Source organism: Lepus europaeus, chromosome 7 (genome assembly GCF_033115175.1).
Source record: "Lepus europaeus isolate LE1 chromosome 7, mLepTim1.pri, whole genome shotgun sequence".
Classification (NCBI taxonomy): domain Eukaryota; kingdom Metazoa; phylum Chordata; class Mammalia; order Lagomorpha; family Leporidae; genus Lepus; species Lepus europaeus.
In genome coordinates this window covers 16,043,586-16,115,674 of record NC_084833.1, presented here as the reverse complement: position 1 = coordinate 16,115,674, position 72,089 = coordinate 16,043,586, and the positions used below count along the sequence as shown (strand labels likewise).

Genomic DNA, 72,089 nt, shown 5'->3' with positions numbered 1-72,089 from the left:
GCCCAGTCAGAAACTATCATCAACACCTCTTTATTTTCTGCCATTCATAGGTTCATTGCAACTCTTTGACCTTGCACAGATCATCCTTTCTCATTCTTGTTCCAGAGCACGTGGGCACAGCATCATCCTCACTCAAGACTGTGTGCCCCTTAGTAGTTTCCATTGATTACCTACATGACATTAAAAAGCAGTAAGATAGGGATCGTTTTGTGTGTGTGCAGACTTAGTTTTTTCCTTCAATTTGATTACCTCTTTAAGGCTTATAAATAAGTATGCTCTGATGTTCTAGGCCTTAGTATTCATCAAAAATCATTTATCAGCTCAGAATTCATTATTTGAAGGCATACCTAAGAGATAACTGCTTATATCAATATAATTTCTGTTATCTGTGACCTCCAGGACTGCTACTGACCACATAGCGTAGCATCATACACAAGCTACATAGTAACATTTTTACAAGTTAATCATGAAAGCCATATTCTTTGTCAATATATGAGTATTCACTATCATATGTTGATTAACACTCTAAATGTACCGAGATGTAATGCTTATTTGCATTTATATTTTGTCCACTTTGGATTGTTTTAGGATATCAAACATTACACACACTGATATTCTTATAAAAATGCTTATTACACCAACATATGTTATAAATATGAATGTAGACATGACAGCCACTGCTACAACTGATAATAAATCCTTTCAGGAAAAACCATGAATTGGATCACAAAGCAAAATGCAATTAAACAAATATTTCCTTCTTTCACTTTTCAAAATATAGCATCTCATTGCTAAATCTTGGCCTAAACTCATCTTCTCGGCTCAAACTCAACCATAAAATTATCTGATATGGATAACATAGTCCTTAACTCCTACACTGTCCCTATTATATAAAATTTATCTTAACAATAGTTTTACTTTGTTTTGGTTTGGATATTTGTAGAGGATGATAACTAATCAGAAAGGTATGGATGACTTTCATGAAGAAATATTGAAGAAATATTTTGAGGATGGAGCACAAAAGCAGAAGATGAGATAGAAAAGGTAAGAAATAGAATTCTGGGTCAAGTTAAAAAATTGCAATTTTTATAGGAATATAAGATAAGCTCTTTATCCATGGGAGAGTGTGGATGCTCTGGCACCCACAGGTATCTTCAAAATGTTCTCTCTGGATTACTTCCCACCACTGCATACTGGCACTGTGGCACAGTGGGTTAAAGCCCCAGGCTGAAGTACCGACATCCCATATGGCACTGGTTTGAGACCTGGCAGCTCCACTTTCAATCCAGATGTCTGCTATGGCCTGGGAAAGCAGTAGAACATGGCCCAAGTCCTTGCACCCCTGTACCCACATGGGGAGTGAACCAGTGGATGGAAAATCTCTCTCTCTCCTACTCTCTCTGCCTCTCTAACTCTTTCAAATAAATTAATAAAACTTTAAAGAAAAATCCTTTACAAATATGTTCTTATCATATTTGACAAATACCAATTTGTGAAATCTATGGATAAATAAGTTAAGACAGTACTATGATGAATGTTCAGGTAAAGACAAATTCTCAGGACCATTTATGGTTTAAGCAATTGCAAAGCCAAACGACCATATAAATTACTGTTGGGCTAAGACAAACTGATTAATGATTTCCACATATGTTGAAATACAGCCTTGTGATTCTTAAAAATGAACACATTTCACATGTAAATCAAAATTACAAAAATATAATTTAAAGAATTTCTGTAGCTCTACCCTTTGAATGACTTGTTTTTATGCAACTTCCCACAAGGTGGCGTAAAAAGTCAAATAGTAAGTTAAGTCGCGGCTTTCTCTTTATATTTTATTAAACAAAAATGATTAACATGCAACACTTGCATGTTTTACTGAGTACCATGTAAATAGTAAAAAAAATACACAGCATAAACTAGGCAAATCACCTTTCCATTTCTTTATCTTTTCTGTGTATTGGAAGTTTACCAGCACCTCTCCTCCAATCCTGCACATTGTAGAATTCATTATCTTGAATGGCCTCCTGTGCGTGGATCACTAAAACTTATGTTTTTTTTTTTTTTTTTCCAGTCTGACTGTGTTATAGGGGTCCTCAGCCCTTTGGCTAAAATCAAGTGCAATCTGTGTTTAGGTACCCACTCTACAACCTCTTGTTATTTTTCAGGCCATCCTAACCTCTTGTAATCCTGACCTCTTATAAGGTCAGATTGACTACTTTTTAAATTTAATGATATGGGGAAGTTTTTCTGTATATGTTTAGTTTTCTTTGACATAGTTATGTCCAGTCCCCTCAATTCCTTTTTTTTTTTTCAACTGTCAGGATTTCCTTCTTTTCTTATGGCTACAGAATATTCCATTGTGTGTGTATACCATATACCATATTAATTCATTCAGTCTCAGTTGGACTACTAGGCTTATTCCATATACAAGGATATCTTGGTTAGTGCTTCGATGAGACCAGAAATGCTGGTAAATGTCATAGGTTGATGTCATTTCCTCAGGTATATACCCAGAAGGGGATGCCTGGTTCATATGGTAGATCTATTGTTAGGTTTTTAAGGAACCTCCATACTTTTCTATGTAACTTAATAAAACCAATCAAGGTCATTTTAAAAATATTTATTTATTAATTCATTAAAAGCAAACTGACTATAACAGAGGCAAAGACAGAGAGGGAGAGATCTTTCCATGTGCTGGTTCCTAAATGGCTACAAAAGCCAAGCCTGGGCCACACTGAAGCCAGGAGCCAAGAACTCCAGCCATGAGTTGCAGGGACCTAAACACTTGGTTAATCTGCTGCTGCCTTCCCTGGCACATTAGCGGGAAGCTAAATCAGAGCAGAACAGCCAAGGTTTGAACCAGAACTCCAATATGGGATGCCTAACCCACTGGGCCTCAGCATTAGCCTCTCAAGCTTAGTTTAACATAATCTTTGAGGATTTGCTCAAGTCTTCAAAGAACGTGAATTTATCAGGTGGATTATAGATCAAGTTTCATCCTCTGGATGGTACTTTGTGCTTGCACTAAAAACTGTCACCTTAAGTTCATGACTCTGGATCTCAAGTGAGCTCTTGAAGTGCTGGAGCATCACTCTGTAGGTCCACAGTCCTTTTATTCCTACAGTGTCCATAAGGACTATTTCGCATTTTTCCCACTGTTTAAAAACTCAACACCTTCTACTTTTTCAGCCTCATTCATTAGTAATGACTACCTTCTCATAAAACAATGAGAAAAGAATTTCTGTAAACTAAGCTCACCCTATCTCCTCAACCTCCCTGCCTGTTATTCCATGGATTGCTGCTCCTTGTGAACTATCTTGTAACTATCTAAAGCCAAAACCTCCCCTTGTCCATCAAATCACATTTTCTGCTACCTGCCTAAGACAATGGTCTGAGCATTCTCCTCTCTCTCCTTGGCAGTTTCGGCCCCATACAAGATCATTTCCCTTATCACAAAAATATCCTATTACTATCAATCATTTTGGGAAACAGTATCGAGGCTTCTCAAAAAAGCAAAAATAAAAATACAATATAATACATCAATCCAACTTTTGAGCATGCATCCAAAGGAATTACAAAACATTTGTCAGTTATCTGTTTCCTGTGTTCATTTCTGCATTATTTATAACAACCAAACTATGGAAACACTGTAAGCATCCATCAGCAGATCGATTAATAGAGAATGTGATTTTTACACACAATGCCACACGGTGCAGCTTTGAAATGGTGGAACAGAATGGAAATTTGTCATTTGCAGCAACATGAATGAAGTTAAAGTTCATTATGCTGAGGGAACAGGATTTGTAAGAGAGAAAATAGATGCACATGAGATTAACTGACTTTCTAAGTATTTAGGCAGTATCTGTCCACTTCCTACCATGCTATATTGATCCTTTACATGATTCTGAAATAACATAATAAAGCCATGATGCTAAGCTCGGTGAAAAAGTAGTGTTTGGTGCCTTCCTCTATCATATCTGAGTGATTTTCTTCCTATTTAATTTTCAGTTGACTCTCAGCTTTGCAGACACCGTATCTTTACTTATCAAAATGAAAAGTGAACAACCGGTTTTATTTCCATCGAAAAATCCCCTGCCTTAACTTATTTAACCTTTAAAAATGATTCAGTAGATAACAAATATGTTTAGCTCAACAACAACAATGTTGCCTAACAGAATATTAGATGAGCTGGCACTTAGGTCAACAGGAAATTTTTGAAGATTCCAGTCACACAAAGGTTTGCCTAAGTGTATGTTATTTCTGAAAGGAGAGGGCTGTCATTGGGAGTACATATAAAATATTAATTATTTGGAGTTATAAATGTGCCAGGGGATTCCAATACAATCCCATCAAGATTGCATGTACCAATGCCATCTCACTAGTCCAAGTGATCAATTTCAGTTCACAATTGATCACACTGATAGGTCTAAGAGTCAAAGGGATCACACAAACAAGACTAGTGTCTGCCAAAACTAACTGATAGAATCAAAAAGGGAGAGAACGATCCAACATGGGAAGCATAGAATGGCAAATGTCCTAAGTAGCACTTTGCCCTCAGAATCAGCCCTTAAGGCATTCGGGTCTGGCTGAAGAGCCCATGAGAGTATTTTAGGTATGGAAAACCAAGACAATTTGGCAAAAAAAAAAAACAAAAAAAAAAAAAAAAAAAAAAAAAAAAAAACTAAATGAAAGATCTCTGCGAGTGAGATCCCAGTGGCAAGAACGGGGCCATCAAAGAAGGAGGTACCTTTCTCTGAAGGGAGGAGGGAACTTCCACTTTGACTATGACCTTGTCTAAATAAGATCAAAGTTGGCGAACTCAAGAGGCTTCCATACCCCTGGAAACTCATAACTAGAGCCTAGGGAGATTACTGACGCCATAAACAAGAGTGTCAAATTGTTGAGTCAACAACAGGAGTCACTGTGTACTTACTCCTTATGTGGGATCTCTGTCCTTGATATGTTGTCCAATGTGAAGTAATGCTATAACTAGTACTCAAACACTATTTTACACTTTATGTTCTGTGTGGGTGCAAACTGATGAAATCTTTACTTAATATATACTAAATCGATCTTCTGTATATAAAGAGAATTGAAAATGAATCTTGATGTGAAATGGAATGGGAGAGGGAGCAGGAGATGGGAGGGGTGCGGGTGGGAGGGACGTTATGAGGGGGAAGCCATTGTAATCCATAATCTGTACTTTGGAAAATTATATTTACTAAATAAAAGTTTAAAAAAATTATTTGGAGTAACGTTTGCCAATTTATGTAAATAAACTTGGATACTAATAATGCTATTAAAGAAAATGACTACATAAACAAATAAATTTGTATTATTGCATATTAATTTGTTTTTATTTTCCTTTCTTTTTATTAATATAAAAAGAACAGATTTCATGAAGATACAGTTCTAAGCATATAATGGTACTTCTTTCCTTCCCTTCTTCATTTCTTCTTTTAAGTTTTGCAATAACAAACTTTTTTAAAGTTTATTTAACCATTTATTTATTTATGTATATGAAAGCCAGGGTTACAGAGAGAGAGAGAGAGAGAGAGAGAGAGAGAGGCCTTTTGTCATCCACTAATTTACACCCCAGAAGGCTGCAACAGCCTTTGCTGGCCCAGACTGAAGCCAAGAGCTAGGAACTTTTTCCAGGTCTCCCATGTGAGTGCAGGGGCCCAAACACTTGGACCACTTTCCACTGTTCTCCCAGGCATGTTAGCAGGGAGCTGGTTCAGAACTGGAGCAAAGGATGTTGTTCTTGTGGTTATTATATTCTATTGAATGACATATACATATTTACACATTTAAGCCAACAGTGGTCAATACAAAGGAAATTAAAAAACTGATGCTCTAGATAAATATTGGATAAATGGCTTAGTCATTAGAATAACAGCTAGGTTATACATTTCAAGAAGTCCATAGCAGTGTGTTATTCCACTTCTCATTCCCTTCTACCATGAGTAGACAATGGCTTCAGTGACCTTCAGATGCAATTAGACTTTCCACAAAAATTATCCTAGAGCACAGACACTTGTGATTCTGTTCTGAAGTCTGCAATGATCATCTGCCAGAATCCAGCTCCAGCAGGTCCAGGGGTTCCTGAGGGTGTGGGAGGCACTGGTGTAGGGAGAAATGAGAGACACACTCACAGCAATATGATGGCATGGCTCTGGCTTTCAAGCACAAGACTTCATTTTTATATCATGTCCCATAATGATTCTTCTTATAATAACAAGTCTGTTGTTCACTTTCATCTTTAATTTTCAAGGGCATATTCAAAGTATGGATTCTTATCACAGACAGGTAAGAGATAACGGGCTACTCACCAAAGTCAAGGCCTGGAGTGCTGCTGAGCTACAAAAAAATTGGCTACACAAGCTAGAATATTACCTTCCTCATCTAATCTTTACTAGAAGCCACAAGTTCAAAGCAGACCCTTTTTCAAATGTACCCCCTCTCTTGCAGATATTTCTGTAACTCTTTAATTTCTTTATTGTACTTATCTAAAGGTTCACTTAGATCTATTCCACAGTTTTGACATCCTAACCATTGTTGTATTTGTAGCACATATTAAATTAAAGCTTTAATAGCATTTAACTTTATTCTAATGGGAAGTATATACCAGGGAGCCTGTTGCCTTTTAATATTTTTCCACAAACAGATCAACCTTGTGTAAACCATTAACCCCTTCTCCTACACTAACATTCTGCTTGATTAAAATTCTACAAAGGACAGTGCTGGATGGAAGAAGGCCAGATTTTAAACCCATGTCAAATCTAAAAATGGATGCAGAGAGTACATTTTTATTAAAGAAATATATAACAAGAAGGAATGGATGCTATTACCTATTCTTTCAAACATGGTCAATTATTTCTGTAAAATGACATTTTTGTAGAAATTAGACATAGTTTAAATGAATTTTTCTGCCTAGGTAAGTTTCTGCTCACAATGACAGCTTACTGGATGACTGGCGACTCCTCTGTGGGAAATATAATCCAGAGATGAGATTTAACTCACACTCCTTCCACTTCATTAGTTACAGTTACTGGAAGGCTGGGCATTCTGTAATTGAGGTACAGATTATAGTGCAGGAACAAGTGATTAAATTGTTGATATGGAGGTCTAGATTTCTGCTTCTTGTACAATGTGTTGGTCAGCTGCTGGGGGTTTTCTTGCCCCTGAAAACAACCTATTATTAAAGCAAGTGGATGTTAATTCACTGGACTAGGTATTAATACCTTCATCCTTGGAGACCCCCCTCCCCCAAGGGATGTGTCTAGAATGACGCAAGTCTGAGACATGACACACTGCCTATGTAGTCACTCTAGTCTTTTATAGCACAGGTCAGTCACCCTGAACACGTGCAATCATGATATATCTCCTAACAAGTTGAATGAATACATGTTCACCTAAAAATAGTCAACTAAAAATAAAAAAGGACATTAAATTAATTGGTGAGTTCCCTACTTGGCTACCTCTTTAGCAATTGTTTTAATTGGGAGGAGTACAAATCCCATTGTGACGCAGAAAGATTATTTCTTTATTTGGCTCACAGGGTCTTAATGATTCTGTGTTAAATATTTCCTTGATATCAGTAGATGCCCTAGTCCTAAATATTTGGCCAATATTTATAATTGGGTGATTTCCCCCATTTATATCCTGAGCAGCATGCCTACACAATTTGAAACATTGAGAAATTTCATGCAATTCTTGAACTCTGAAGAAGTTAATTCATATGAATGAACTTTGGGTATGATAAGAAGATCTTATATTATTCCTCGATTGAACTTGGAATTTTGTTAAAAATTTCCATTTTTGAAAGGCTGTAAGAATTGTATTATTTGGTTAACTATTTACTATGCATATTTACTTATGAAGAGAATCACAATATATAAATGACTTTCAAAATACAAAAGCTTTAATCAATTTCATTGAGTAAATATATACACACCTATTACTCTTAAACTATTTCATTAATCCACATTCAATTGCCGTTTGCTTTATCTGTAAGTGATGTTTATTCTCAGAGTAAGGAATCTGAGTTTTTAGTTGAGTTTGATCTAGGTATTCTGCTTGTTATAAACATTTATGCACTTGTGAGAACATTGTTTTAGAATTAGGTGAAACAATGACTAAGAAATAAACTTGGACAAATAGGTGTTGCTCTAAAAAGTACTCACAGGCAGCAAGAAAAGAGGCAGATGATAAATGTGGAATTGGTTATTAAGTGGCTCCGATGCCTTCTGTCTTTCCAATTTCACTTTAATATTTCCCACTTGTTTTCCTCCTTTCCTTCTTACTCCCCTTCTTTCTACAACACTGTTTTCTTTACCCCTCTTTTTCCTTTTGCTTTGTGATATCCCTGTCTTTCACCCCCTCGTGTCTGTGTTAACTTTCCCCACCTTCTGGCCTTAGCATATCTGTTCCACCTGTTGGGAATAACTTCTATTATTCTTTCCTATTTGGCACAATTTATTTTTTTCATTCTTCAGTACAAAATTATTTCTATTATGATTATTTAGAAATTACTAGCCCTGCCCCTTATTGAATGACACTTGATCTTACCCAAAATACAGAGAAGCGACAACCCCTTATTTAATGCAATGGGATGTATCTGACAGATTTCTGAATAGTTGCTGTCTACTCAAATAGTTAGGGAAAATTAAGGAAGTGGGCTGTTATAGAAAAATAAAATCATTAATTATAATTTCCCTGTATTCACTGTAAGAACCTTTTATGAAATAATTCTTCATTGATTCACTGAAAAAAAGAAGTATCAAGAAGCGCTGGTGGTGTAATCCAATACTTAACTGGAAGTTCAAGGCACTGTTTAATTCTGGATTTTGGCTGAATCATGTCCAGGAATATAAATAGTGAAAGATCAGCAAACAAAGAGGCTCACTGTGTCTATTTGACAGAAATGGCAGCCACTTTTAGATTTGGTTTCAAACCTGTGGGTTATCTGGCACCAGCAATACCTCCACTCCACAAATCATTTCCATTTCCATCACAATTTGTGCCCATGCATCCTTATTAATCTTTTACGAACTTTGAGAAATGTAAAAGGAGTAACAATCCTTAAACATGTCTCTGTGGAAACAAAAGAAGTATAAATAATGAACATTAAATAAAAGCACACAAGAAATAGTTGTATGAGTGGGTGGAATACTTACTCAGGTTGGTGAAAGAGAAGGCAGACATTACAGATGAAGGGTTTGCTGATGGAGGGCATGCAGGGAGACAGTCAGCGAGCCTGGAATTTAGAGGCATAGCAATAGGACCAGGAGGCGAAGAAAAACAACATGTGAATACTGACATTCCACACTTTATGTGTAGTATCTACTTTTTTTTTTAATGTGTAATATCTACTTTAACATACGTGGTAGATTTGTGAACCAGGAGGTTAAAGTATTGTGGGGGACTGTGAACACAACAATTTGTAGCCCAGGATTTGCAGTAAATCACACACCAAAAACTTGTGAGGAGCTTACACAATTTTCTAAGTGTAACTTGATGTTTTGGAAAATCCAGTCATCATTTTTCGTGTGGCTGTGTGTGATCACTAAATGATAAAGAGTCCATTGCACATTTCCCACAACTGGTAAGCAACACTGACCTGATAGATATGCTTTCTGTTTTGCTAATTGTGCTGCTGCAGAAGTTGAGGCTTGGGGAAGTTGAGATTACAAAGCCAGTACTTAGCCTGGCTCGTACTTAGAGTGTGTTAACTGGGTTTGGATCCAACAACATTCACTGTACACCAAAAAAAAAAAAAAAAAAAAAAAAAAAAAAAAAAAAAAATGTGGAAAGAAATAGTTCTGAGTATGGCAGGAAGCAAATCAAATTGACAATGGAATAAATGGAATAAATGGAGTGAGGATCATGGAGAAATGACTTCAAATAGTAAGAGCAAAGGGGGCTGTGACAGCAAGTGAGTGTCATATGAGTACTGAGTGTTGAGCAGCTATGTCAGTTCTGTTCTGTGTCACTAGGGAGGGGCTCTAAGTTCAAAGTGTTAAAGGGAAGGCATAGATACAATGTACAACAGTGTTTTCACGGTTTTTACAGCATGAAATGAATCATCTCTGTAAGGAAATCTTACCCAGAGGCATAAACAATTAATGTGAATAAGAATGGGGTGTTTGTATTTGAATGGGACAGAGCCACTCTTGTTGCTACTAGTGAATCATCTTCATCTTCATATGCCGAATGAGGAAACTGAGGCTCCAACATGCCAGCTACTCATAATAACGTTAGTGACAAGCCTGGCATAAAACCCACTTCTCTTAACATATTACTTAACATACTGTCAAGTGAAAAAGTCAGAGCTGGAAAAGCGTTACGTATGATGCATAATTTCCCTCATATGTGGAAGCTGAACAACAACAACAAAAAAACCCAAACTTATGTGAACACAGAATAGTAGTTTTCAGAGGCTGCAAAAGGTGCTAGGGTAAGAAAAGTATAAAAAGTAGTGGGGGAGAGAGGAATGCTGGGTAACAGATATCAAACGAGAGTGAGATAGAAGGATTAAGTTTCCAGTGTTACACAGCACAGTAGGGTGAATATATTTATAATAACATATATTTCATGAGCAACTAGAAGAAAGGAGACCCAAGGCTCCAATCACTGGTAATACCAAAGAGGAGGGATGTCACACGGTAGTCCATAAATATGAACAATTGATGCAAGTTTTTGGAAATATGTAAATGAAAATATTAATAGAAAAAAGTCAACAGGTCACATATGCAGAGTGTTCATCTGGACTATATTATGTCTCATTGGTCTGTGGCTTTGTCTTTGTGTCACTATCATGCTATTTTGATTGCTGCAGCTTTGCAGTAGGCTTTGAAAGTGGGAAGTGTGAATCCTCTAAGTTTATTCCTCATTTGCAGGATTGTTTTGCTGATTCGGGTTCCTTGGAGATAGCATTTGAAATTTAGAATTAGTTTTTCTATTTTTGCAAAAAAAAATCCTTTGAATTTTGATTCATATTGTGTTGGAATAAATGGCACTTCCATAGACCCCTGTGTTTGCATTATGTTTTTTATAAGAGGTGAGCATTGCATGGGTTACTGATCACCAAGAATGATCTCTTAGCATTCACAGAGTGATACAACTATGTTTCAATAAGGAGCTATGCTCTTTGCAAAATTCTTAAAATGGGCCATCTAACCTCTGTCACAAAGTCCCTGCTTTGTAGCATTTACTGTTTGTTGCAAGAGTCTCTCTCCTGAAACATCACATAATCTATTGTATTTTTTGGTAGTAGAACATGGCAGGTAAGAATTCAAGCTGTATGATCAAACGTCATCTACACAACAAGATTTTTTATAATTCCATGCAATAGATTTAACCTTCTAAGCTCTCAGTTCCTTTTTACAATGGAGATAGTAATAACATTTACCTCAAGTGGTATCATTATGTGCAAAGAAAGAGACATCTGTCATACTTGATACAGAAACCAACAACAAAGTTCGTGAAATCAAAAGTCTATTTTTTAGCTATTGTCACTCTTATGCTTGACAATCCTTTGCTTTGTCTAGGGAACAGAGGAAACAGAAACAATCAAATTGGGTTGAATCAGGATCAAGTCAGTTATATTGTAGATCTGTATCCTTGGTGGACCACCACAGTTAGTAATTGCAATCATGGAACAGTATATTAGCCATGGATTACACAATCATTAGTTTTAGGTGTATGTTGATCATTTAAAATTTAGAACCACCAAATTGCAAGTTTTAATATTATTCTGGTACTTAGAATTAGGCAAGGTGCTCAAAAACTTTTCTATTAAAAATAAAAGTCATAATGCTAGTAGAAGGAGAAAGAGAAACTTATTTCACATGGAAGGACTATTAAAAAAGAGAAGAAATAAGTCATGGGAAAAATGCCCATTAGTGAAGTATCCATATTTAAATTATTTATTTAGAATATTTTAAAAGAGTTAAATGCTTGATGGTGAAAAAAATGAATAAAAATGAGCAATATTTTGACATTTAAAAAGCTTGTGGAAAATAGGTATTATGAAAAACTATGCATGGCTTTCAAACCTATATGCACCCAAATAAACTTATATAGTAATTCCATTTTTATAAGTGTTTTAAAATAATTTTATTTATTTTACTTATTTGAAAAGCAGAGAGGAAGACATAGAGATACAGAGAATATCCCAATATTGGTTCACTCCCAAAATGCCCTCAAAAGCCAGCCAAAGCCAAGATACAGGAATAAATCAATTGGTGTCTTCCATATGAGTGGCAGGGACTCAACTACTTGAGCCAGCACTGCTTCCTCTAAGGGTGTGCATTAAAATGAAAATGGGAGCAGAGCTGAGATATGATGCACATAGACACTCCAAAATGGGATGTGGACTCCCAAGTGGTGCCTAGAACACCATGCCAAATACCTGCCCTTTCACAAACTTCATGAACTACCCTTATATGTTGCCCTAATGTCCTTGGAGTACAGGAAGATAATAACCACAACTGATCAATAATGTATTTTCAGATTTCTCAAAAACCTCAGCGGGAACTCATATTAACATCCAATAAATGGAACACCAAAACAATGTGACAGAATTCATCCTTTTGGGACTTACAGAGAACATGCAGCTGCGAAAAATGTGTTCTGCTGTGTTTCTGGTCATGTATGTGGCCACAGTGCTGGGAAACGTACTCATTGTGGTAACTATCATCTCAAGTCAAAGCCTGAGGTCACCTATGTACTTTTTCCTTACTTTCCTGTCCCTCATGGACATCACCTACTCTTCTGTCATTGCCCCCAAGATGATTGTGGACTCCTTCTCTGAGAGCACCACCATCTCCCTTGAAGGCTGCATGACCCAGCTCTTCGCAGAGCATTTCTTCGGTGGTGTGGGGATCATCCTCCTCACGGTGATGGCCTACGACCGCTACGTGGCCATCTGTAAACCCTTGCACTATACCGCCATCATGAGTTCTCGAGTGTGCTGCCTGATGGTTGGAGGCGCTTGGGTGGGAGGCTTTACACATGCAATGGTACAGCTTCTCTTCATGTATCAAATCCCCTTTTGTGGCCCCAATATCATAGACCACTTTATATGTGATTTGTTTCAGTTACTGACACTTGCCTGCATGGACACTCACACCCTGGGGCTCTTAGTCATCATCAACAGCGGAGTGATGTGTACAGCCATCTTCCTTATCCTTACTGCCTCCTACATCGTCATTCTCTGCTCCCTGAACTCTTACAGCTCTGAAGGGCAGCGCAAAGCCCTCTCCACCTGTTGTTCCCACCTCACAGTGGTCGTGTTGTTCTTTGTCCCTTGTATTTTCTTATACATGAGGCCTGTGGCTGTTTATCCCATAGACAAGGCAATGGCTGTGTCTGATTCAATCATCACACCCATGTTAAACCCCTTGATCTACACACTCAGAAATGCAGAGGTGAAAAATGCCATGAGGAAATTTTGCAGGAAACGAAAGATTTTAGTTGGTGAGTGGCTGTTCTGAGAAAATCCTGTCTTTCCTATAAGAGGAAATCATCCTTTCAGAGATATTTGAGAACTTAATCTGTTTTCTGCTGGCAGCCAGAGAGCTCTTTGAAAAATAAAAATTTGGATTGTGACTTGGAATGCTTACAATTTAGAGATCCACTTTATATCCTTCCATGGTTTCCCACTGCCCTAGAATCTCCTTGATTGGTACTACAATCTGTTGAATCATTTTGCTACTGCCTCCACCTCTCCCAATGCACGGTGAGCCCCTCGCTACACATCAGCTGTGTTGAGTAATTTTCAACCACATTTAGTACTGGTAGAGCCTTTTCTCTTCTTGCATTTATTTATCTCTGTCTGAAAACAAACTTTCATTCTCCTCGCTGATTCTCTATAACATCTGATCCCAGTTTAAGAAGATAAGAGTCGGGGGCCAGCGCAGTGGCTCACTTGGTTAATCCTCAGCCTGCGGTGCTGGCATCCCATATGGGTGCCGGTTCTAGTCCCGGTTGCTCCTCTTCCATTCCAATTCTCTGCTGTGGCCCAAGCGCAGAGGAGGATGGCCCAAGTGCTTGGACCCCTGCACCCACATGGGAGACCAGGAAGAAGCACCTGGCTCCTGGCTTCGGATCAGCATAGCTGGGGCCGTAGTGGTCATTTGGGGGGTGAACCAACAGAAAAGGAAGACCTTTGTCTCTCTCTCTCTCTCTCTCTCACTCACTGTCTAACTGTGAAATAAATAAATTTAAAAAAAAGAAGCTAAGAGTCATATCTTCAAGAGTCCGTTTAAGGATTTTTCCACTACTATCATTATTATCAATAACAGCATCTTCACTTTCTTAATAACAATGCTCAAATATACCAATGTTTCATATAATTACCAGTAGCCTTTCATAATTTTTCACCTCCCTTTCATCACCATCCATCTCATATGTGTGTGGGAGAAGAACTTTTTTATCATATATGCCTGATACCTATCATATTTTTAACAGGCACATGTTGAATGATTATGGAACATAAGAGAATTTTCTTTCCCAAAATAGCCAAATCCAGATGGTTAGGGAAGAAAATGAAATGATGAATAAGTAATTTAAAAATTAACAAAAACTCAGAAAGTGAACATTGAAACAGAGTTCTTAGATGTGAAGAGCTTGATTGATTTCTTGGAAAATGCTTCAAATTGGCTAATTGAAAAAAGATTCTATTAGTAGGCCACTTCTCAGTTCATTTTTAGTTCTCTGAGATTTCATTTGTAAACGTGATTGAGGATTTTGTAGCTACCTTTTAGCTGTTCTTTAAATTTCAATCGTGTAACAAACTTTAAAGTAGTTTCTTAGAATATTTCAAGGCAAAGTACTTACTTTAATATTGCTTTATTTTTCCACTTACCAACACAGAAAAAACTTCTATGAAATGTAATTTATTGAATATTTGTAAAACTTTCTGGATCATATTCATTTTATTATAATCAAATAATGTAAGTATCAGGAAGAAACTTAGGAGTGAGGTCCTTAACTTTTATATTTGTGTAATATGGGAAGACTAATATCTTAAAGTTAATCAAAGAACTTTAATGTTAGCCTTAGTTTTATGTTTCTTTTTGTGTAGTAGAGAGTTTACCCTATTATGTCACTCTTCAATTTAGGGTCATGGCCCATTTGCTCACTCATTTTCTATAATCAAAATCAGTTCTCATTAAATTGCAGTGTTTTACATATTTAGCTTTCTGATATGACCATTGCTTCACTCATTTCTGCTACCAGGATTTTCACTAATAAAATAATGTTGTTTTCAGTAAAGATTGTATCCAAGACTCCAAATGAGATTTTGTAAAACTTAATCTGGGAGGCTGGCACTGTGGCTCACTTGGCTAATCCTCTGCCTGCAGCGCAGGCACCCGGGTTCTAGTCCCAGTTGGGGCACCGGATTCTGTTCCGGTTGCTCCTCTTCCAGGCCAGCTCTCTGCTATGGCCCGGGAAGGCAGTGGAGGATGGCCCGATTGCTTGGGCCTTGCACCCGCATGGGAGACCAGGAGAAGCACCTGGCTCCTGGCTTTGGATTGGTGCAGCGCGCTGGCTGTACCGACCATTTGGTGGGTGAACCAACAGAAAAGGAAGACCTTTCTCTCTGTTTCTCTCTCTCACTGTCTGGCTCTGCCTGTCAAAAAAAAAAAAAAAAGTAATCTGGGTTATAATTAGAATGAAGTGAACAAAATGTAAATTTGCAATATTTTAACTTGGGAAAAGGATGTATTCCAGAAACATAAAGAAAAAATCATGACCAGCGCCATGGCTCAATAGGCTAATCTTCCACCTGCGGCACCGGCACCCGGGTTTTAGTCCCGGTCGGGGCACCGGATTCTGTTCCAGTTGCCCCTCTTCCAGTCCAGCTCTCTCTTGTGGCCCGGGAGTGCAGTGGAGGATGGCCCAATTCCTTGGGCCCTGCACCCGCATGGGAGACCAGGAGAAGCACCTGGCTCCTACCATCGGATCAGCGCGATGCGCCTGCCTCAGCTCTCCAGCCACGGTGGCCATTGGAGGGTGAACCAACGGCAAAAAGGAAGACCTTTCTTTCTGTCTGTCTGTCTCTCTCTCTCACTATCCACTCTGCCTGTCAAAAAAAAAAAATCATGATTAACTGTAAAAAAGATTGAGTAGGCCGGCGCCGTGGCTCACTAGGCTAATCCTCCGCCTTGCAGCGCCGGCACACTGGGTTCTAGTCCCGGTCGGGGAGCCAGATTCTGTCCCGGTTACCCCTCTTCCAGGCCAGCTCTCTGCTGTGGCCAGGGAGTGCAGTGGAGGATGGCCCAAATGCTTGGGTCCTGCATCCCATGGGAGACCAGGAGCGGCACCGGCACCCGGGTTCTAGTCCCGGTCGGGGCACCGGATTCTGTTCCGGTTGCCCCTCTTCCAGTCCAGCTCTCTCTTGTGGCCCGGGAGTGCAGTGGAGGATGGCCCAATTCCTTGGGCCCTGCACCCGCATGGGAGACCAGGAGAAGCACCTGGCTCCTACCATCGGATCAGCGCGATGCGCCTGCCTCAGCTCTCCAGCCACGGTGGCCATTGGAGGGTGAACCAACGGCAAAAAGGAAGACCTTTCTCTCTGTCTCTCTCTCTCTGTCTGACTGTCCACTCTGCCTGTCAAAAAAAAAAAAAAAAGATTGAGTAAATTGAAGAAGACAAAGCCACTTTTATACTCGTGATTTTCACATAAGTCACTAAGAGTCTTAATGCAGAACTGTGACTCATCTATATACAGAAACAAGAAGATAAATGCGTAAATTCAACATGTGTGGACACATGTGTGAACACTTGCTTCCTTTGACATAGGAACAAATCAAATGACCTTCATGTATGTGGAGTTCTCGGGGTTTCACTTTCAAAAGTCTTGCATCTGGCATGTGGCTTCTGGCTGATTGGGTGGAGAAGTAGTCCCAGGGAACTCTGTGACTGGTTGTCACCCTCCTGGGTCTACAGACCCATTGCCACCCAACAATTTGAAATGGCGAGTGCCAAACCACTTCCCATTCACCACCTGTGTATTCTGTGATTTTCCTTTCATGAATCATTGCTCAATTTGTGCTGATTTTTTTTTTTCTGTTGACATGTGAGGTTTAAGGGTACAACTTCTGACTCTAAAACTTATCTCTAACATGAGAGCAAAGAATTGTGTCTGACATTCAATTAATTGACACTACCTTTCTAAATGAAAGTAAATTTTATCAAATTCCAGGTGTCGATACATGTTGTTGATGAACTAACACTTATTGTCCAATAAGATGTTGAATTTGAAATTTTGCCTGACACGATAAGTGTGAAATTACAAAGTCTGTCCAAATAACTGTGTATTTCCATACCAAAGGAAATGATAAATGTAGAACTCCTTGAAACAAGATAAAATATATAAAAAATGATGAATGTGTAAGTGAGAAAGTGTCCAAGAATGGTCTTGGAGAAATCTTGTAGAGATGTGCCTGTCCCTTATTTCAAACTGAATGTGTGTTTGTGTGTGTGTGTGTGAGTATGTGAGAGTGTGAGTATTTCTACAAAATGTGCCTACAGAGTATGCAGAGTACTGTTCTGAGGACTGGGTATAGGTCACTTCTCATTTGCTTGTCCAGGGGACTGAGATCAGAAAATCTAGACAGGAGAACACACTGGCTGACTCTTTGGGGAGTCAGAAGAGAGCTGCTCATTGACATCAGTGTGCAGGAGATGATATTCCTCAGAATCAGAGAGGCATGCAAGTTTCCACATGGACTGCTGAGAGAAGCCATAGAGAGGACCAGCAGGGACCAATCCGGTAGGGTCATTCAGAAATGCAGAGTATCTTGACGGTAACCACAGGCTAATGAAGATGTTACAGAGATCATAAGGGATAGATATTTTCTTCCTATATCAAGGATGCTACAAATAGAGAGGCAATGAAAGAATCTTTGAGAGTCCTACAAAAAATAAGTCTCAAAAAGAAGTTAGATAACAGGCTTTCAATATTTTCCAGGTCCAAAACAGTAAACCAGCTGGCTAAGACTCCAACTCAGGTGAGACTTGATTGTCCCTCCCACGCTTTGAAGATTCCTCTGCCAGTTATTCCTGTTTTAGGCTCTGAGGTCTAAGCTGAATATGGGGAATGGGGTACTAATGACTTTCTTTTTCTTTCTTTCTTTCTTCCCTCCCTCCCTCCCTCCCTCCCTCCCTCTCTCTCTCTCTCTCTCTCTCTTTCTTTCTTTCTTTTTAGAACTTATTTATTTTAAAGGCAGAGAAGAGAGAGACAGAGACAGAGAGACACAGAGAGACAGAGATATCCACCATCCACTGGTTCACTCCCCAATTGGCCACAGTGAAGAAACCAAATATCTCCAACATGCCAAACAACAAACGCAAAAACCGAGGTAACAAGAACAAGGAAGACACTATGACGCCCCCAAATGAAAAAGACACCCCAATTCAAGATTGTGAAGATGATGAGATAGAAGAAATGCAAGACGCGGATCTCAAAAAATTGATAAGAACATTAAGAAGTTCTCAAAAACAAATTCTTGAACTACAGAAATCCTTAATGGACAAGATAGAAAATATCTCTCGTGAAAATGAAATATTAAGGAGGAATCAAAATGAAATGAAGAAACTAGTAGAGCAAGAAACTGTGATAGTGACAACAAATCATAATGAAATGAAGAATTCAATAGATCAAATGACAAACACATTAGAGAGCCTTAAAAACAGAATGGGCGAAGCAGAAGAGAGAATATCAGACTTAGAAGACAGAGAACAGGAAAGGAAACAGGCAAACCAAAGAAAAGAAGAAGAAATTAGAAATCTAAAAAATATTGTCAGGAATCTACAGGATACTATTAAAAAACCCAACATTCGGGTTCTAGGAGTTCCTGAAGGCATGGAGAGGGAGAAAGGATTAGAAGGCATTTTTAATATTTCTATCCCCTTGTTAATTATTTATTAGAATTTTTCATGAAAATGGTGAAATATTCAAAGTAAGCAGAGGAATCCAAGAAGAAAAGTTGAAATGCCTCTAAATTATTTGAATCCACAACTTACATATCAGAAATAACTACTTTTAGTTTTTCACATGTACTTCCAGAAACATAAGGATATGTGTATATGTGTATATCTCCCTTGTTCTTTTTAGTGTACAAATATGGGCAATATGTGTTGATTTTTCAGAAAATAGAGCCTATACCAAAAGAGATATTTTGTTATGTTATCATTTTATTTTACAAAGTTAATAGGAAAAATGTTTATCAACAGCATTTTTCCCCATGCATATCAGATTAAACTTTTTCAGCTCATCTTTTAGCATCTTGATACTTTACTGGAATAGATATTAACCTAGCACAATCATATTTCTTAGCTGAGAAATGAAATTTTTATTTTTTTCTCTGTCAGTTATTATTTCTCAGTTTCTATGATTTTTTTTGTATAATTCCATCTGTCAGTATTTCCTTTTTAATGAACTATATTGTTATAAAATATTTATAAATGATCATATTCATTCTCCCGTGATTAAATAAAATATAGGAAATATATTCATTTGTAATTTATTTATAAGTATTATGTTTATGAAACATATTTATATAAGTATAATACATTATATATTATTCATTGAATACAATTTTTATAAAATATAAAACTGAAATATGTAATATAATGTATATTATATATAATGTATAAATATATGCATAAATATCACAATATTAAGCATTAAATTATAAATAATATGATACACTATCTTTCTGGGATTCCTTGAAATATAATTCAGTATGTGTAAAAATATGGAAGATATGGCTATGTATTATGTACAATTGGATTGATTGCTTTCATTTTGATTATTGGTATTGTCTTTATTTTTTATTTACATATAATGTGACTGCACAACTGATGTTAAGCATTATCTTCCTTTACAAAGTAACAGAAATTATAATGGTATTTTGAAATATACTAGGTTTTACACAGTTGTTAGTGTAGGAATCAGTCAGAAAAAGTTTAAAATACAAAAAATAAGATGAATAAAAAGTGCACAATACCTAAAATATATATGAGAAAAATGGAGTCAAGTTTGAATGAAAATGAGAAGGAAAATGACTCTTCAGGAAAATAAATCAATCTGAGACCAGACTTCAAAGTCATATAGAAAATATTGGCAAAGTAATTTGTCCTCCTAGCTGAAGGCCCTGAAATCAAGGTTATGAAGTTTGGAAACCCATTCATTTAAAAGTATAAAATTTGGAGCCATAAAAATATGATAGCAGCTATTATTTGGATTCATTTTTCACCTGAAAACATAAATTGCTTATAACTATCTAATGAAATGTAGTCCTTTTTAATCACCTTTTATACAGTTGCACTTTGAGCTTTCTGTAGTGAGGAGAAAATTTCCTTGAAGATGCCTCCTACTGAAGACGTCCCTCCCTGTACCTAGAAGCTAAGTGAAAAACACACAAATGAACTCACAAAATGAAGCCATGACCTTGGGCATCTCAAGTGTGACTCCTCAGTGGTTTCAGACTCACCACTTTTTTTCCCTAGAAAAATATCACTAGTGTTCATTGTCAACTGCTCTTTGTGAAGGATAGAAAAATAAAACAGGTTCCCTCAGTCCCAACAGGATCATTTTTGTAAGCACAGAACATAATTCTTCCTGAACAATATTTACCACTCACCAGATTCCACATAAAATGCCTCACACAATTTTGTGGAATAAAAATATTTCAATTTGGTTGCAATACATGGAGTTAGTAGCTCAGACACAACCAGAAATTCAGACTGAGATTTTGTAAATGCCAATACTACAGTGGACAATACTAGAATGCTATAATTGGATCATCCTAGGATTTTATTGAAACACCTAGTCCATGTCAGTAAGTAGGAAAGAAGGGCCCCTAATGAAGTGTTACCTCCTCTTCTCACTTTTTTCCATCCTCTCCCTCTTCTTGTCTCATTCCTATAGCAGGGAATGAGCAAGCGGGTACTTTCAGGATATGATATATTCATAAAGAAAGAGATTGCAATGGTTTCCAAGGAGATGATCGATATGCTCACCATGGCCCCCAATCCTCCTCTACGACCCTGCTTTCCCCTTGTTCTCACGATGCTTCTGCTCACCTATGGTCCAGCCACCTAGACAGTCTCATTCCCTGTTTTCCATGTCTCACAGTGGCTAATGATCTCCCCTTGGCTCTAACCACCACCCTCCATTTCTATCTGTGGACAGAATACCCAGCTGAAATATCTTCTCTTCAGCAAAAATTTTCCAGGTGCTAATCATCCATTTAGTTCCAAGAAAAATTTCCAAATTATATGCAGGTAAAGAAGGAAACCACTGTTATATTCAGGACATATGATGACAAGGAGATTCTCTCTTCAGGGTAGCTTTTAGAAACCAGAGATTTACATGCAAGTTTGAAAAATAATAATGAAGAGAAGCTAGAGTTTCATGTCAGCAATAAAACCCAGAGAGGAAAGAGAATAAAGATACTGCAAAACCCATAGGACAGGGGGAAAAATGAACTTTAGCAAGGATACGGCATCTTCTTCCAGGACTTCATTGAAGAGTTTTGCTTCTGTCTCCACTTCTCAAATTGTTTCTTACCCAAACCCCACGGTGAGGATGTGTAGTAACCAGGAATGACAATCCATCCTCAAAAGCCAACACTGGTATCAGGGTGTTCAGTATCATCACTGTTAATGCAGACTGTGGTATTCAGTATGCATCTCTACCCATGTCCTGATCTTAGCTGCAAATTAGAAATGTGCAGGTATTAGAAACCACATCATCCCCTTTCATTGTGTTTCACTTTTTATCAGAATTGGACCCAAGACACTGGTGCGTAAAGCAGAGGCCATTATAGTCTGGAGATCCTGAAGGAATGAATCTTTGCATCCATGGAGGGAAAAGTTGTCCCTGGAACTTCAGCTTTCCATTGAGAAAGCTAGTTCATAGCAACTGTCTTAAAACTAGGTCCTGCATGAGAGGCAAAGAGAAATAATGCAGTTGGCTTGAAAACTTACCTTTTTTTCTCATTAAAAAGTGGTGACATCATCTGATCCTTCATGGTTCTTTTTTTCATTTATTAAACTTTTATTTAATTAATATAAATTTCCAAAGTACAGCTTATGGGTTACAATGGCTTCCCCCCTCCCATAACTTCCCTCCTGCCCGCAACCCTCCCCTTTCCCTATCCCTCTCCCCTTCCAATCACATCAAGATTCATTTTCAATTCTCTTTATATACATAAGATCAGTTTAGTATATATTAGGTAATGATTTCAACAGTTTTCCCCATATAGCAACACAAGGTGAAAAAACTACCGTTGGAGTACTAGTTATAGCATTAAATAACAGTGTACAGCACATTAAAGACCGAGATCCTCATAATATTTTTTTAAAATTAATTAATTTTCTATGCCATTTCCAATTTAACACAAGGTTTTTTTTTTTTATTTCCAATTATCTTTATATACAGAAGATCGATTCAGTATATAATTAGTAAAGACCTCATCAGTTTGTACCCACACAGAAACACAAAGTATAAAAATACTGTTTCAGTACTAGTTATAGCATCACTTCACATTAGACAACACATTAAGGACAGATCCCACATGGGGTGTAAGTACACAGTGACTCCTGTTGCTGACTTAACAATTTGACACTTTTGTTCATGGCGTCAGTAATCTCCCTAGGCTCTAGTCATGAGTTGTCAGGGCTATGGAAGCCTTTAGAGTTCGCTGACTTTGATCTTATTGAGATAGGGTCATAGTCAAAGTGGAAGTTCTCTCCTCCCTTCGGAGAAAGGTACCTCCTTCTTTGATGGCCCCGTTCTTTCCACTGGGATCTCACTCTCACTCACTAAATGAAAGATCTCTGTGAGTGAGATCCCATGGTTCTCTTTTTAAACTCTGACTCTGAAGATGAATCGGGGGATTGCATCTGCACCATGTGAATTGTGCTTCATCTCCTCCCCTTCTGGCTCTCTCGTGCAGAAGCTATACAGACAGAGATGCTCCAAGACAGACAAGCCTCCCTAGAAGGCCTGAGTTAGATTCTACAAAAGGATCTAAAATACCAGCAGAATGCGTCTTTGGTTTCTAGAATATCCTAGACGAAAAAGAAAATATGCAAATTCTTCTGTGTAGAAACACCTCTAAAAATCAGCTCCATTACACCAAAGTACTCTCTGATACAACACATGAATTGAACAGTTATTATTCCTCACTGCACATATTTATAGAGCGTATTGTATATAGGATAACAACGACCACAGTCCTTCCCACTCAACCCTGAAGGATTTGCGCAATGAGCTATTTAGTGCATGTAATCCAGGTACATGGCAAACCACAGGGCCAATTAATGCCAGACAATTTTGTCAACAGTCAGACTCTGTCCTCAGAGCTGCCCCCTCCTCTTTGCCTGTCTTATGGGATACCTGCCTTTTCAGTTACTGAGTACTCCACTCCAATATTGGAATGTTTTGGGGGTCACAAGGAATTGTAGATTAATAGCAAAACCTTTCTCAAGGTCAAGATTCAAATAGACATGATTTGACTTCTTGTCCCATCACTGATGTGTGATTAGACAAATTTGTTAACTTCTCCATGTTTCATATTGTGAAAAAGTTACCATTGAATATAATAATTCAATGATAATGATTATTAATTCCTATGATATTGATAAAATGCATTATAATATAATTACATTGCACATACTAATTACAATTTTGTAATTTTGAAAACACTTTGAATTTAGTAAATAAATAGAGAAATAAAGAGAAAGAATGCTTAGAAGAAATATTTTCAACCTTTTGATTTGAAGTCAACTTATTTAGGTATAATTTATATACTATAAAGTGCGCCATCTTTAAGTGTACAATAGATGAGTCTTGACAAGTGTATAAACCCTGCAATTACCACCAGAATGGTCTTTATCAATTTTATTCATGTATTCAAAGAGCAAGGTATTAGCTTTGTAATCTCATCTTAATATTTGATTTATTTTCCTTCTGCTCTTTTTCGGGTATTGTCACATAGTTCCTTCTAGGACTGAGAAAGTCAACTCCATGCATATCTCCTCGGTTTAATGGTTTGCTGGCAATATTTGGAGTTCTTTGGCTTGTAGAGATATCATCCCATTTTTCTACCATTTTTTATTTAAAGATTTATTTATTTATTTGAAAGTCAGAGCCACACAGAGAGAGGGAGGCAGAGAGAGAGAGAGAGAGAGAGAGAGAGAGAGCGGTCTTCCATCCGCTGGTACACTCCCCAGTTGGCCACACAGCATGAGCTGCCCCGATTCGAAGCCAGGAGCCAGAAGCTTCTTCCACATCTCCCACGCAGGTGCAGGGGCCCAAGGACGTGGGCCATCATCTACTGCTTCCCCAGGCCACAGCAGAGAGCTGGATCAGAAGTGGAGCAACTGGGTCTCGAACAGGTGCTCATACGGGATACTGGTGCTTCAGGCAAGGGCATTAACCCTCTGCGCCATAGCGCCAGCCCCCAATTTTCTTCCTTAATCTTCATGTGGTGTTCTCCCTGTGGGCATGTCTGTCTCTGTGTCAATATGTCCCATTTATATACTATGTTTGTTTTCAATTGCAATTCACCCTTATGGGATCTTCAACTGAATATTTGCAAAAGACATTATGTCCAAATAAGGTCACATTCAAGGCACTGATAGGGGGAGTGTGGTGGAGGGTTATTTAAGATCTCAGTCTCTTTTGGAACAAAGTAATTTTTTAAAAAAATATTTATTTCATTTATTTGAAAGAGAGTTATTAGAGAGAGGTAGAGACAGAGAGAGAGGTCATCTATCTGCTGGCTCACTCCCCAGATGGCCAGAATGGCGGAGCTGTGTTGATCTGAAGACAGGAGCCAGGTGCCCCTTCTGAGTCTCCCACATGGGTGCAAGGGCCCAAGGACCTAGCCCGTCCTCCACTGCCTTCCCAGGCCACAGCAGAGAGCTAGATCAGAAATGGAGCAGCCAGGACCGGAAACAGTGCCCATATGGGATGCCGGAACTTAAGGCCAGGGCTCCAACCCGCTGCGCCACAGCACCGGCCCTGGAACAAAGCAATTTAACCATAGGACACCATGTAAATTCCCTAGAACTAGGGAAATGTTTAGAGGGAAGAAGGCTCCATGACCATGTTTCCAAATTTCCTCCCAGATCTGCTGGTGTCTCTGCCCCCACCCTCACTCTTTGCAGCAGTGACTGCATCAGTGCAAAGTCCAGGTTGTCAAATTCCCCGTCTCTGCCCAGAATCAATTAATATCCCATGGTAAAAGCAGCCAAAGCATTCGACTCACTTTATTGAGGATCTGATCACTTTGTAATTTTACTGTTCTCAGTTTTGGTTATTTAACAGGTCTTCAGTCCCTAATACAAGTGACTTTGCTGTTAAATCTAGCTTTTTTGGTCATTCATTTTGGCTAAAATTGCTACATTCCATCCTGGAGCAGAAACTATTTTATCATCATTCATTTATTAATTCAGTTAGTCTTTATTGACCATCTAATGTCAATATGGAAACTCTATTCTAGGCACTATGGATTTAACAGTATTTTTGTTGTTGTTGTTGCTGTTGCTGTTGTTTTGATCTAGAAATCTCAACCCTATATAGTTTAAATTCTAGTGTATATACAATAAAAATAAATAAACTTTATGGCATGTTACATGGCAATAAATGTTACATAGAAAAATTAAACAGAAATAGAGGAATAGAAATCACAATGTTAGTGTAGGAGATTTGCAATTTTGTTGACAAACCACGATTTAGCAGTCAATGAAAGGAAGTGGGATGGTAATTCATTAACTAGGGGGAAGAATAATTAAGAAACAGAGGACAATCTTCCACATTTCCTCACACAGGAGCATGGCTACAGTCACACAAATGTTGCCAGCAATGATGATATTTATGTCATGATGGGGACAAAGAATTGTTGGCATTGGGTACAGTGCAAGGAAGCAGAGTTTATGGAGAAGTTGTGGAAAATCTGTGAAGGTGAAATTGAGATGGCAGAGGTTTAAACTGATGGCAATGGTAAGTCTAGGGCATAGTCATTTGGTTGAGCAGCAGAGATCGACTTAAGGACATGATTGCCAGAAGTAAGTGGGTCTATTTATTCACCAATAGTTTTGAAGGATCTTCTAAGTATATGTTAAGGCTACAAGAGGTAAGTCAGCATCATGTTGAGTGACAGTGAGCAAGGAGTCAACTCCACTGAGAATACAATGGAATGACCCTAGAAGAGGTAGGTGGGTCTGATTAAGGGGGAATGGAGACTGGCACAATAAAATTGAGATGAAAAACCAGGAATAATATCATATACTGGAGAAGAGGGCATGCATGAAAACTGGAAGGAATGGTGAGAGGCACTCAAAACCAAATCTCATCCCCAGGCCTTTGCATGAGAACAGCAGAGGAGAAAACATCCTCGCTTCAGTTGAGGCTGCTGGAAGGCCAGAGATCAAAGATATGTTCACCTTAGAGTTGAAACCTTAACCGATTCTCTTTATTACTGGTCCAAGGGTAAGGGGATCTAGTGAAGAGCCATGGTTTGAAGGGAGGAGAATAATGAAGAAAAAGGTCCAGCAGGCACAACCTGAAAACAACTTCTCTAAAAAGTCTGACGGTCCCTAGAAATATCTCCAAATAGTCTCTTCATGAATCCTTTTCCATCATGGAAACTCCCAAAGCTCCTGTATGTATTGTTGGACTTTTAATTTTTTAAAAGATTGATTTTATATTTTTGAAAGGCAGAGTTACAGAGAAGGGGGGGGGGAGAGGGAGAGAGAGAGACTTTATCTACTTGTACACTTCCCAAATGTCCTAAATGGCCAGTTTTGGGCCAGGCCAAAGCCAGGAGCCAGGTGGTTTCTCCAAGTCTCTCACTTTGGTGCAGGGACCCAAGTAGTTGGGCCATCTTACACTATTTTCCCAGGCACATTAGCATAGTGCTGGGTCAGAAGTAGAAAAGCTGATACTCAAACCAGCATTCCTATGGGATGTCAGGGTATGGGATGCTGATGTTGCAGGCAGCAGCTATGCCACAATACTGACCCATGTGAGACTTTTGTCTAACATATGAAAGTATATGTGAAACATTTGAAAGTATATGTGAGAGAGAGCGAGTAATTCACTTTGTGAGTTCATTTCCCAAATGCCATCAGCAGCCAGGGTGGGCAAGTAGGAAGCCAGGAGCCAGAATGCCACACGAGCTGGAGCTGGGACTCAACTACTTAAGCTGTCCATAGAGCACATTAACAGGAAGCTGAAGTTGGAAGTGGAGCTTCCAACTCAAACTCAGTTACTCACATGCAGGTTGCAGCCATCCCAAGCAATGTTGTAAGTACTACACCAAACATTTGCCCCACACTTAAACTTTTAGAAAGTCTAATCCTCTAGAATACAGAATATTAGCTATGAGGTTAGAAGTTTTGTTTTTCACTATTACCCAGAATACTACTTGCCAGTAATAGGGACTTACTAAATATTTTCTGAATTGTATTTAATTTTCATTGAAAAATGATTCTGTGGTTGTTTCTGGTGTCAGGTGTCTGTGGCAGAGGATCCTGGTACTTGTCTTCAAGGCTACCTAGGCAAAGCCTACAACTCTGAATTCACTTTGCATCTTGATGTAACTCAGTGAGTAAGTTTTTATCCATTGGATGTAAGCACAAAGGTTATGCATGATTTCCATGCTGAAATCTAAATGCTAGATGTGTGCTCCTCAAGTTTATGGCCCATGATTGATATCTGATACCAGGCTGCCTGGTCACAATGCAGGTGGAAGTTCTCTCTGGCAATGCTTTTCAAAGTGTCAAGTCCCCATGAAGTACCCAAGTTTAAATTCAAATTGTGATTCATTAAGCGTACAGTGGAACCTATGATTCTGCATTTCTAATAACCTCCCAAGACATTCCAATGATTCCACAGAGTCGTTCATGCTTTAAATGCAAAGGCTCTAAGGGATAACTAGTATAACCACTAGTGCAACAAGGAAGGTGATTACATCAATGGATAAAGAAGAGGAGACTCCCCATCTCACTGAATAATTTACCTGTGACTTTACTCCAAAAAGTATAAACTTCCTGTAACTTAAGACACTGTAATCTTTGGTCTCTGTTTTTCATATTTTGGAATATAAACTTGCTCTAAGTATTTACAGAATTCAAAATATGCATGAGAGAGCTCTTTATAATTCTGTATTCCTGAGAAGGTAACTAGATTTCCAGGTTTGTATGTTCTATGAAAAGATGAAGTTCCTTCTCCCCAAATTTCAGCTTTTGCATACTATTTGACTATAAAAACACAGAATAGCAAAGTTTGAAAGTCATTAAAGCATATGTAGTGTTAGAAGAGCTAAGAAGTTGCCCCTCAGAGTTGCATTCCCTTGTTGTTCCAATCTGGGGAAACACAGAATTATTTTAATACCAGGAATTGGGGAATATTCATGAACTCCAATTTTTAAAATTTTTCATTAACAATAATTGTGTAGCTTTACATATTGTGCCATCATGGTGGGCCCCATTTTGATTTTTTATTCTCAAGTTAAAGTTTTTAAAACATTTAATGTTTTATTTTAAAATTATATTTATTTATTTTGATTTACTATTTGAAAGAAAGAATGATAGAGAGGGAGAGACAGAGTTCTGGTGTTCAGGTTCTCTCCCCAATTGCCTGCAACAGCTACAGCTGGGTTAGGCCAAAGACTGGAGCCTCAGACTCAATCTGAATGCCCCATGTGTGCTGTAGACACCAAGGAACTTGAGCCATGAACCGGAGTGTGCATGAGCAGGAAGCTGATCAGAAGGAGAGGAGCTCTGACTCAAACCAGCCAGTACCATGAGGGATGCAGGTGTCTCAAGTAACAGTTTTACTGCTTTTCCAAACACCCATTCCAAATTTTTAATTTTTATTAGAAACCAACACCAACTGTTTCCACAATTTTTTCATGGCATTTTTCATGTCTTTATTCCTGCAAGTGTAAATCAAAGGATTGAGCAAGGGAGTTAGAACAGTGCAAAATATTGCCACTACCTTATCAGAGGCGAAAGCAGATGGAGGTCTTACGTACATAAAAATGCATGGGGCAAAGAACAAAATCACAACAGTAATGTGAGACCCACAGGTAGAGAGAGCTTTTCCCCTCCCTTCAGCACTATATGTTCTCAGAGAGAGTAAGATAACACTGTAGGAGACAAGCAACAAAGAGAAGATGACAATACAGATCAGCCCACTGTTTGCAATCACCACAATTCTAAAGAGGTGAGTATCAGTGCAGGCCAGCTTCAGCAATGGGTACAAGTCACACATGATGTGATCAATGACATTAGGGCCACAAAAGGGAAGCTGGAAAGTAAAAATCATTTGGATGATGGAATGCAAGAAACCACCTGCCCAGGCCACCCCCACCAGGATCCCACAGAGCCTCCAGTTCATGATAGAAGAGTAGTGCAGAGGCTTGCAAATGGCCACATAGCGGTCATAGGCCATGACCGTGAGGACGATCACTTCTGCACCAGCCAGGAAATGTTCAGCAAAGATCTGGGTCATGCAACCTTCAAAGGAGATGGTTTTCCTCTCATTGAGGGAATCCACAATCAACTTCGGGGTGATGACGGAGGAGAAGCAGGCATCCAGGAAAGACAGGAAAGCCAAGAAGAAATACATGGGGGAGCCCAGCAGGACAGGGCTACAGAGGATGGTCACTAGAATTAGCAAGTTGCTCCCAACAGCTGCTAGGTATACAAATAACAATACAACAAATACTATTTTCTGAACTTTTGGATTCTGTGAAAGCCCCAGTAGGACAAATTCAGTTACAAAGCTTTGGTTCTGCATGTTTTACAAGGAAAATGTGAAAGCTACAATAGGGGATATTTATAATTCTCAATTACAAGAAAAATTTGCTCCATGCCAGCTTATAGTGGTAAAGTCGTGAACCATGTGGGGCACCCATTGTCTAAGAACAAAACTAGTTTAAGAACTTCAATTTCACTGATAACACAAAATTAGAAATGTGTTGAAGGTCATTATGAGAGGTCTGCAAGAACTGAGTTGGAGCAACACTCTAATTCTAAGAAGGAGTTTCAGGATGGGTGAAAGAGAACATCCACGTGTGGTAGAGATGGGTGGCAAGTGTCAGCTTTATGATCATTTATTAGTGTTGTCCTGTAGTGAATTGCTGAGAAGCAATCTCAATCTGTATCCAAGTTTCAAGGAAAGGAGGAATACAGTTGAATTTCATTCATGCGTTTGTCATGGAATAGGAACGGGGCGACTCACATGCCTTCTCTAATCAGCACGCTGCCTCCCTGATCTAGAAATAGAGTCAGTGGCACACTGTTAATATACACTTGAGAACCATGTCTATTCATCAAATATCTCTGTCTCATTCCCGATGAAGCGAAGGATCTATGGACAAATTGTGTGATTCTATACTTAACACATAAGAAGAATGTACCATGTGTTAGTTTTTTAACCATCATTTTTACAAGAGAACAGGAGTTTATAAAAATGAAACCCATTTGAAAATGTTGTATGGAAACTAAACAAAATAATTCAAGGAAAGCTATTATTCAGTACCTGTGATGAATGAAAACTGTCTGTGTTAGATATTATCTGCATTTCATTGCAAACAGATGCTTAATATGAGACTTTATTACAAATGTTTTTAAATTCTATATTCTAATAGTTTTTAGAGATATTTGAGAGATAGATAATGACAGGGCAGGGTGCTCACATCTGCTGTTTCCATTCCCACTGCAAACCCTGTAAATGCCCAACAGCCAGGCCAGTTTGTAGCTAGAAGTTGGGAAATTGGGAAATCAATGCAGGTCTCCTCTGTATGGCAGGTACCACAACCACTTGAGCCATTATTGGTGCATGTAAGATCTGCATTAGTGTGAAGACAGAATTGGGAAACTGAGCCAGGAAGTCTGATACAGAATGTGGCATTCTAACCAGCATCATAACTGTCAGGCCAAATGCCTGACTGATTGATCTGGGAAATTAACGCAGAACACCTGCTGCAAAATCCAAGCCCTTACACTGCACCACCAGGGCAAGAAGTTTTATTTTTCAAACAAGACATTTCAGAGCTGGGGTAGCTATTCTACCGTTTCCCTCTGATTCCTCTCCATGTTTAGATGGGGCACAATGATGAAGAAAACAAATCAAATGATGCAAACTCATAAAGCTGTTGTCAAAATGATATTAAGGGGCCGGCGCTGTGATGCTGTGGGTAAAGCTGCCTACTGCAGTGACAGCATCCCATATAGGTACCAGTTCAAGTCCCAGCTGCTGCACTTCCAGTCCAGTTCTCTGCTATGGCCTGAGAAAGCAGCAGAAGATAGCCCAAGTCACTGCACCCATGTGGGAGACCTGGAAGAAGCTCCTGGCTCCTGGCTTTAGCTCAACCCAGCTCCAGCTGTTGTGGACTTTTGGGAGTGAACTAGCAAGTAGTAGACACCTCTCCCCCCCCCCCCCCCCCTTTCTCTGCCTCTCTGTAACTCTACCTTTTGAATAAATAAATAAGTCTTTCAAAAACTGATATTAAGACTTATAACAACCAACTGGCTAAGAAACACAGAATGTGTTGAGTGCAAGTCAGAACTTTGAAGTTTTATTAATTGTTTGTAATTAATTATACACTGTGGCCCGAACTGATCAAATAGACTCCCAAACACACACACACACACACACACTTCAAATTTTTATGATTTTGTTGTAAAGCAGAGATATTTGTATACAATTTAACTGCTTTTGTCCTGTTATTTTGTTTGGGATCAAATTTGAGAATGTTGCTTTTGACCAAGCATTATTATCAATCATGCTTACTGTTCTCTCAAATAAGAAAAAAAAAAAAAAAAGATCACCTTACCCAAAGAAAACTTTTCCAGGTGTTATCCAGACAGTTACTTCTAATTTTGACTCAGTTTTTCATAAGCAAGCTCACCTTCCTTGATCAAAGCTTCACTGTTGTGTGCCATTTAGCAAACCAGTATGTCTCAGCCTTTTCTCTTTTACAAGAGAGAACAGCACTTCTTTAAGTTGCCTGAGTGATTAATTTTAAAATAAACAGTTGCTATGAATTGTTTGCAAAGGAAAATTAGAAGACAGATTCGAAATACAGATGATAATTTTAATTCTGAGCAGTGTCTACAAACACAAATTAGCTGAAACCTGAATCAGTCCTTAGAATAAAATATTTTTAAAATCATGTTATTATTTACTGTATGCATTCTAACATTGCAATGAACTTGCATTCTTCATGTAATTATTCTGGAAAATGTTTTAATAAATATATTCAGAACTGCAAATACATTTGCATTTTATACTAGATAACCTTATTACTAAAATATATCCTAAAAGTAAAATGAAGTGGAGAAATTCTACAGTGCTGATGTCATGTATAACAGTGAAAACTGAGTAATACCTGAATAGGAATAGGAATGCATTTATGTAAATCAATCTATCATAAATTAATAGTACATGATGCTATGAATTAAATCCTAATTAACAATATGAGGAGAAAAAGTTGTGTTTTTACATGATGTTAAATGAGAAAATAAAAACAAAAATTCTTCTTGTTCAGATGTTAGAAATAAATTCTTAATCTACCAGATAAAAAGTAAAATAAAAGATAAAATATACAAGGATTCATTCTTTTTATGGCAGAATAATAACCACATTTTCTGTATCCATTCATCCAACAACTGATAACCCGTTTGATTCTACATCTCGGTTTCTGTGAACAGGGCTGTAATGAACATGGGAATTCTGGATCTCTTAAATTTGCTGGTTTTATTTCCTTAAGGTTATGTCCCAAGAATTGGGAAAGCTGAGTGACATAATGGTTGTGTTTTAGTTTTTTGAGGAGCTTTCATAGTATCCTCCATAACTGTGCTAATTTGTACCAAAAATGGATGAAATAGATAAAATAAAATAAACCAGAAGTTAAAATAGTCAATCTAATGTTAAAACGGTGAACACTAGAAACTGGGAAAGGCATGGGAGGGAGACAGATTATATAATGGGTAGCAAATACAATTAGATAGATTTGGGATGACAGTGGTTCACAAAAATGTATTCTGTACTGGATGATCAAGTAGAGGGGTGGACGTTGTAGGCTCCAGATCTGAAGGAGACAGGAAGGTATAGGACACTTTCCCATGATCTAAACCATTACCAGCAAAGGAGACTGGGGTTTGGAAATAATTTTACTACCTTTCCAATGTAACTGATTTTCATAAGTAGAAGTAATACATTAACATATCACATAATCTGATCTTTTTTTTTTTTTTTTTGACAGGCAGAGTTAGACAGTGAGAGGGAAAGAGAAAGAGACAGAGAAAAAAGTCTTCCTTCTGTTGGTTCATCCCCTAAATGGCCAGGTGCTTCCTCCTGGTCTCTGATGCAGGTGCAAGGCACAAGCACTTGGGCCATCCTCCACTGCCTTCCCGGGCCACAGCAGAGAGCTGGACTGGAAGAGGAGCAACCAGGACAGAATCCCGTGCCCCAGCCGGGACTAGAACCCTGGGTATCAGCACCACAGGTGGAGGAATAGCCTAGTGAGCCGCGACGCCGGCCATAATCTGATCTTAAAACTGTTAAACTAATTCATGCCTTCCAATAATGACCATACGATGGAGTCAGCTCTTTCCACTCTCTGCACATGCTTGATACCAATCTTACATTCACATTCTGCAAATGCAGAAATTTATTCTGTCCATCTTTTTCTTAGCATGTTTTGTGGTCTTTCCTTTCTAGAAATGCACCTCACTGAAAACACGAGAGAAGACCCTGAGATTGCTCAGGGCCCCCTTGCATCATGGATTCGAGGCACTGGACCAGCTCCAGGGGCAGTGACCTTGTAAACAAAAGTTCCCACTTTCGTCCTTCTTGGTGGACACCTCAATATCTTTATTTTTTCTGATGGCTTAGTGATTTATCCCATTTAAATGAGACAAAGTCAATAGAACTAACACTAAAACAATTCATAATGGTGGGTATTTAAATTTGCCTTAACAGTTCTGAAGAATCTAATGCTATTTAGAATGACAAATACACATAGAGAAATTTAATGTTACACATAACATTAGGAAACTCCACTCTGTGATTCATGTCTCTGTTTCTTATATTAGTGTGCTTCTCTTGCCTTTCCCTAGTAGATTGCCAAAGAAATAATAAATACTAACTCTACAGCAAGGGCTATTTTAATGATATAGTAGCATTTGAATTTACCATTTGTCAACACTAGTGTTCTTCACACAGCTTCAAAAAAATCTTGTTTTTTAGGCCAAAACACTGGGCTTGGAGGAGTGTTAAAGGCTGAATGGTAAATGAGAATATTTGAGAGAATAAATAAATTCCTATTGATGTGCTAGGACAAAAATGTGCATTTGCTACATTTCCAAGTGATTAGGTTTTAAATGAAGAGAAAGAGCTGAACATACTTCTAATGTAATTACAGTTGAAGGAATAAGCACTCTAACCAAAGAGAATAAAAATGGATTGCATTTGAACACCTGCTGTTTCTTTAGTATTTACTATGAGTCAAGTGATCTCCATAAGGGTTCTGCATGAATTATTCCTTTACACATGTATTATTATGCATATGTTATTATCACACATATTATTTCATTCTGCTCAGTTGCATGTCCCAATTAAAAATAAGGAGTCTGAGAAACAGAAAGGTTATGTGACTAACCCAAGTGACAGTTAATATTGATAGAGCCAAGCATTTATAAGCTTGCCTGTACATGACACCTCCATGGTTAAGCACCACCTCACAATTTGAAATCTGCTCATAAATTATAAATGTGTATATCACAAATCTTACCACTCATCGATTCCTTGAAGTTTCTGGGGATGGCAATTTCCTATTATCTACAAAGAAAAGTCCATTCAGTGGCTGGTCAAAATGTCAAGGTTTTTCCAACTCTACTGCTACATTTAAGCCATCAGTGAGAGCATCCTTGGCAGTTCAGAGAGACTGTTCCCCACTGTATTTCAGTGCAACTGCCAATATTGTCTCATGAGAGAGGAAAGAAGGAGGCAAGAGTAAACTTTCTGATTTACAACTAGAATTTGAAGAGGTTCCCCTGAACAGCCACAGACCTGTAGAATTGCCACCCAATTATCCTGAGGAATGGAAATTTCCCATCAGTAGGACTTTCCAACAGGGTTTTATGGTTTGATTTTTCTCAAGTGTTGGCACAGCTTTTATGTCCCTGAACAAGTTGACATATTATTTGCTACTTTGTCTTCCTTGTAAAATGACTTCTGGGTTAATGATGTCCCAAGTTCCCTTCCACTTCAGGAATATAACCCTGTATACACAAGGAAAGTATAAGGTGTCCCATTGCAGAATTAGGACACAATACCTATTTGGTTACTGAATGTACAAACTGAGTTCTGGGATATAGCCTCTTCAATCTATAACAACATGTAATATTTTGGTTCTAGAGTATGAAGGAGGGGTTATTAAAAATGCTATAATTTATGCATAAATACACAAATATTTATAGAGTAAATAAAATTGCTCTTTTTTCTATCTGACCTTGATATTTCATGACTTTAAAACAAAAAATTTTAAAAAACCTTATAGAAATAATCTGGTCATTTGCAACAAGATGGAGGAATCTGGAAAACATTATGCTGAGTGAATTAAGCCAGTCCCATAGGGACAAATATCATATGTTCTCCCTGATCGGTGACAATTAACTGAGCACCAAAGGGGAAACCTGTTGAAGTGAAATGGATACTATGAGAAAGTGACTTGATCAGCCCTAGTCCTGACTGTTGATGTACAATGCAATATTTTATCCATTATAGTATTTTTTTTGTTCTAGTACTATTGGTTAAACTCTGTAATTAACACACAATTATTCTTAGGTGTTTAAATTTTAACTGAAAAGTGATCCCTGTTAAATATAAGAGTGGGAAAAAGAGAGGGAGGAGATGTACAATTTGGGACATGCTCAAGCTGACTTGCCCCAAACGGTAGAGATAGAAACATACCAGGGGATTCCAATACAATCCCATCAAGGTGGCATGTACCAATGCCATCTCACTAGTCCAAGTGATCAACTTCAGTTCACAATTGATCACACTGATAGGTCTAAGAGTCAAAGTGATCACACAAACAAGACTAGTGTCTGCTAATACTAACTGATAGAATCAAAAAGGGAGAGAACGATCCAACATGGGAAGTGGGACACACAGCAGACTCATAGAATGGCAGATGTCCTAAATAGCACTCTGGCCTCACAATCAGCCCTAAAGGCATTTGGATCTGACTGAAGAGCCCATGAGAGTATTTTAGGCATGGAAAGCCAAGACACTCTGGAAAAAAAAAAAAAAACTAAATGAAAGATCTCTGCGAGTGAGATCCCAGTGGAAAGAACAGGGCCATCAAAGAAGGAGGTACCTTTCTCTGAAGGGAGGAGAGAACTTCCACTTTGACTATGACCCTGTCGGTATAAGATCGAAGTTGGCGAGCTCAAAAGGCTTCCATAGCCTTGGCAACTCATGACTAGAGTCTAGGGAGATTACTGACACCATAAACAAGAGTGTCAAATTGTGTACTTACTTCTCATGTGGGATCTGTCCTTAATGTGTTGTCTAATGTGAAGTAATGCTATAACTAGTACTATAACTAGTATTTTACATTTTGTGTTTCTGTGTGGGTGCAAACTGATGAAATCTTTACTTAATATATACTAAACCGATCTTCTGTGTATAAAGAGAATTGAAAATGAATCTTGATGTGAATGGAATGGGAGAAGGAGCAGGAGATGAGAGGTGTGAGTGGGAGGGAAATTATGGGGGGGGGGAAGCCATTATAATCCATAAACTGTACTTTGGAAATTTATATTTACTAAATAAAGTTAAAAAAAGAAATTAAAGCATTTTTCTTCTTTCATTTGATTAGGAAAGTATGTATGCAAGGATTTTTTTCAGTCTAATGAAACATGGCATTGACTGTGAAGCTTGGAAGGCAACCTAGTCATGGCTAATTGGGTCCCTTCAAAGAGAAATCACACCGAGAAGCCTGCTGAATTTCTAGTCTTTGAACATTTCATTTCAACTATATTTATGGTAATTCATACACTGGAGAAAGAAATAATACAGAGTTGAAATGATTCATCAGAAAAACGGAGGCACAGAGCACTGTCACTAATTATCAGCAGAATTAAGGGAAAACATATTTTCTTTTCATATATATTTTAGATGGCAATAAAGAGCATATGTGGACTATACCCTGAAAGGAGGTGGTATTTTAAAAATAGGAGACAACAGCAAGGCTTCAGCAATTGGACACTCTGGTTTCCAATTTTTGCCTACCTGCCCTCTGCTTGAAAGCTTCCAGTCCTATCAAGATAACAGCAAGGGAGTGGCAATTCCTACGGAGATCCCAGTTCATTGTAAAGTAAATTAAATATCCTTCCTTTCTGGTGGCTCTTTGTTTTATCATGTGCAAGCCAGACAGGATAAAGGATTACAAATCAGGTCTTTTTTTTAAAAAAAAGATTTATTTATTTATTTATTTGAAGGTCAGAGTTACAAGAGAGAGGAGAGGCAGAGAGAGAGAGAGAGAGAGAGAGAGAGAGAGAGAGAAAGATCTTCCATCCGCTGGTTCACTCCCCAATTGGCTGCGACAGCCAGAGCTGTGCTGATCCAAAGCCAGGAGCCAGGAGCTTCTGGGACTCCCATGTGGGTGCAGGGGCCTAAGGACTTGGGTCACCTTCTGCTGCTTCCCCAGGCCATAAGAGAGCTGGATTAGAAGTGGAGCAGCTGGGACATGAACCCCCCCGTGCCCATATGGGAAGTAGGTGCTTCCGGCCAGAGCTTTAACCCACTGTGCCATAGCACCGGCCCCCAAATCAGGTCTTTTGATGGGTTATATCCCATCCTTGAAACTGAGTGTCAATCTGATTGTCGAGTTTTTTTTTTTTTTTTTTCTCCTCTAATACTTGCTTAAAAACTCCATTGCCACCAGACAATTCCAGGTTTTTCCTCAATAGGTGCCCCCCTCTATGCTGCTCAACTGCAGGTGTTTGACTGTAAAACAAATGCTTTTAAATCTAAAACAAAGAAAAATTATATATTCATAAGCCAGAGTTACAGAGAGGAAATACAGAGATAGGGATGAGAGAGAGAGAAAGAGAGAGAGAGATAGAGAGAGAGAGAGAGAATACAAACTTCTATCCAGTGTTTCATTCCCCAGATGGCTGCAAAGGACAGAGCTGAGCTAGGCTGAAGTCAGGAGCCAGGAGCTTCATCTAAGTCTCCCATATGGGTGATAGGGGCCCAAGCTCTTGCTGCACCTTCTGCAGCTTCTCCTTGGCTATTATCAGGGAGCAGGATCAGAAATGGACATGCATAACAGTTGTGCACAGCAACCAGCTGAGAGGAAACCAAGTCTAGCTGGAGGATTGACAAGGGGCCGGGCACCCATGTAGGACTGTGAGGTGACAAAGCCTCCAAACATATCATTGACTCTGGGACTCAAACTGCACCCAATTACGGGGCACCTGGCTATGCAAAAGCAATGTTAATGGATATAAAGGGATACATAGACTCCAATACAATAGCAATGGGGGATTTCAACACCCCACTTTCAGCAATGGATAGATCATACTCCAGAAATCAATCCACGCTTCTACAACCAACTTATCCTTGAGAAAAGTAGCTAAAATCAATCCCTGGAGCAAGGGCAGTCTCTTCAACAAATGCTGCTGGGAAAACTGGACCTTCACATGCAGAAGTATGAAGCAAGACCCCCACCTTACACCTTGCACAAAGATCCACTCAAAATGGATTAAAGACCCAAATCAATGACCCAATACCAACAAATTACTATAGATCATTGGGGAAACCCTGCAAGATATTGGCATAGGCAAAGTGTTCTCAGAATATTCCCCAGAAGCATAGACAATTAAAGCCAAATTTGATAAATGGGATCACATCAACTTTAGAAGCTTCTGGACTGCAAAAGCAGCAGTTAGCAAAGTGAAATGGCAACTAACTGAATGGGAGAAAATGTTTTCAATCTATGCAACTGATAAAGGATTAATATCTGGGATCTATAAAAACCTCAAGAAACTAATCAACAGCACAACAAACAAGCTAGTTAAGAAATAGGTACTAGACGTGAACAGGCATTTTTCAAGAGAGGAAATTCAAATATCCTACAGACAGATGAAAAAATGCTCAGAATCATTATCCATCATGGAAATGCAAATTGAAACTGCAACGTGGTTTCACATCATCCCATTTAGAATGGCTTTCATAAATAAATCAAAAAACAAATGCTGCTGAGAACATGAGGGAACAGGTACCCTATTCCACTGTTGGTGGGAATGTAAACTGGTTTAGTCACTACTGAGGACAGTGTGGAGATACATTGGGAATCTGAAATTACTTCTACCATATGACCCAGCCATCCCACTCCTGGGAATTTACCCAAAGGAAATAAGAATCAGTATGCAAAAGAGTTATCTGTACCCTCATGTTTATTGCAGCTCAATTCACAATAGCTAAGATGTGGAATCAACCCAGATATCTATCAACTGAAGACAGAATAAAGAAATTATGGTATATGTGCACTATAGAATACTACACAGTGGTAAAAAAAAATGAAATCTGTCCTTTGCAACCAAATGGATGAAACTGGGACCATTATACTTAGTGAAATAAGCCAGTTCCAAAAAGGCAAATCCCATATATTCTCCTTGATGTGGAGTAACTAATAGAGTACCTAAAATGTAGTCTGTGGAACTGAAATTGATGCTTTTAGATGAGATGATCCTGAATAGCCCTTGTCTTAACCGTTGAGAACCACTTTTTTTTTTTTTCATACTATTTGTTGAACTCTTTACTTTTAATGTAGGATCAATCTTTCAGGAGTATAAAGTTAACTGGAAACCTGATATTGTATAATAATTTCAAAGCAAAAATGGGTAGAGCAAAATTTGTCCTTTTATCGTACTATAATTTACAGTGATCTCAGTTGCCAATTATGAGATGAAAATTGTGGTAGTTCTCATTGCTTCATCGATAGATGCTTCCTTCCTTATTGGAGATAAGTAAACAGCAATTAGGTGATCTACTGTTTAACTTAGAGAGGAATGGACTGTGGACGTGGGAGGGAAAGACAGAGAGAGACAGACAGACAGACAGACAGACATCTATTGGTATGACTCCAAAAGCCTACATCTGCGCAGAAACTTGGAGCAGAAATGTAATTACTTGCGCCATCACTGCTCTCTTTCAGGGTCTGTATTAGCAGGAAACTGGAACCGGGAGACAGAACTTGGAACTGGACCCATGCGCCCAGATGCGGGATGCAGCGGATGTTTTAACTGCTAGGCCGAAAGGCTGAATGCTTAGCCTGTGTAGTCTACTTTTTTTAACTTTATAAAGGAAAGAGATTTATTTTGGCTCATGACTCTGGAGGTTAACAGTCCAAGATCAGGCAGGCCATGTTTTGGCCTCTGGTGATGTTCTTGCTAGCAGAGTTCTGAGGTAACAAGGTTCATCATACGCAAGAGACAGGGACTACACATCTGTCTACATCTTTCTGTCTGTGATCCTTCCCACTTTGCTTATAAAGTCACCAGGATCCAATCAAGAGGGCCCTACCCCAGCTACTTTATCTAATCCAATCACGTCTCAAAGGCTCCACCTCTATGCATCATGACTGAATGAAGTTGTGAAGTTTCTTTTTTTTTAAAGATTTATTTTTATTTATTGAAAGAGAGAGAGAGGTAAAGACAGAGGGAGAGACAGAGAGGTCTTTCATCTGGTGGTTCACTCCTCAAATGGCTGCAAAGGCCAGAGCTGAGTGGATCTGAAGCCAGGAACCAGAAGCTTCTTCTGGGTCTCCCACATTAGGTGTAGGGGCCCAAGGACTTGAACCATACTCTGCATATTAGCAGGGAGCTGGATCGGAAGTAGAGTAGCCAGGATTCTTAAACTCCAAAGCTTACAACACTATGATCAGGTAAATTTAATCAGTCTCTCTTAATTGATTCTTTGTGTACAGAAAAGAATATAGTTGGGGTAGAAGGGCATTTTGTTTAGTTTCATTTTAATAAGCAAATTAGGTTACCAAAAATTTCAAAATACATTCAGTTTTATGAACATTTATATAAGCACATTCATGCAGAAAATTATTTTCTGAGACATATTTACCAAGAGGATCAGAAAAGTTTTAAATAATTACTTTTATTTATCTCCAACATTGATTCCTGTTTAATAACTTTCTCTGTAAATTCTGCTTCAACTGTGGGACTCACGTTTATATTGGGTTTTAAATTTTGTTCATATAAAATACAAAATTCTGTTTTGATTTCTTTTTGGCTCAAGTTGTTATTTAAAAGTTTGCTATTTAGAGATGTTCTAGATTCAACTTGAAATGCTTCTATTTTAATTATATTTTGGTAAAACCTATACTTTTAATAATTGAAGTCTAGTTAAATTGATCAAGATTTGTTTTATGCTTCAGAATATGGTCACTCTGGGTGAATGTTCTGAGTACATTTGACAAAAATGTGTGTTCTGTTGCCATTGGATTAAGTGTTTTCTAAAGAGAGTTAAGTCAAACCAGTTGATAGCATGGCTCAAGCTTAACATGTCTTTATTCCTTTCCTGCCTACTTGCTCTTGTAACTATTGTCAGACAGGAACTGAAATCTCCAACTATGTCACCTGTTTCTTTTTATTTCTTTTTATTTTATTTTATTTTATTTATTTTGACAGGCAGAATTAGACAGTGAGAGAGAGAGAGAGGCAGAGAGAAAGGTCTTCTTTCCGTTGGTTCACCCTCCAAACGGCCACTAAGGCCGGCAGACTGTGCAGATCTGAAGCTAGGAGCCACGTGCTTCCTCCTGGTCTCCCATGCGGATGCAAGGCCCAAGCACTTGGGCCATCTTCACTGCCTTTCCAGGTCACAGCAGAGAGCTGGACTGGAAGAAGAGCAACCGGGACTAGAACTCAGATTGCCGGCGCCACAGGCAGAGGATTAGCCTAGTGAGCTGAGATGCCGGCCGCCTGTTTTTATAACATTATATGTATAATATACTTGCCTCATAAGAGTACACTCTCAGCTTGCACTTCCTTGTTTCAAGTATTATTGCCATGTATTTTATTTCAAAATGTTATTAACAGAAACTACAGTGTCACAAATTTCAAGCAAAATCTGCTATGTTGAGCAAATTCTGCAATGTCTAGAAAAAATATGTTCCACCTAATTCATGTGGAAAATAATTCCATTAACATTTCTTAAAATATTTCAATTGTAATGAACTTAAAATTTTAAAACAATTACTGGCATGTAGTAAATTTCCTGAAAACGATCTCATAAGAAGGCACTGGTTTGTGTCCTGGCTGTGCCTCTTCAGATCCAGCTCTCTGCTTATGGCCCGGGAAAGTAGTGCTTGGGCCCCTGCATCCATGTGGGCGACCCAGAAGATCCTGGCTTCAGATCATCCCAGCTCTAGCCGCTGGGGCCAGCTGGGCAATGAACCAGTGGATGGAAGACCTTTCTCTCTGTCTCTCCCTTTCTCTGTAACTCTACCTGTCAAATAGATAAAATCTTAAAAAAAAAAATCTCATAACTAGTATGATGATTACTTTTTACTAAGTGAATTGATTTGATTTAGAAACATTGCTATAAAATTTTGACTTTGTGAAATCTCACGTGAGTGTTATGATGTACGCGTTTTGCTCACGAGAAAGAAGTCCAGCTGTTTCAGTGAAGATGACTCTGAGTCAGTCTACTTCATGGTGATGGAAGTACTCAAGGAAAATGGCCTGTCTTAAAACTCTGTTTTTTTTTTTTTTTCTTTTTTCAACAAAAATGCAAGCCTTGTCCTAACCTACTGATCATAGTGCAGCATTTTCTTTAACTGTAATTTGTTTGGTTTATCCCCTGTTTTCCTTTGTGTCTCACACCACAAACCTCCATGGCAGCAGTTCAGGTCACTGTGGATGTGGCTGCTGGTCGGGGGGGTAGTGGAACACAGCATGGAATTACTGACTTTCTTGCATCTTCATTAATTTTGGCAATAACTTCTGTTGGGATTATATAAGGACCTCAATCTCTGATTTTTTATTTCTTTTTCCTCTTCAGAAATAGAGGGCTCTATACAAGATCCAATGCTCCCTGGATGTGTCCAAGTTTTCCTCGCGATTTTTAGAAGAGGAAGTTGGCTAGAACTCATGGAATTTCCTGTGGTTTTCTGAGTGAATAAAAGTAGCAGTCCCTGGAGACACAGTGCACAGGGATCGAATAATGCAGAAAGTAGAAAGTCGATTTACAATCCCAAAATTCCCTAGGTAATTAAGGAATAATACCTTGGACAATCAGTGTTATTTCATGAAAATCTTTCAAGATATGCTTCTGGGAAAACAATTCTCAAACTTCAGAAAAAATTCTTATGATTTCTCTTTCTTTAGTTGGCTCTTGCAGTGCACATTTCCTGCAGGTGTAGGCATAAGACATGATACACGCTGCTTTAGCACATCTTTCAAAATGTTCATGTTTACTTTTCTGTATGAGCAGGAGTCAAGATGTTGTATCATCAACTAAAATCCTCAGTCATGCCCTTGCAGAATAAACAGATACTTCAGGGTAAGTCCAAGGTATTTTTCACTCTGCTGGCAAAGCAGTGGTCTTTTCCTCACAGATAAGTGAGTAGAGCAATCTTGAAGCTATCTTTAGAGTTATGGCTTAGATTTGAGTCACTGGTTTATAATCTTACCTTTTATTTCAGGTGTAAACACTAAGGAACTATGTAACTCAAGGAAATAAATGTATGAACTAAATAATTTCCTGAGTAACATAAAGCTAACTTCAACACCATTCACAATCGATGTGCAGGTAATAATATTATATTACTGTGGGGTAATAAATAATTTTATTTAGCATTTATATATTTTAAGGTATGGATATTGATGTGCTCTATAACAATTTGAATAATAGTAAATTATTTTCACAATGTTTAGCTTTCCATTACAGAGTTTAAATTTTGGGGTATACATTTAAAATTAGCTGATGTTCAGATTTTCAGTGACTCTCTGTTCTGCAATCACACTAGATAATCTCACAATTCAAAGGACAATTCAACTAGTATTGTCTATATTCACTGAAATTGGATAAAGTAAGTTTATGGTCAGATACATGCTGGTGCCACCAATAGCATTATGTTCTGTTGTATACAGAGAGAGCCTTGTTAAAGTATAGAAGGAGCAATTTTACAGCACTGAGAGTTCATCAAAAAGGGAGAGCAGGGCTACTTAACAATACTATAAATTATTAAAATAAAATCTATAATTTTGATAGGTTGGAAATAGACACACTTAAATTTAATATTAAGAAATTTTCTAGTTTAAAACAATTATAACTTCATTGATTTTATTTTTTGCCACCCAAACTTTAACTACATTCAAATTAGTTCTTGTTTTCAATCTAATACCTTTATTATAGTTTTCACTTTATTTAAAAATGTTTATAAAGTTTATATCTGTTTCAGGACAATTTACTTCATTTTTACTCCCTCAATTTAAAGAAAGATATAGAAAATATAAGTGAGTTTTTAGGTATGTACCTTTGATTCATATCATAATCTCATATATTCCTCATTGTTTCCCTTATTGTTGTATTTATTTTGGTTAACAGAAGGTGAAACTCAGGGAAGCTAAGTTTCTTGGGAAATAGGTTTTATGACTTGAGAATTGGTCTTGTGAATTGAGAAATTAAAAATAATCCTAATTTTTTTGCTAAAATTCATCATGAATAGTAACAGAAAACAAGTAACAGAAAAATGAATGTTGGGAGTAATGGATGGAGATTATCTAAATCACACAGGATGACTTGTCTCTCCTGTTTAACTGCCAGCTTCTGCAGAAGCCTCAACATCAAAGACTGCAACAAACCAGACAGGAGCCACCCTCCAGTTCACATTATCTCACCTGGTGTCAGATATATGAGTCCTGGAACCCTCGAGGTGATTGACATTCCCTAGTATAGTATCTAGAGTTAGCTGTCTTAGAAACTATGCTTTCATTGCATGAAAGTAAATTTTTCCACAGATTTTACTCTCTGCATTATTTTCAACTCACGCTGTATTGATTCCCTAGAAGCCACTTATACTTTTACTTCAAAATGTTTTCTTCATTTACATGCGTGATGACTTAAAAATCCCAAGAAAATGTAATTTCTTTCCCTGACTGAATGCAATTCTTCTTGTCTGAAGTTTTTCACATTGCTATTGTGCCAGTGCCTCTAACAGTTATAATAATTGATTTCCCTCAGCCAACAGATTGGAATATTATCAGTAAGGATGATGAAACTGAAAACCTGATATGGTAATGATTTTAAAGCAATAACGGAGCAGTGCAAATTTGTTCTTATAACTACTGTGATGTATTTTACAGTGATCTTGGTCACCAATTATGAAATTAGAACTGTGGTAGTTTCTCCCACTGCTGTCCTCTCTGATACATGTTCCCGTCCTTGTAGCAAAGAGCTACATAAGAAATGGGTGCTCTACTTTTTTTATATATTTTAATTATTTATTTGAGAGGCAGAGAGACAGACAGAGAGGCCATGATCCCATCCACTAGTTAACTCCCCAAATGCCCACAGTGGCCAGGACCAGGCTTATGCCAAAGCCAGGAGCCAGGAATTCAATATAGGTTACCCATGAGGGTGGCAGGAATCTAACTATTTGATTTTTTTCCTGCTTATTTTGGAGTTCTTTTAGAAGAGAGTAGGCTCTGGGTGAGGGAGAAGGAGAAGACGAGAGAGAGGGCAAGGGAGAGAGAAATGCTCATTTATTGGTTTGCACCCCAAATGCTTTCACTGAAGCAGAATCTGGGAGGAGGACCTCGATTAGTTGAGTCATCACTGCTCTCTCTCTCAGGATTTGTGTTAGAAGGAAAGTGGAATCGGGAGCCAAGTCTGGGAATTGAACACATACATTCAGATGTGGGCTGTAGCAGGTGTTTTAGCTGCTAGGTAGAATTCTCAGCCCTTGTAAACTACTTTTAAACTCTACAGTATATTCATTCTCTGTGCTGGAAAGTTCTCTCAGTTTCCCTTTATTGATTTCTTCTTTATAGAAAAGAACATCTCTTGTCATTTTTATAAACAGATTTCGTTATGATTTATAATTTATTTTTAAGATACATTTAGTTGTCTCCTGTACTTTTATATAAGGGCGTGCATGCAGTAATTTATTTTCTTAAGTGAAGTGTCTTTTACACTGCAATTTTCACAAAATATTGTTAAAAATAAAAAAAGATGATTAAGTATTGTTGTGGTACTATAACTTGTATACACATGTTAGGAAATGATTTGTTTGTATTTGTACAGGAAAAGGAGACTGGAATGTCTTCAGGAGAGACTGATGGAATAGGATCAACTTCACACTATCTCTTAATGTGGATAGAACTCAGAATTGCACATGCTGCCTGGAGAGCACCTTTACATCTCTTTGTGTAATCTATTGTGATAATGTAGAAAATAATAAATGCAAATCTACAAATAAATCATGTTAACAGATAAAAGCTGAATACTTCTTGATCAAAAAGCTTTTATTACATTTGCATTTTGTACCATCATCTTTTATTGACTTTGAATCCCTCTCATTTATTTTGATAGAACACACAAATTATTAATTCAAATTAACTCTGAATTTCAATTAGCTTCTTTGTGTTTTTGCACCATTAATATTTATGACTGAATTTCACTTTTAAACTTCCATTTCTTACTGAAATTTAAATAGGAGATAGAAATTAAATCTCTACTTGGGGGATGGCTTCCTTATCTCCTCCCCCTTGTGGACCCTTGGTCTCCATTGTCCTTGTAAATTTGTTTAACAGTGCATTGCTGTGGTCCAGTTAATGGTGGTCTGACAACTATAAGCCACTCTTTAAGAACTGGGTTATGCTGCTCTTTAAGCACCAGATTGGGAACTCTACATCCACCCACGGCCACTGCCAAGATGTAGAGATATAATACATCATACACTGAGTTGCTGAGGTGGTAGCCAATGATGGGTATGATCCCCAAGACAGCTCTTAACAGCTGGAGTAGTAGTCAAAGACAGGTAAGATCCCCAGAGGGGGACAACCTAAGACAGACATGCTCCCTAAAGGACTGATCCCACTCAGAGGGGACAACCTAAGACAGGCACACTCTCCGTTCAGTTCCTCTTTTTCTCTCTTTTATATAAAACAAAAAAGGGGAAATCTGTGGGGACATTAGGCACAGGAGGCAATTCAAAGATGGCACCCAAAGGAAGTAAGGTGGGTGTTTAGCACCAAAGCTGATTGGCCGTGCAGCATCAGGGGAGGTGACAACTGATGATGAGTGTACAGACATATGGCTGGTCCTGTAAAAAGTCACCCTGTAAAATGACCTTTTAAGTAATTGGCTAGTCCTTAAGCCCTGCCCCAGTAATCATGCGGTCTTGTGCTTTAAAAGGCTTTGCTACACACGCAATAAACTGAGTTCTTGCTTGCTTGACTTGAAAAAAAAAAAAAGAAATTAAATCTCTAATTACTTCTCAAAATGTGTAATACTAACGAAAAATCCTACTTTTCTCCCCAGGTATTAAATTATTTGGACAAAGCAAACATTACATGGAAAGTCAGAAGAATATATCTGAATTCATCCTCATGGGTCTTTCTTCTGACCAGAACATACAAGTATTTTGCTTTATGTTCTTCTTACTCTGCTATGTTGCCATCTTGGTAGGGAACCTTCTGATCCTCATCTCTGTTCGATGCAGTTCCCTTTTTCACCAACCAATGTACTATTTCCTCAGTCACTTATCTTCCATGGACATTTGCTATACCTCCTGTGTGACACCTAAACTGATTGGTGATCTCCTAGTGGAAAGAAAAACCATCTCTTATGGTAACTGCTTGTTACAGGTGGTTGCCATGCACTTCTTCGGAATGATTGAAATCATTATCCTTACAGTTATGGCCTTTGATCGCAATGTGGCCATCTGCAAACCTCTCCACTACACGATCATCATGAACAGAACTAGGTGCAGTCTCCTTATCATGGTTGCTTGGGCTGGTGGGGCTGCTCATTCCTTTTCTCAGTTTTCTATGATAATTGGGTTGCCTTTCTGTGGCCCCAGTGAAATTGATCACTACTATTGTGATATATTCCCTTTGCTGAAAGTTGCCTGTACTGATACTCACCTCATTGGCATCCTTGTGGTTGCAAATTCGGGACTGGTTGCCTTGGTAACCTTTGTTCTCCTGTTTGGATCTTACATCATCATATTAATCACCTAAAGAAATCTCTCAGCTGAGGGAAGACGCAAGGCCCTCTCTACCTGTGGATCTCATGTCACTGTAGTCATTTTGTTTTTTGGACTATCAATCTTTGCCTACCTTAGACCTCCTACCACTTTCCCTGAGGGCAAAATTTTTGCTCTATTTTACACTATCATTGCTCCTATGTTCAATCCATTAATCTACACCCTGAGAAATACAGAAATGAAAAAGGCCATCAGGAAGGTGTTTTATCAAAAGCTATTTTCTGCAGAAAAATATAACTGATTTATGTTACTCAATATGCTAAACATCATTGTGCTTTAGTGAGTGTGGACTTATCAACAGGGAGAACCACTGGGTTTCAAATTATTCAAGATAAATTATTCAATTAAACATGTCACAAAGGTGATGAACTGAAGAAACATGAGTACAATAACAATTTCGCTAGTGGTGCTGAGATGGAGTGTGGATAATATTCTGGGTAAAAGTAATGGTGGCTATATCATATAGAGTAATGTTATGATGCTGAAGTTGAATTTTAATGTTTATTTTCAAATGGGATTTACACATGAACACTTGATAACTTTTTCAGAATTTTGTAGAAATGGAGCAGATTAAAATATGCTTCAGGAATTAAAAAAATTATGAACTTTATTTCATTATACTATATTTAAATAATTTATGGTGACATTATAAAATAAATTTTGTTATTAAAATGTTCTAAGAGAAAATTTTGCTTGACATGTTAAGAAAAAGGAGTGGTAATACCAGACCTCTGGGAACTGTAGATCCCACTACTCCCATATACAGACAAGGATGGAGTTACTAAACTGCTGGAGGGAATTGGTGTTTCCTTTAGGATACTTCTTTTATCATAAAACATCAGCATGTGGAAAAATAGCTTGAGTACTTTATAGCTCCACTCTCTTTCCAGTAAACTATGTTTAGGTCCGTGGTTCTGACTGTACACTTGGAAGAGAGAGCAACTGCCATCTGTTGGTATATAGACATGAAGCATCGAGGTGGAGAGATTATAGTGCGAGAGACAATTAGTTCAAAATAAATTTTCATTGATCATCATTATTTTGTATATATTTTATTATTTTATTTATGACTGAAGTACAACAAAAACAGATAAGTGTGAATTTTTTAAACAGCAATATATGCATGAAGAAAACATTGTTTTCATGAAAAGCAGGTTTCTGAGACATATTTCCAGTAGAATATTTGTGAAAAATACTCTTATGTCATCAATTTAATGCAAATAAAAGAACAATCATAAAGGGCTAGTGCTGTGGCACTGCAGGTTAAAGCCAGGGCCTGCAGCGCCAGCATCCCATGTGGACATCTGTCCAGGTCCTGGGCTGATTTACTTCTGATCCCTCCACCTCCTTACGTGCTTGGGAAGGCAGTGGAGGATGGCCCAAGTCCTTAGGGCACTGCACCTTCATGGGAGTCCAGGAGGAGACTTATTTCTCCTGTCTTTGGCCTGGCCCAGTCCGGTCATTAAAGACATTTGGGGAGTAAGCCAGTGGATGGATTCTCTCTCTCTCTCTCTCACTCTCTCTCTCTCTCTCTCTCTCTCTGCCTCTGCCTCTCTGTAACTGCCTTTCAAATAAATAAAATATTTTTTTTTCAAAAAGAAGACAATGTAGCAACGACCACATGTTTCAGAGGAAGACTGAGAATGGTAAATGTTATTCCCACTTCTCTTTTATTAATGATATTGACTACCTGCATGTTCTTTTTAATCAAATTTTTCTAAAATATTTTTCTTGATTTTAACTATTTCACAAAAGATGAGTCGATATAACATCTTAAGGGAAATGGAACATAAATGATTGATCTATTTTGTATCTCTTCAAAGTCACCTCTAAAAGCATTTGTGGAAAGAGAAAATGAACAAAGAACCAGGTTATTAATCTTGATTTAAATGCTAGTCTACCATTTATCTATTGCATGACTCTTGTCAAATCACTAAACTTGTGGGCATCTTTTGGATTTTGTTTTCATTTACAGTATACAGCTGAGACTAAACCATCAATATCACTTAAAATGAAATAATAAATTAAATTTGCATGTGAAATATAATAGATTGGTGGCTAAGATAAATGAACTTATTATTTCTTAGGGCATTAAACATGTACAATGGAAGTTTTACAACAACTTTCATTATTCTGAATGTGATGTTTACTGCTGATGTTGCCTTCTTCACTATCTTTTTAAAAAAGGCATCCAAGGAGAATATATTATTCAATGAAACATGATTCAGAGTAGATCCTCCCAAACTACTAAAGTTGAGGTTTGTGACAGGGATATGAATGGGAGCACACCAGAGTGTGCTTCAGAGTCGCCCAGAGTCTCTCCTATTCTGCTGCTGCAAATGTGTTTCATGAGTGACTTCCTGTAGATATTTTTGGACTGCATCACAGCACCCTTTACAGAATAGGTGCCTCTCACTCTGGCATCTTTTGCTATGTTATGTCTGATTAGTTATCATTAGCTCGTTTGGGTTCACAGTCACTCAAATTTTACTGAAGTTATTACAAATTTCTAATGAAACCACTACCAGAACAGCTTTTGATTCCAGCTTTGACTGATGCTGTGAGCAAGGAAAGTGAATACTTATTTGTCATGTATGTTTCTTTTTGATGCCAATATACTATTGGAACAGAAATTGTTTAAAACTTTTGCATTATATCACAAAGATAGTGATTTTCTTTGGTAATGTATTTCCTTCAAGTATTTAATACCCAAGGAGAAATATTAGAACAGTATTTATATATATATATACATATATATGAATATATATATACTTTCATAGTGCTTGTATCTTGCTGGAAGGATAACATAATTATACATGAGGAAATTTCAAAACCTTCTGGGAAAATAGGACTGAAGATGATTATTTTGTGTTAAAATTTTGAAATATGTGCATATCAAAGATCATCAAAATTTATCTTTAATGCATATTATGGAAAAACACTTTGATATGAAAATTGGTGGGACATATATTTATCTTTAAATTCTCTCTTAACATAAACATTTGGAAGTATCCTAATATGTATTAAAATTTATAATTTTGAGGATGACCTTTCTCTCTGTCTCTCTCTTTCACTGTCCACTCTGCCTGTCAAAAAAAAATATAATTTTGAAAAATGCAAAATCGAAAGGGAAGTTTGACTATCTTCTCTTTGGAGGAAAGATAATGTGGGAGAGCAAATGTTTCTCCTGGATCAGGAAGGAAGTCTGAAGTGCTTCCGGGTCAGAGGCCCCAGCGCAGAGCCTCCTACAGAGCCAGTAAAGGAAAAGCTCTGAGAGGCTTCCATGGAAGATTTTCTTCTGTGTTAAAAAGCGTAATAATTGTAGAAACATCACCTGGATTAAAGGAGGCATCTATCAGAAAAGTGTTATAATGTATTAAAATAGATTTCCTTTTGGGTACAGGAAATTGAATACACCCACACAAAATCCCTAGTATATCTTTCAAATTAATGTTTGGGAGCAAGTAAATCTCACATACTGCTCAGTGTAAGTTCATTGTCCTGGAGGTGGTTTATGACTGATTTATATTTTTCATATATTCAAATCACTAAATATATTACATAAAGAAATTTGAAAAAAATGTAAGAGAAAATTGCAATGGAAATAGTTCTGCAGCCCCCATCTGTATCAGAGGTAGAGCACTGCATGATCCCCACCAACTCTTTGTCCGTTTCAGGCCTCATCCTCAGAACTAGCCATTCTTCTGATGTTAGGTGGTAACTTCCTACTTTCTGGCAGGCTAAGGCTAATTATATATCTTATTTGTTATGGGATTTTCTCATGAGTAAGATAAGGACACTCAGTGCCCATTTCACTGGATCATTAGATTACACAAGAACGTTTAGTACATTCACCACAGTCAATGTTCAGTGTGCATTTGCTGTGGTTTATTCTAGTCACACAGTACAATACCAACTAGTTCTAACTTTGATAGAGATATGAAAGAAGAAAAAGAAAACAGGACCACAACTGGAAGTGACATGTGGACTTGTGAAAAAATTAAAATGTGTTAAGTATACCTTTATTTTTAAATTATATAATCGAAATGTATTTACCTGTGCAAAATAATACTACCGTGTATTCAGTTATTGTCTTCTGAAATTCTATGATAAAAATACTTGTAAATAAACCCAAATCCATTCTAATTCTCTCAAAGTACACAGTAATATAGTTTCGAGGAAAGATGAACACCATTATCTACCACAAGGGCTAGAGATGTCCTCTTCTCAAGTTAATAGAGAATGTGGAAAGGATATGTCCTTCCAAATGAATTCTTCCAACACGTTCTAATTGCAAAATGCTTTATGCAAAGTGCAGGGGAATTGAGTCATCGGGGCCCAGGAGAACTATAATAACTGAATCACAAAGTTAGCTGTGGCTTGCTAACTCTTTATAATCCAGATTCTTTCCTAGCCATGGCAGATCTACTAACTAGGATCTAAGGGAAATGAACGTGGTGAGAGGAGCATTTAAAAGGTAATTCAAACAACCCAAAAGGAGTGCTCAGCATTCTTGGCAAAACAAAATGCAGTTTTAGGATTTATACTTAATTATTTAGTGTATCCTGAGTCTGGAAACATAAATATGATGCAAACAGAAATCACGATTTGACTTATTTAATATTCACATTATCCTACTTTCCTTCAAACTATTGCTCTGTGCGTCTAACTTCCATTATTTATGGCAGCACCATATGAATGATAGGTATCACTTGTCTCTAAAAGATATACAAAGTGTGTTCTATAGATGGTTAGTGGGTAATGCCAAGGGAAATATGATTTTAGGAAGATGAAACAATCTGAACAATAAGAGAAACAACAAGAATTTCAATGAAGAGAGAAAACAGTGGAAAGAATGAAAACAGAACTGAATCACAACTGAAGCAGAATAGTTGGTAGATTGTTTTTCCTTCCATGACCCTGCCTGAAAGTATGTTATTTGCTGAATATATATTTGTCACCTTACATAGAAACATAGTCTGTCACTTAAAATAAATGACGGACATGATCTCTGAATTCAATAGACTTTTTTAGATTGGGGAGATTAAATCTATGGAGTTTATTGAAGATATGATGTAATGTTCTAAGGGGGTAGATGTACTATAACAGGGAAGTGATGCTTAGTTGGATAGCAGATTAAAATAACAAAAAATATTGATAAAGTGTTTGGCAGAAAAGTGAACAAGGTATTGATTAAGGAAAAAACTGAGTGTTGAGTTATCAAGAAAATGAGGAAAACCCTTTCAAAATGAATATAAAGTTCTTGCATTCACCACTACCATGATCATTATTTCCAATTCTTCCAAAAGAGCAACTGGGTCAAATAATTAACTTAGAGACCCAAAGTGGGTCACTAAAACATGGAAATATCTCAGAACTAGAAACCCTGCTTTCCTTATCTATGTGTAATTTTTCCTGTGTTTTCATTGCCTGTAGTGATTGCTAGGGTAATTATTTAAATTATTGAATATTTTTATAACATTTTAATGGTTTGTTAAAACATGTGATGGTTCTTGTTTAAATGAATGGTAGTCTGCAGATCAAAAGATACAGATAAAAGCATAGCATTGTAAATAATATTTACTGAGCCCCTAAAATGGATTAGATGACTATTCTACGCATTTTATTTAGTTAATTCTCTCAGCAAAGCTGGAAATACGTATTCTCACTAGCAATATACTCATCAGCAATACAGTGGTCTAAGAAAAAGCAGAATTTCAAGGCAAGAGGTGACTGTCTTTGAGGTGTTTAGTATCATGCAAATTACACATGAATAGTGTTTAGTTTGGCATAGATTAAAAACTGAAGTATATGAGTCATTGAGACTTTCTTTAAGGAATATTAGTATCACATACTCATATATTATTGATAAATTTATGTATCTGAAGTCATGCTAAGTGGGTAAATATTCATTTTATTCCCAATTGGAGTCCTGCTCTTTCAGATCTTTTTATATATTTGGTGTATAGCCTTGGATTAATTGTTTCTCTATAACTCAGTATCTTCTTTGGTAAACCAGCTTTACTAATACTCACTTCTCAGGGTTATTGTGAGTATTTAAAAATCAGTACATATAAGGCGCTTAGCAGAATGGTAAGCACATGGGAATGTTCAAATTGTAAGGTGATATAAGAGTTGTTAGGCCTACTGATGTTTGGTAGAGTTTACTGAAGTAATATATTTACTCATAGCAAAGCCAGAATATAACCCCAAGTAATTTCACTTCATTATTTCCAAAAATTGTACAAAAGTTTACTTCTGGGAGTATTAAAGCAATTAAGGATGATGTGAAATCTTCTCTGAAAAAGATCATATATATCTTCATGACATATTCATTATTTTACAGGCAGACCAAGTTCCCACAGGAAATGAAGAACTATATTAGAAAATAAATCATAGTCTTGTCTTTTTTAGCCCCTATTGTACCATAGTAGCATCACTGGAGTTTGAGAGCCTTAGGAGATGCCGTGTGTTATATTCAGATTCATGAGCTGTAACTTTCTTACAGATTATATACGGGCTGAGCTTCTGGGAAAGAGGAACAGATTGAGTATGTAGTGTGGTTATTTTTGTTATGGATTTTATAGATCTAGAGAAGTTGGCTTAATATATTATCCCATTTTGCCATTCACATATCAAAATTAGTATTGCTTTAAGTGGTTTAAAGCCAATTAATTTGAAATTTATCTGATTTGCATAAAGAGTAGAGCTTTTTCACAACATATTATTGCTTTGGTTCTGCATCTTTAATGTATGAACTCAAATTCTGGATTTAGAAAATTTTGATTTCAAGTTCTGATTTGCAAAATACAAGTTTAGTGGGCACAATACTAAAAAAATGGCTGTATTTGTAGATATTGGTAAAAAAACAAGTTTATTTTGTGATTACTGCTAAATCAAGATTATTTTAGGAGTTGTCCAAATAAATATCTTAAATGTTGTTTAAAATAAAAATAAACATAATGATCTATAGGTGAGCAAATATTTACATAAAATAAGTCAGAACATACTAAGAACAATTGCAAGAAAAATTGCTTTTCAATGATTTTTCTTGTGAGCTAATTTCTAAACTTTAAAATTGCTCTGTGCTAATCACTTTATTTGTTCTAAGGCCTCATTTTTTTATGAACAGTTTTTTTTTTTTTTTGGAAGTTGACACAGACACAATTTATTTCATCTGTAATAAAAATAATTGAACAGAGAATTAAAAATGAATTGATGAGAGAACTCACCATTACAGCAGAGAATTCATCACAGATTTTAAATAAAGATGACAATATTAATGGTGTTTTGGGTCAAATTTTTGGAAAGACCACTAAAATACTTGGTTACCAATTCTGTTATTCTAGCCACAGCTTTGAAACTCAAACTAAATCAGAAGTTATTGTCAATCTGAATTCCACTACCTATATTTGCATAAATAAATTAAATCCTGTAGAGTTAATACCTGCTGAATGATGAAGATATTCAAACTACCTATTTCATCCTATATTTCACTTTTAGTCAAAATTCCTTGTATTAAAGTGGGGGAATTAGGCTAGTAGATATGGGAAAATTCAACTTTGCTTAAATGATTTTGATTCTAAAATTTCATTTTCTTTTTTTTTTTTTTTTTTGGACAGGCAGAGTTAGACAGTGAGAGAGAGAGATAGAGAGAAAGGTCTTCCTTTCCATTGGTTCACCCCTCAAATGGCCACTACGGCTGGCGCGCTGCACCAATCCGAAGCCAGGAGTCAGGTGCTTCCTCCTGGTCTCCCATGCGCGTGCAGGGCCCAAGCACTTGGGCCATCCTCCACTGCCTTTCCAGGCCACAGCAGAGAGCTGGACTGGAAGAGAAGCAACCGAGAGAGAATCCAGCATCCCAACCGGGACTAGAACCCGGGGTGCTGGTGCCGAAGGCGGAGGATTAGCCCAGTGAGCCACGGCGCTGGCCTAAAATTTCATTTTCTTCACATGAGTCAAATATGCTAAACTAGTACAACTGAAAATTGTTCAGGTACTGATTTGGTAATACTAGCATTTCAGTAAAAAAAAAAAATATTGAAAGTTTCTCACTTGTAAAATTTTGACATATATTGATTTATTTGCATGTTAGTAGCAGTTTGTAACAATGTTCTGACTGGTTTTACCATTTCATAAGAGAGATAATTCTAATTAAGAGAAACAATTTGGGGGGACAGAGCCATGGCTCACTTAGTTAATCCTCCGCCTGCGGTGCTGGCATCCCATATGGACGCTGGGTTCTAGTCCTGGCTGCTCCTCTTCCAGTGCAGCTCTCTGCTGTGGCCTGGGAAGGCAGTGGAGGATGACCCAAGTGCTTGGGCCCCTGTACCCACGTGGGAGACCAAGAAGAAGCACCTGGCTCCTGGCTTCGGATGGGTGCAGCGCCGGCTATACGCCGCCATAGTGGCCATTTGGGCAATGAACCAACGGAAGGAAGACCTTTCTCTCTGTCTCTCTCTCTCACTGTCTATAACTCTACTAGTCAAATAAATAACAGAAAAGAGAGAAACAATATGATTGCTACACAAATTTGCACCCTGTTGATGTAATTAGGTAACAGAGCCTACATGCAAATATTGTTGTTACATAAACATCTTCCCATAAATTTTCAGAAACTTTCTCTATGAATTATGCAGTTTCAAGATTCTTCATGGATTTTGGTAAGAAAAATAAGTTGGTCAAAAGAGAAAACTGAAATGAGGACTCTAATATAAAAACTCAGAAAAAAATGATTGGAAAAATGTACCACATGACTCAAGAGTAACATCATCTACCTAAAACTGCCTATTCTCATTTTTATTTTTAAATACTGCTTAATTCTGCACTGTAAGTACATGATTGCAACTGAAGTTTCTACAGAAATAATTACAGTTCTGTTCTAAAATGACATTTTATTGTTTAGGTCAGAAATAATGTAAAACAAACAAGCATCAATAATTAAACAATTTCATAAATCTCTTGCTGAGAGTTTTTAATCTCTTCTTGTGTGTGTATTAACATATACATACACACATATGTACATATATTTTGTTCTTTAGTTTTTTTTATCTCACTGTACAGTGTTTTAAGGTTAGAATACAGTGGTCACGGTTGTATTTTAAAAATTGTGTATGGTTTATTCTTTCATCTTTAAAAAAATTTGTTTTCATGAGTCCAGATTTTTTTCTTGGTAAGGAATTAATTGTACATTCGTAAAGATTTGGCAACTAATTAATATTTTTAGTGGATTGAATGTCTTCATTTCATTAATGTTAAAATTGAACATAATGTCCTTAAAGAACTTAAATAATTCATAAATATATTAATTAAAAATAATTATTCACCATAAGATTTTCATTTCCTGAGACTTGAAATCACATCCTTTAAACCCAGCTTCATGGCATTAGTGTTGTCATCATGTGTTCCATGGCATTTCTGTACCTGACTTATGCATTATGTCTTCTCAGGTGACATGTATTTTACTGCACTGACCCATGGAAAACAGAAATAATGTCACCATTTTTATTCTCCTGGGACTTTCTCAGAATAGGGAAACTGAAGTCCTTTGTTTTGTATTCATTTTATTTTGCTACCTTTCTATTTGGATGGGAAATGTGCTCATAATGATTTCTATCACATGCACTCAGCTTATAAGCCAACCCATGTATTTTTTCCTTTATTACCTGTCGCTCTCTGACCTTTGCTACACATCCACAGTGACCCCTAAACTGATGACAGATTTACTGACAGAAAAGAAGACCATTTCCTATAATAACTGCATGGCACAATTATTTATCGTGCACTTCCTTGGAGGCATCGAGATCTTCATTCTCACGGGAATGGCCTATGACCGCTATGTGGCCATCTGCAAGCCCCTGCACTACACCGTCATCATGAGCAGGCAACGATGCAACACAATCATCATAGCTTGTTGCACTGGAGGATTTGTGCACTCTGCCAGTCAGTTTCTCCTCACCATCTTCTTACCATTCTGTGGTCCCAATGAAATAGATCACTACTTCTGCGATGTGTATCCCTTACTAAAATTGGCTTGCACTGATACATATAGGATTGGTCTGCTGGTCATAGTTAATTCAGGGCTGATTGCCTTAGTATGTTTTGTGATTTTGATGATGTCTTATCTTCTGATATTATACACCATCAGTGCTTATCCACCACAGAGCCGTACCAAAGCTCTTTCAACTTGTAGTTCTCACGTAACAGTTGTGGTCATATTCTTTGCTCCTGTTCTCTTCATTTACATAAGACCAAATGTGACTTTTGCAGAAGACAAAGTATTTGCTCTTTTCTACACTATCATTGCTCCTATGTTCAACCCTCTGATCTACACACTAAGAAACTTGGAGATGAAAAATGCCATAAGGAACATGTGTCAGCATCACTTCTTTTGGGAAAGGAAGCGAGCCCAAGGAAAGTAATTTCAGAATTTCACTCTAGGACTCAACCTTGGACCTAAAATTCGTAAGGAGTGATAGAAAGTTATAAACAGTGTATCCAAGAGCCAGTCAGAGCAGAGCACAGTAGCTCAGATATCCTCTTTTTGGATTTTTATAGGTTTGTCTCAAGTCATTCGTCTGACATTTTATTTTGAATACTTAATTAATTATTTTGGATTGGAGTCCCATCAAATTCTTCATGCCCCTTATGACAAAAACTAATAAGGAGCCATTTGGTAAAGGAGAAAGTAGCTTTTATATTCCTGTTACCAATACTCAGAAGAGGACACAGAAAGATGGAATTTTTCAATGAGAAAAAAAAATCATCCTGGGATGGACAGTGTGTTAAGCTGTCATCTGGATACCATGTACCAGATCAGGATCAAGTCTCACTTTTGACTCTAATTCAATTTCTTGCTAATGTGCCTGTGAGGCAACAGATGATGACCCAACTACTTAGGTCCTGACACCCACATGGGAAACCTGGATGGAGTTCCTGGCTCCTGGTTTCAGACTGGCCCAGCTCCAGGTGTTGCAGGAATTTGGGGAGTGAAACTGCTGATGGAAATTCTCTTTCTCCCTGTCAAATAGGAAATCAACCTTTTACAAATAACATCTTTATGCTTCCACTAAAGAGGATACGTCTTTAAAGGTAGTTGTACTCTTCCGTTATCAAATAATAAATAAATTAAATAACAGCATTCTAGTCAATGGCATGATTTCTTTACCTGTCAACTTATTTCATCTGAAACAGAAAGTTCAGTTGAAGTCACTAGCAAAATATTAAGAATTCAATGTCAGCTTTCAAGATCGATTCATCTTCTTAATATAAACCATTAAATAAAATAAGGGATGAATGAAAATGAATGCCTGCATGTTTCAAGTTGGGATAGTGGACCTAATGTTTGCATATTCATCAGGAGACTTGCTATTTTGTCTACAATAAACTGATGGGTAAATAATTTTCCACAGGCTTAAATGTGGTTAGTCTATGGCTCAAGAAGCCATAGCAAGGAATGGCTTCTTCAGTGGCATTTACTATTTTCATTAGACATTTAGGAACTATCTAAATAGACAGTGAATGTATATTTCCATTGGGATCATTTTAACATGGTCTTGGACCATTTTCTCTCTAGCAGTAAGGGCTTCATGTTGAATTCCATCATTCTAGAGTCTCATCATTCTTACTGACATAAAGGAGTCCACATCTTCAGATTCAATCACTCATCATTTTACAAGCAAATAGCTTTAAATGCACTTATTATATGATACCCAGACATTAAGAATCTGTTCTGGGTAATTAAGGAGCAAATTCATTCTGTTTGCTTAGAACTATCAGATACAAGGGCTGTTAAAAATTCTAAGATTGAATGCTAGATGTCACTACCCCAGTTTCACAGTTTTATTTTTTGGTGTTTTAATGTTGAAAATGCAGAATTATGGCCCAGAGCTGGACATCAGTAAGAGAGCAAACAGGACTTCCTAGCACCTGTATCTCCACGGAAGTACCAATTTGAACATCAGTGCAAACTTTGGGTGAACTTCAAGACATTACAGAGATATTAATCAGTGAAATCAAGAAAGCAATAAGTGATCAAATGATAAATTGTTGAGAGAATTTACGTTATATAAAAATTAAAAAGAACCTCTGGAGCTGAAACACAGTAAATAAGAGGAAAATGGGGGAAATTAATTTCAACAAGAGAATCGATAGAGTAAATGAACTTGTCAACTTGAAGATGCTACATTTTTAAAAATACAGAGGTTGAAAAAGGAAAATCGAATGACAAAAAATTTAGGATTTATGAGAAGGTATCAAATTAGAAAATCTTTGAGAGATTGACTGTGTGGTGTAGTGGGTAAACCTGCCTGTGGTGTCAACATCCTTTATGGGCATTTGTTTAGTCCCAGCTGCTCCACTTCAGAGCCAGCTCCCTGCTAACTGTCTGGGAAATCAATAGAGAATGGCTCAAGTCCTTGGGCCCCCGAACTCATGTGGAAGATCTGGAGGAAGCTAGGAAGCTCCTGGTGAACCATTAGATGGAAGATTCTCTCTCTCTCTAAAAAAAAAATAAATTAAAAAAAAAAAAACTTTGAGATAATAGTTCAAAAAGAACAGAAAGAATGATACAAAAGGTGAGGATGAAATAAGAGCAGAAAACTTTCCAAATCTAGGAAAGATAATAATGCTTAGGTGCAGGAGGATCAAAGGTTTCCAGTCAGATTCAATACAAACAAGATGCTAGCAAGATGGCAAAGAAAGGGACCTAAAGCAGAAGACCCCATAAAAGGAAATTCTAATGTAGCTAACAGTGGACTTCTTAACTGAAACACGATATGCCTGGGGAGAGTAGACGAATATTTTCAAATCATTGAATGAAACATATTGCCAAACAAGAATATTTTGTCCAGCAAAGCTACCTTTTAAAATGAAGGAAAGACAAATAAATCCACAAAAAAAAAAAAAAAAAACCCTCTGGGGGAATTATTATATTTTCTTGATTATTATTTTAATTATACATGTATGTATGTCAGGTGTAATGTTAGTGACAGATACAATGGGTAATGATCAAATCATTATGGTTAGCATTTCAATCTCTATAAACATTTAAGGGGCTGGCGTTGTGGCATAGCAGGTAAAGCTGTCAGCTGCAGTGCCAGCATCCCATGTGGGCATCGGTTCGAGTCCCAGCTGCTCCACTTCCAATCCAGCTCTCTGCTATGGCCTGGGAAAGCAGTAGAAGATGGCCCAAGTCCTTGGACCCCTGCACCCATGTGTGAGACTCAGAATAAGCTCCTGACTCCTGGCTTCAGATCGGCGCAGCTCTGGCTGTTGCGGCCTTCTGGGGAGTGAACCAGTGGATGGAAGACCTCTCTCTGCCTCTCCTTCTCTCTCTGTGTAACATTGACTTTTAAATAAAATAAATACATCTAAAAAACTTTAAACTCTTTGAATAGGGGCCATTACAGTGGTATAGTGGGTAATGGCACCACCTGTGGCACCAGTTCTAGTCCTGTCTACTCTACTTACCATCCAGCTCCCTGCTAATATATCTGATAAAGTGGAGGAAGATGGCCAAAGTGGTTGGGACCCTACTATCCACAGAGGAGTCCCAGATGAAGTCCTGCCTCCTGGCCTCTGGCTGGCTCAGCCCTGGTTAATGCTATAGCTGGGCATAGGTAACAGCTTCAGGGTGATATTTCAATATCCATATGGAATGTGTACTGATGAAATCAGGGTGATTAAAGTTTCCAACTCTTATCATTAGTTTATGTTTGGAGCCTTTCACCTCTTTTCTTCTGGTTATTCATAAAATGCATACAATGTTATTGTGAATTATAGCTACCCTGATGTACTATAGAACATCAGAAAATACTGCTTTTATGTAACTCTGTGGTATCTCTTACACAACCTACACTATCCTACTGTTTCCCATATTTCCATATGCTAGTAATCTTTGTACTACATTCAAATTCACTTATTTTAACTTCCACATATGAGACAATGTATGCAGTTTTTGTGTACCATAATTTGTAAAGGAGCATACAAAACAAATAAGATGTTATTTCACATGTTCAAAGTTAAGTCATCATCAGCTTAAAGTAAGCTGTTACAAAATGTTTTATGTAAGACTCTTGGTAATCACAAAAAAAAAAAAAACTTAGAGTAGGTACAATAAAGATAAAAATGAAGGCTTCAAACTGTATCATTACTGAAAATCACTTTACCACAAAGGAACATAACAAAGGAATAAATGAGCTAATATCTACAAAATAATCAGAAAAATAACAAAAACAACGGCAATAGTAAGTCCTCCTCTACCAATAATTACATAGAGTGATTGGATGCACCAAAACAGAGACTCAACTACATGACATTAATTCAAGATTTACTGATCTTTAAGGGTACATATGGACTGGAAATGAAAAGTTGGAGGAAGTTATTCCATGCAAGTAGAAATCAAAAGAGAATAGAGCTAGCCATATTTATATTAGAAAAATAGGCCTTAAGTAAAAAGTATAAAAAAAGACAAAGAAAGTCAATGTATGATAATGTAGTATATATCTCAAGAATCTGTAACTACTATGCTTTTGTTTCCAATATTTGTACTGGTTAAAATCAAGTTGGAGTGCTAGCTTTGGCAGCACATATACTAAAAAAATTAAGTTCAAAACATATTTTATATACTATATATATCAAATATGTATATAATCTATATTCAATATATAATTTCATATTGTGTTTATGTGATTGAAGTGGGTGTATGGATGCATGAGGGGTTGGTAAATATATGTACCCAAATTTGGAGCAACTAAACATACTCAGTGAATGCTAATGGATTTTCAAAGAGAGATAAAGAGTAATACAATAATAGTAGAGGACTTCAGCAATGGTCATATTATTCAACCAGAGAATTAATAAGGAAACATATAACAAAAATTATATGGACCTAACAAATCTTCACAGAACATTTCATCCAGCAACAGTACAAAGAATTTTATCCTTGATAGATCATATGTTGCACAAAAAAATAAGCCTAGTAAATATGAAAAAACTGAAATCATGCCAAGTATCTTTTCTGACCAAAATGTTAATAAGCTACAAATCACAGAAGGAATTTCTGATAATTCATTGACTTGTGAAAATTAAACAACATATTCCTAAATTATGAATTGTTCAAAGAATAAATTAAAAATGAAATGTAAAAAAGGGCTTAAAACAAATGGAAATTGAACACAATGTATGAAAACAAATATCAAATGCTCTCATATAAAGGTGGAATCTAAAACATTAAACTCAGAAGCATGAAGAATAGAATGGTTATTACCAGCGGCTAGAAGTGTAAAGGGTTGGGAACATGCTGGTATAAAGATAAAAGATTTCACTTAGATGGAGGAATGCATTCTTGAGATCTATTTTACCACATGGTAACAATAGTTAATACCAACTCATTCAATTTTGAAAATAATTGAGTAGATTTCAATGCAGGTAATATGATGAAGAAATGATGTGATTTACCTGCTAATTAGCTAAATTTAGCCATTCAACAATAGATAGATATGTATACCAAAACATCATGTTGTATACCACAAATATATTGCAGTTTTTTATTTGTTAATAAAAAGAGCTATTGGTTAATTGTGATAAAAAGAAAAAAAAAAAACATTGAAGAGGCTGTGCATCCATCCAGTCTTCTTTACAGCCTAGTCACAGTTGCAATCAAATTCCAGGACTCATTTTGGGGATAGGGTGTGTTTCCTCTGGAGACCAGGGATACAACAAGTTCAAAACATATTTTATATATTATATATATGTTTATACTGGCTTTTATGATTTTCCTTAAATTGTAGTAAACCAAATATCGCTATCCTATCTTTGATAGGAGGCTATTGATATCCTCAACAGAATCAGACCACTTCATTACTCTTATAGAGATGCATCTCCCTTTCCCTCTAATAACATTCAAGCTCCATGATCATTGTATGCATCAACACTTCACTATTCACCCACATTGTATTTCAGTTGACACATGTGACAAGCTATTTAACCTCCTGGATGTACAATCCAGCTGTGAGGGGAGGTACACTTTGTGGAGACAATTCCTACTAAATGAAAAATAGCTTGTAACTGCAAAGCTATAAAGTTCTTCATACATTCCTACAGACTTACTTCTAAGGGTACAGTTTAAAAACTTGCCTTGGAACCCCAAATCCCATTAAGTTGGGTGGTAAAAATGCCATCTTAAGTGTTAAAGAGACCATTTTAAGTAGTAAAGATATGTAGTATTAAGTGTTAAAGTGATCATATAAATAGGATCAAGTGTCCAGTAATAATAATAGATAGATTTAAAAAGTAGAAAATGTTCCAAAATGGGAAGCAGTCCACACAGCAGACTCATAGAATGACAATCGCTTTAATTAACACTCTCTCCTCAGAATCAGCCCTTAAGGCTTCCTGGTCTGGTGGAAAAGCCCATGAAAGCTTTTCAGGCATGGAAAGCCAAGCCACTGTGGCAAAAAATGTTCTGCATAAAGGATCTCTGTGAGTGAGACCCCAGTGGAAAGAAGTGGTCATCAAATAAGGATGTACTTTTTATCTACAGGGAGGAGAGAACTACTTTGCTTATGGCCCTGTCTAAATACTGATGGAGTTTGTGGATTCAAAAGATTTCCATAGCCTAGGCAGCTCATGTTAAGAGCCTTGGATGGTCACTGGCATCATACATAGAGTATTAATTGTTAAATTAACAATAGGAGTCACTGTGTACTAACTCCCCACGCAGGACCTCTGTCCTCAGTGAGTTGCATTATGAGAGTTTAATGTAAAATTAGTTCTCAAATAGTTTGTGTGTGTGTGTGTGTGAAAATTATTGAAATCTTTACTTAGTATAGAGTTGGCCTTCTGTGTACAAAGTTAATTTAAAATGAATCTTAATGGAGAATGGGACAAGGAAGGGAAGAGGGAGGAGGAGGAAATGTGGAAGGGCGGATATGATGGGAAGAATCACTATATTCCTAAAGTCATACTTATGAAACGTGTATTCCTTAAAAATAATTAATTAATTTTTAAAAAAGAATATGCCCCCCAAAAAAGAAAAATAGCTGAAAATTCTCCCCTATTGTCTTCCAAAAGGTACCCTTGATAGCAATATATCAAGGAAGATGGTTGAGCAAGATGGAGCAGTTTTCCTTGACACCAGAATACAACCAGGTAAGAAATGCACGTTCCACATTCTCCCTCTCCTTCCCTGCCTTATCGCCATTGGACCACACATTTGGAAGTCAGCACAAAAGGCTTTGTTCAATCTAATTCCTGAAAACCCTCTTCAAGGTGTTTGGTCTCAGGGGTAGCCTTACCAAGCAACCTTCATGATGAAATTAATTCAAAATAACTGACCCAGATATACATGTAAAACTTAAAAGCATAAAATCTTTAGAATGAAACATAGGAGAAAACCTTTATGATTTTGGATTAGGCAAAAAATTCTTAGATAAATTACTAAAAGTATGATCCTAAAAATGTGAAACAGATTAGTCAGATTTCTCCAAAATTCAAAATTTTATCATCCTAATAAAATTTTTAATGGAAGGAAAAACTAGTGACACACTGAAAAATTGTTTCAAAATTATATATGTGCTAAAGATCTATTCAGAATTCACAACAGTGTTTATTATTACCAATAAGAAAATTAACAATACCCACAATGGATAAATATTTTGAAACACATACTTCATCAAGGAAGATACACACATTGAGGGGCCAGTGTTTTTGCATAGCGGGAGTGGAGAATGTGTAAAGCTCTAGGTTTTGCTGTCTTTCATCCTGACATGTTAAAGTCTTTTTTTTTTTTTTCTGCAGGATTACTTCAGGTTACATAACTTGCAAAGGCTGACATCAAGTAATAAATTTAGGAATCCTAGATTCTTTCATCCACAGAAGACTTGAATCCTGGTTCCTGCTGTTTGGTAGTTTTTAAATTTCTTGATCAGTAGAGACATATTCTTCTCTGCACGATAGATCTCAAAACATGTCAAAATGCATATATGTCAAGGATTTACTAATATAATAAATTTATTAAGCAATATAAAATCTATCAAATTATTGTTCTTATCAGTTTGTACAAGATATGATACTACAAAAATTTGCTGCCTGAGATTCCATGTCTGAGGGAAAATATTAATTATGATGTGTGTATGACATAAGAGAATTGATTAATCAAATATGTTCTCATTTTGGAGTGAGTTCATATATCCTTAAGCAATCAGGTGACATAGGAAAGAGGACTGAATGGCGAAGAAAATAAAAGCTTTGCTGTACTTGGTGTGGTGGTATTGTCATTGTGTTCTCATGTAATGATATAAGAGTTCATCTTTGATATGTGCATGAAGTAGAGAACATCTACTCATTTATCCTTTCTTTCCTTCTATCTCCATTCCCCAACCATTTATTCCATTATTGTAAAAACAACCCGTTCCAAGTGTCAATTTTTTTTTTTCATTTTTGAATTTTTTTAAACTTTTATTTAATGAATATAAATTTCCAGTGTACAGCTTATGGATTACAATGGCTTCCCCCCCCCCATAACTTCCCTCCCACCCGCAACCCTCCCCTCTCCCGCTCCCTCTCCCCTTCCATTTGCATCAAGATTCATTTGCAATTCTCTTTATATACAGAAGATCAATTTAGTATAAAGATTTCAACAGTTTGCACCCACATAGAAACACAAAGTGAAACATACTGTTTGAGTACTAGTTATAGCATTAAATCACAATGTACAGCACATTAAGGACAGAGATCCCACACGAGGAGCAAGTGCACAGTGGCTCCTGTTGTTGACCCAACAAATTGACACTCTAGTTTATGGCGCCAGTAACCATCCTAGGCTGTCGTCATGAGTTGCCAAGGCTATGGAAGCCTTCCAAGTTTGCCGACTCTGATCATATTTAGACAAGGTCATAAAAGACAGAGTGAGGATAGTAACCAATGATCCTAAGAGTGGCATTTACCAGGTTTGAACAATTATACAGCATTAAGTGGGGAAGAGGACCATCAGTACACACATGTTGGGAGTAGAGCCATTGGTGGTAGAGTAGAGGTTATGATTACAAAGGAATGAGGCCCAAGTGCACTAGACAGGGCCTAGAACAAAGGACAGAGTCATTATTAGAGGAGCTAAGAAAGGTGCTGTCTAAGCTACAAGTAATTTTTCTGATTGAGAGGCAAATAGAACCTGATAGAAGGGGCTTGATAATAATCTGGTGGGCTTTAGGCCTTGTAAGTTAAGAGGCCCAGACCTACCTATCTCTTCACATGGGGTATATCCTAGGGGAGGTGTGAACCTCCTAGGGGAAGGCACTCTGTTGACTTTCATTACTTGGCTGGCCTGGGAGGAGAGCTGGCCAGGTAAAGGCAGGGGGCATCTCTAACAAGAAATTTACAGTTCTGCCTGCAATGTTGCTGACCCTACTTGACCATCCCCTCAGCTGCAGTGGTCACTTTGGAAGTTGGGCTGAGTGAAGGGCTTTTCAGCTTAGAGCCAATAAGATCTGTGGCTCTGACCTGGGCATCCTTCGACTCCAGGCCAGGTCCATTTCCAGTGATCCAACTCTTGGCAGAGCTGCCAGGGCTCTTCACAAGCTGACTTCTGCTGAAGCCCAGGCTTACCACATTGAAAGCCACTGCAGTGGACTGGCCTGTTGGGTCTCCTTGAGGGCAGATCACTGTACAGATCAGCCATTAATAGGCCTGCCACCCATTGCTTCTGATGCCGAGCTTTCTTTTCCTCCTGGTTTTTGTTAAAGCAGACCAGAGGATGCAAGTCAAGGGAGTGCCCGTTTCCCATCTCTAATCTTCGGTGGCCTGAACTACAAGTCTATAGTCACAGGCATGTTCTGTAGTAGTTTTTCTAAGGTAGACAATGCCCATGAGGAAAATTATATTCTCACTTGAAAACTTTCTTTCCCTTTGGTCTGAAAGGGAGGTTTTTTCTACTTACTGTATACTTCGCTGATGGCGAAGTGAATCTAGCTATGAGATTATTATTTAAGTTCTTATTTTGGCTATGCTATTGCAGAAAAATGTTAGCCATCTCTTTTATAAGGTCTAAAGATTAAATTGTGCATCCTACAGATTCCTTCATAATAGAATTAGTTTCCTACCTTGAAGAGAATAGAGAAATGAAAGAACAAGTTGGGCTTAGAATAGAGAAATGAGGGAGCAAGTCCTAGATCGCTTGCTGACAATAGCAATATCACATGAATACTTAGCAAACCGTTTCAACCATTAGATAACAACTTAAGAAAACATTTACCAGAAGGTCCAATGCCTTCTATAAATTTTAAGTATCATGTATTTGAAAACACCTCTTAAATATCTAACATGGTGTAGTTTGTTTAGCCTGTAAACTTAAGCACAACCATATAAAATGTTTTTAGTTTCTTTCTACCAACAAGTCTAAAACATATGATACACAGATTCAGGTCCCACAAATTAAAATGTATCTTTGATTGATTTTAGCAGCTTAAATTTATGGACAATCTTATCTATAAGCCATTTAAAATAAAACTCTTAATAAAATTTCCCCATGTGGACATACAATATGTACACACATATAATATAGCATAATAGACCAATATAGCAATTTTAATAATAGCTTTTAAAATCTTTAACTCTTTTTGTAGATTGCCAATTGATTTGAATTGCTTTTTGTTTTTAGTAACCTCAGTTAACCATACTTTCTCTCAGTTGGTACTGTTAATACATTATTGGCTTCATCTCTTTACAGAGCCATCCCAAAGTACTGAATACAATAAAAGTGGCTGGAAAAAGTCCATAGGAACCTATAGGAGGACAGCTAAACACAGAACCAACAACGCTTTAGTTTTAAGAGCAGCAGATCATATATAACTGTGGATGACAAAAGGCTTTAAGTTGCCATGTTTAAAATTATAAACTCATCAACCAACAAAAGGCACTTGCTTACTTCACAGTATTTTTGAAAGCACCTGTAGGATTTTACAAGTATTTAACCCTTTAAGCCTCTGGGGCTTTCTCATTAAGATAACTATCATGTCTAGTAACACAAGATCATTAGACTTTTTTAATTCTCAAACATTTGTATTAATAGCATTTTCCATTATAGAAACTTAAAGTCTGGTACCACATCACATCTTGACAGTACTTCTAATATACTCCAAATAGACTGATTAGTTGGTGTCTCTATAAGATGAGAGACATAGGTCCTTCGATTTTTTCAGTTGGGCCCAAACTGGAAAAACCAAAGTCCAGGATTTACTGGAAATTTTAGAGACCAGATTGTTTGAAACTTTGATTTTTTGAATGCCTGTCAAGAATGCCAAGAAGGCTCAAAATCCAAAATATCTGGTTGAAATAAGATTTCTTAAAATCATGACATAACATAGACCAAATTTGATCATTGTTACAAGGTGATTATTCAAATTTTTGAAAAAAGCCAAGTGTCAATTTTTAGATCACCAATTGTAGTGATTTTTCTACCAGAGGCATGGAGGTTGTCCTTTATAGTAATGTTATAATTGAATTGTAAATGCATATCCTTAGTCTTCTTTGTCCTTCTTAGACTTTCCTGAAAGCCAACCTAGTACTATTCCATGCTGCATTACTTCCTATCCTTTGTCAGATATTGGAGCTAGTGGTCTTCCTGAAGTGTGCTGTGTGGGGCATTTTAGTTCCTCCAGAGAAGCAGTGTCTGAGCCAGGCTAAAAAAAGATAGAGAGTGAAATTTTAGCAAGAAACTACCCAGAAAGCACCAGGGACTTGACTTTTGGCAGCAGCTCAGCAGCATTTGGTTAAGTCCTTTTTAGAAATGCTTCTGGGAACACAACTTTTAGAGTTTTCAAAGACATTAATTCCTTGTTGATATATAAATTTATAGTCTGTTCTTCTAAACCAAATTTCCTTCAGGTACATGCATAAAACGAATGATTCCTAAGACTGACAATGACATTTGCTTTTGTGGTAATTTCAAAAACTCATTTTTTTTCTAATCTGAGGATCCGCTTCTTGCATAACTGAATGATTAATGAATACATAAGTTACAATTGCCTTGCAAACTCTAGAAGATTCTATGACACATTGAGATTCCAAAATAATTTTACGTAATTGACCTAAATGTGTTTGAATTACTGGTTTGTGAATCTCAGTGTTTTATTTCAGATTTAAAGATTGGGAAGAATTAGAAAGCTGAACACTTCAGGAGGGAGTTATTTCCTGATGTAGCTAAAAACTGATGTGTCACTCACTGAATTTAGCAGGCATTGTTTCTGGAGAATGTTACACTGCCTGTTTTAAGGCTATATGATATTTAAACCTATTCTGATTAACTTCATTTTTAGGACTTGAATTTCTCTTCCAACAAGATAATTTGATTATTGTAAAACCATGTTGGCACATTTTATTTTTAATTGTACATTATATATAATCAACATTCTAATTGAGAATGAGGACAGTTACTGAAATCTTCAAGTTTCAATGACCTTCACTGAATCCTATTTTATTGCTTATATACATTCTTATATATTTTTATCAAGGAATTGTGAAATTTATTTTTTAGTATCTCTAAAGATGAATACCTCTTACCTTTCAAGAGCTTCCTGTCCTGAAAACTATTAGGTCCATCTAATGCAGCAAAGGTAAGTAATATCCAATTAGGGAATTCACTAACCTAACTGTGTAGCAGTTATCTTGGAATATTTGATTTAGGTAAGTAAATACATTTGTATATAAGCAATGCACCATCCATGAAACAAAGAAGCAGCATTAGTTTCAATAAGGCTAGGAGATTCGTCAATGAAATAAAAATGTATTAAAGATACTAACAAACTCTTCATTTCTGAAAACTGTGAGCCAGATAATTAGTAAGGTTTGGTAAAAACAAAAATTAAAAATGTAAACAAATGGTTTAAATGACTTTTAGAAATTTAAATGTCATAAAGCAAATAGAGGTTTTTCCCTTTGTTGAAATTAGGATTGAATAATAAATTCAAATATGATTGGTTTCAACCATTTGAACATTTTGAAATGCCATAAATCAATCTATTTATGATCCAAAATAATCCTAAAGACATAAATTTTGGTGTTTTGATTCACTGAATTCAATGGTTTCTGAATAACTTTGCAAAAAGACATCCTATGATTTTTAGTCATTTGGAGTTTCTAGCTATTGAGACAGACCCTCGTCACATGCAGACTAAAGTAGTAAGTATGCTGCAGTATTTGCATCTCCATTGCAAGTCATTTAATTTTCCACCACTGGATAAAATAGCTCAGATTTAATTTCCTCTGTTTAAAAATAATCAGCATTGTATACAAGATTCAAAGATCCAAATTTATGAATTTTTGATCCAGCACTAATTCAATTAAGAAACACTGATTGTTAAGAACAGATACATTCTATATTGTTTCTTTTATTGATTTTATTTCCTATATTGTAAATAAATATGTGATATCCCTAACAAAAGTCACAAAATGTAAAACAACTTGAAAATACATATGCAATTATGTTTTATCTTCCCTTTGCCTTCAGCTTAGCAAATATGAATTAAATTTCAATACAAAACACTCTTCATATGATAAGTAAATGGATTTGCTAATTATTTTTCACAGATCTATATACTTTGCATTGTATATTTTGGTACATAATTTTCAACAATTTTTCCATTAAGATACATTTTAATTTTTTATTTATTTGTGTGTTTGAAAGAAGAGAGAGAGGGAGAGAGAAAGAGAGAGATAGATCTCCCATATTCTAGTTCACTTTCCAAA

At 37.1% G+C, this 72,089-nt stretch overlaps 3 protein-coding genes and 1 pseudogene across 3 annotated transcripts; 3 read left to right on the top strand and 1 right to left on the bottom strand.

The window, feature by feature from the left end:
- Positions 1-12,560: 12,560 nt before the first annotated feature.
- On the top strand, positions 12,561-13,499 carry LOC133763673 (olfactory receptor 4C6-like). Its single transcript, XM_062197467.1, has one exon. It carries the CDS (start codon positions 12,561-12,563, stop codon positions 13,497-13,499), a length of 939 nt encoding a protein of 312 aa, XP_062053451.1.
- A 15,401-nt stretch (positions 13,500-28,900) lies between these two features.
- LOC133764295 (olfactory receptor 4C15-like) lies at positions 28,901-29,836 on the bottom strand. The gene has a single exon (XM_062197965.1). The coding sequence runs from the start codon at positions 29,834-29,836 to the stop codon at positions 28,901-28,903; it is 936 nt and encodes a 311-aa protein (XP_062053949.1).
- A 17,816-nt stretch (positions 29,837-47,652) lies between these two features.
- On the top strand, positions 47,653-48,588 carry LOC133764293 (olfactory receptor 4P4-like; annotated as a pseudogene).
- A 9,235-nt stretch (positions 48,589-57,823) lies between these two features.
- On the top strand, positions 57,824-58,768 carry LOC133763672 (olfactory receptor 4P4-like). The gene has a single exon (XM_062197466.1). The coding sequence runs from the start codon at positions 57,824-57,826 to the stop codon at positions 58,766-58,768; it is 945 nt and encodes a 314-aa protein (XP_062053450.1).
- The last annotated feature ends 13,321 nt before the right edge of the window (positions 58,769-72,089 follow it).

Coding starts and splice junctions, on each gene's coding strand:
- LOC133763673 (XM_062197467.1), top strand. CDS start 12,561: ATGGAACACCAAAACAATGTGACAGAATTCATCCTTTTGGGACTTACA.
- LOC133764295 (XM_062197965.1), bottom strand. CDS start 29,836: ATGCAGAACCAAAGCTTTGTAACTGAATTTGTCCTACTGGGGCTTTCA.
- LOC133763672 (XM_062197466.1), top strand. CDS start 57,824: ATGGAAAACAGAAATAATGTCACCATTTTTATTCTCCTGGGACTTTCT.